This window comes from Myotis nattereri, assembly GCF_964212035.1.
Source record: "Myotis nattereri genome assembly, chromosome: 7".
In the NCBI taxonomy this organism is placed as follows: Eukaryota; Metazoa; Chordata; class Mammalia; order Chiroptera; family Vespertilionidae; genus Myotis; species Myotis nattereri.
The window spans coordinates 2,501,288-2,562,235 of record NC_138082.1 but is presented as its reverse complement, the minus strand read 5'-3'; the positions used below and the strand labels follow the sequence as shown (position 1 = coordinate 2,562,235).

The 60,948-nt window shown below is 50.2% G+C and overlaps 1 protein-coding gene across 1 annotated transcript; it reads left to right on the top strand.

Moving 5' to 3' along the window:
* Positions 1-267: 267 nt before the first annotated feature.
* On the top strand, positions 268-21,239 carry SLC40A1 (solute carrier family 40 member 1). The gene is made up of 8 exons (XM_081096081.1): positions 268-551; positions 994-1,061; positions 5,326-5,485; positions 7,820-7,935; positions 8,903-9,029; positions 15,705-15,950; positions 16,865-17,524; positions 19,669-21,239. The coding sequence occupies exons 1-8, from the start codon at positions 509-511 to the stop codon at positions 19,980-19,982; spliced, it is 1,734 nt and encodes a 577-aa protein (XP_080952207.1). The 5' UTR covers positions 268-508; the 3' UTR covers positions 19,983-21,239.
* Positions 21,240-60,948: the final 39,709 nt, after the last annotated feature.

Here is a 60,948-nt window from a genome sequence, read left to right as displayed (position 1 = left end):
CCTGCGCCTCCCGATGCCCCGGCCGCCGGAGCGCGCTCCCTGGCGGGGAGTCACCGGGAGGCCCCCGCGGCCGCAGCTGTTCGCAGCCGGAGGGGGACGCGCGGGGACGCGGGCGGCAGCCCGGGATCGGGGCGTGGAGGCGGCACCGCCGGTCGGGTCGGGGCGGCCGGGCCGCGCCGCCGGGGCGGGGAGCGAGAGGGAGGGAGGGGCGGCCGCACGGAGCCCCGCCCCGGGCGCCTATAAGGTCGGGCCGGGCCGGGCGGCGGCGGCGGCGCGCGGGGCAGCGATCGGCTCGCGCGGTCGGGCAGCAGCTCCGGCGCGTCCATAAGGCTTTGCCTTCCGACTTCAGCTACAGTGATAGCTAAGTTAGGAAGGAACCCCGGACCCCCAGACCCGCCTCTGCCCCGCAGCTGCCGTCGCTCGCTCCGGGCTGGGCTGCTGCGTTCCCGGAGGCGCTCCCGCCGTTCCTCGCACTCCCGTCCCGAGCACCTGAGCCAGGGCGCCGGCCATGACCCGGCCACGCGAGCAGGACCGCCCGGGAGGATGCTGCGGTGAGTGGCCGGCAGGTGCCGGGCTCGCGGGCTCCGGGGACTGTGGCTGAAGGGCGAGCAGAGCGCCCGTTAGCTCCTCTGACTACTGTTTTGGAGGGGGCTGGAGGGAGCCATGGGAGTCCGGGGGGGGTGGGGGGCGGGCAGAGGGACTTGCAGGCCGGACGGGACGAGTGGGCTGGACAGCCGGGCGCCCTCGGTGGAGACCTGGAGCCCAGGAAGGCTGACCCGCTCTCCCGCTGCCAGGGAAGGCGCGCAGCCCACTGGCCAAGGTCCTGCTGAATGCGAGTGCGCGCGGGCCTGATAGCATGACCGTGGCCAACCCCACCACGTCGTTCCTGATCGTCCTGCTTCACGTCCTTTAAAACGGACACACATTCCAACCTCCTCTACCTCCAGGGACAAAATATGCTTTTGATCTCCCGCCCCGTGTGTGTCTTTACAGGATCCTTAACAAACTACCTGACCTCGGCGAAGTTCCTTCTCTACGTGGGCCATTTCTTGTCCACTTGGGTAAGTGAGCCTGTGCAGCCATTCTTACCTCACACTTGCACAATTCTGGTTTCCTTTGACTGGGGCCAGCTGTTCTAAGCCACCCTCCTGTTTGTCGGGCAGCGAGAGACATAACATTATCCAAACACATGCTTTTATGAAAAAGTGTCCCCCCCCCCAGGGTATTTTCCCATAGGGTTAGTAAATACTATTTAATTATCAGGTTATTACACTCTGTGTAGGTTGAACAAGTAGCGAAGGACAGCTTTAACCACAGCAGTAGGACTTGCCTTGTTTGTCAATGGTTTGTTTTTTTCGTTACCAGGCTTAGTAAGTGGTCATATCTGCTGCTAAGAATGAATGGCTGTCTCAGATACCTCCTATTCTTTCCCTCATGTTCTAATTTTTAATTTTCTTTCGTTAAATTTTTGCTTCGGCATACTGCACTATGAGATTACAGGAGAATAGCGGAGTGACGGACTTAGGCTGAACATAGCATCCTAAGGTTAATGTAAATAAAATGTACCCCCAACACAAATGTCTGAGTGATGAAAAGCCTGGTCTTTAAAAATGTTACCTGTAGGCACGTATGGGTGGGGCCCCTCAGGCTATGTTGAAATCATCATGCACTGAAAGTCATCACCTGACCCAATTTTTCCTCTGACTTCCTCTGTGGTGTTGTAAGGGGCCCTGTGTTTCTGTGGGCCTGGGTTCTGTCCTCAAACCGCTCCCCCGCAAGAAAGACTAATCCCAAAAGGGTGTTGGATGTGTATTTAACTCATGATTAGACTCTTTAAAATTAAGCAATTGTTCTTCTGGTTTAGAAGCAATGAGTCTGAGTATATTCTCTTCACACCTTGTGTATGTTTAAGAACCGTAGGTAAGGAGAAAGTTTAGAGAGGACCTTTGGTGATGGCTGCTTTCCTTTTAAGTTGGAAACGTCTCATAAATCGTCCTGAAGACGTGCATGCCCACTATCGTAGGAGGAAATCTGCGCCCCGGGCCCTGGGGGAATGCTCAGCCAGGTTATCAGCTCCTGGAGAAACAGCAGCAGAGCCGGCCTTGCAGGAGGCAGGCGCCTCTCTCCCGAGGCCTAGACAGGGGCCCTGCAGGCACATGTGAGCACGGAGGAATCCCGCAGGTTTCGTTTCCCGTAGCTGCCGGCTCTGGGTGGAAAGCTAGTGAGAGTACTCTCCATTGATCTAACTCAGTGGTTTGGTGTTCCAGTTTAACTCAGTAAGTATGAAGTATTGAAAAAGCACACAAAACAATCACAAGTGATGGAGAGGATCTGAAATTCTCACCTGTGGTCTGGGCCTGTCCATTAGGGCAGCGATGTGCCTCATTTCCAAATCCAGGTACGTTTAGGGTTTGTGTGACCTTCTGTTCACAGGTGGCAAGGTCAGATTTGCCAAAAGAGGATTGTTTGGTCAGAATGTAAATTCCATAGCAAAGTGACAAGCTTATGGCAATTTTACAAGTAAGTTGAGCAAAGGGAGTTCTTGTGGGAAAGTTGTATTTAAAGCAAGCCCCCCCCCAAAACAAACAAACAAACAAACAAAAAACTAGCAACTACAATCATAGCTGATGCATCTACATCTATCTATTTCCCTGCCAACTCTGCCACACCATAGCTTCCTATACACTGAATATGGAGGTGTTACTGTAGAAGGTTATATGAGCTTAAATGTGTGTAGGGTTGAAAGCTTTTATTTCTGACTTCATTTCTACCTGCCAGTGGATCCATATGTTTTCCTCTAGACCAGTGGTTCTCAACCTTCTGGCCCTTTAAATACAGTTCCTCATGTTGTGATCCAACCATAAAATTATTTTCGTTGCTACTTCCTGTCATGTTGCTACTGTGATGAATCGTCATGTAAATATCTGATATGCAAGATGGTCTTAGGCGACCCCTGTGAAAGGGTCGTTCGACCGCCAAAGGGGTCGCGACCCACAGGTTGAGAACCGCTGCTCTAGACACTATATCAAATACTAAGTAGTGTAAGAAGTGGATTCTATCAGGGAGCTTTTAATATAGGTTAGTATGGGCTTTAACAACTGTATCTAATCACAGAAAGATAACTGGTAGTGAAAGGCATTGAAAGGATGCCAGTTGCTTCCATCTTATGTCACCATCCTATGACCTGTCTCCCTTTATACCCCAGATGTCTGCATGGCCCAGCCCTCCCTTCCTTCCGGTCCCTGCTCATAGAGATCTCTGTCACTGCCTCATGCAAAATGGCACCTTCCAACCCCATCCTACCTTTATTTTTGTCATGCATTTACACTGCTTGACCTATTCTAGATGTATTTTTGGTCTTTGTTCACTGGGATGCCAGCTGCATGGGACCATGGACCTTGATTTTCATGCACTTGAATCTCTGGTTCCTCCGTAGTCCCTCTCAACAAGAGAGGAACGAATTGAGGAATGACTCTGATTGTTCACACACTGATATTCAGTGGGTCTTCAGCTCTTAGTCCACTGGGTGTAGATGGACATGTAAGCAAGTATGGCCGGAGCTTATGGGAAGGCAGGGAGTGAACGTAAGGAAGGAACGGGTGGGTTTGCAGTTGTACTTGGTCAACATTTACTTAGAGTTTACCCGATTTGGGGGTTTTGTGAGCATAGAAGCTGTTACTTCTTACAACGAAAAGGCTTTGGAAATTGGGGTAACTGGAGCAATTTTATTCCCTTCTATCAAGGAAGGGCCATGCCATACGGGATAAGCAAGACAGAAAGTTGCCTCTGAATAGCACCCATTTTGATGCTCTGGAGGAATCTAAAACAAATTCCGTTGGAAAAAAGATAGGAATAGAAAAACAAAACAAAAAAAGAGGAAGAAGCAATAGTGGTGGGATAATATTTCTTACTCTTTAGGTTGAAAAAGAGGAAACTCACTTGTTGAGGCAACCTCTCATTTGGCGCATTTATGTGTTTTAGTCTTTCCTTGGGAGCTGTTCAGAGGAATGGAGGTCAGAATCAAGTACCTCCTCTCCCCCACCCCATAAGAATCTAGCCTGGAAATGTGTCCTGTAGTGATTTCCAGGGGTAGGTTATGATAGAACAGTGTTGTCCTGTTTTATGTTAACCTGTTAGGAATGGAGCCTAAAATATAACAAGGTCCATTATAGATTTCTTATACATAATTTAGCTGATTCATTGAAAAGTCTGTCATGCCACATTTTGCAGTGGCGAATTCCCAAATTCCCTGTATACTCTGGAATCCTATATAATAAGAGGCTAATATGCAAATAGACCCAACAGTGGAACAACTGGTTGCTGTGACGTGCACTGACCACCAGGGGGCAGACACTCAACGCAGGAGCTGCCCCCTGGTGGTCAGTGTACTCCCACAGGGGGAGTGCTGCTCAGCTAGAAGCCGGGCTCACAGCTAGTGAGCATAGCGGCGGTGGCGGGAGCCTCTCCTGCCTCCACAGCAGCACTAAGGATGTCCAACTGATGGGGAGTGGGCCTAAGCCGTCAGTCGGACATCCCCCAAGGGCTCCTGGACTGTGAGAGGGCGCAGGCTGGGCTGAGGGGCCCCCCACCCCACCCTCAGTGCACGGATTTTGTGCACCAGGCCTCTAGTGAAGAAATAAGTAGTTTCTTTCCCCTTTCAAAACCCATCTTTGTTAAAGTGTAAAAATGGCTGCTTGCTATGCATTTATTTCTGATGTCTTCTTTTATGCGGTGCCAGAGTTGGCCCATACTAATTTCATCCTTCTGATTGCCCCGCTGTTTTATGACTTTGAAATTTGTTTGTGAAGTGGAGCATAGATTTTAGAACATTAGAGCTACAAAAGGCTTTAGAGATAGTTCATTCTTATCATTTTACAAATTAGGATACTGGTGGGGGTTTTTTGGTTTTTTTTGGCATTCAAGGCACCCTACTGTTCGTAAGCTCTGCTCTAGGTTCATGCTGATTCAGAGGTAAACTACCTCAGGACAGGCCCTTCCAGGCTCGGAACCTGGCACACTAGGCACCGGTTTTTGTCTTAAAACACCTTCTTAGGTCCGGAAACGTGTTTTTTCTGGAATGGGAAGGATTCTGTGTGTTTCACTAATAGCATGTTCTTTCCGGTTTGCTTAGCCCTTGAGCCAGAGCAGCTTCCACGTGGCAGGATGGACAGTCTTGCCCGTGGCCAGTGCTCCATCCATAGAAGACCCGACCTCGAAAACCTCCTGAGGGGCCAGAAAGTGTCCTCAGAGAAGCAAGCCGCTTCCTGAGAATAACTGACCAGAAACGAAAACGGTTCGGCCACCATTGTCTCCCTCTGGTTCCAGGGGGACCGGATGTGGCACTTCGCGGTGTCCGTGTTCCTGGTGGAGCTCTACGGGAACAGCCTGCTGCTGACGGCCGTCTACGGGCTGGTGGTGGCCGGGTCCGTGCTGGTCCTCGGGGCCATCATCGGTGACTGGGTGGATAAAAATGCCAGGCTCAAAGGTGAGTGCTGCCCGGCCGGCGTGGCTCAGGGGCTGAGCGTGGACCCCTGAACCAGGAGGTCACGGTTCGATTCCCCGTCAGGGCACATGACCAGTAGGGGGCGTGCAGGAGGCAGCCGATCAGTGATTCTCTCTCATCACCGGTGTTTCTCCTCCTTCTCTCTCTCCCTCTCCCTTCCTCTCTCTGAAATCAATAAGAACACATTTTAAAAAAATAATAATAAAGGTGAGTGTTGTTACAGCCATGCCTTTGTATTCACGGACCAGCGCCTGAGCTGCAGGGAAACCCCTGTGGCGGCCCACTGTGCGCCCCGCTGAGTGCGGGGGGCTGGGCAGCACCTCCCCACCGAGGCTCTGGGCCCCTGCGCAAGGCTAGGGCGACAGGATACTGCGCTCATAGGTTGGGGGAGCACCTCTGGCTGTTCAGACATCCCACATGTCAATGATTAACCCCGTAGGCTTTTCTGAGAACCGTGTTAAACATTGAAAGTTTGCTAGACTCTGGGTTCTTCCTAACCAGGACTCACACTGGAGTCTCATTAGTGTGAGGCTCCTGGGCAGCGCTCGCTCCCGCGCCCTGGGCGACTATCTCACGCAGGGGATTGGAAAGTACAGATTCAAGAGAGAATGTCTGAGTCTGCCGCGTGGAGGACCGAGTTATACATGTTTTAGGGCAAAGAAGAGAGAAATACATTCACATTTACTCCGGGCATGAATGCCGACATCGTCAGGTTGCTACAGGAAAGGGAGACCGTGGGCAGTTCAGGTATTCAGACGAATAGGGCAGCGTTTCCCTCAGCTGCTCCGCTGATCCTGCGAAGGCCCAGCCGGCCGTGTTTGTCTCAGATGCTGGGGGAGGGCTGTGCTGCCATTTGTTACCGTCAGTGTAAGGAGAGCCCTGATGATCAAATCCCGGGGCCTGATGCTTTTAGTGAAATGGTCAAGATGCACTTCTTTCTGTTGTGAGGATTAATAGACCCAAACGCGGATAGAAAAATGTTTCTATCCCAGAAAAGAATTCCTGGCTTTTTACATCATCATTCACAGGAACAGAGACATGGTATCCATGGGGGTGTTTAGCCTATGATTGTGGCGCACTGACGCTGTAGGGCAGAGGGGACGCCGAGTTGGAGGAGAGCTGATGGGCCAGCAGGCGCCCGCTTGGGTCCCGTGGAATCAGCTCCTTGGCACCTCCATGAGAGTCTCCTCTGGTCTCCAGGCGGAGCTAACCCTTCTCCCTCTGTGCCCATCAGCCTCAGCTCATGCCTCTGCTGTGCTGCGTACACCCTGGTGGTTATCTGTTCACCTGTCCATCCTCCCTGGAGCCGGTGGGGTCCCGAGAGCTAAGAACCTTGTTCTGTTGCTATTCGATCCTCATGCAATCTGTGAATGCACCCATGGATGAGTTACACATCCGGGTTCTACTTCAAGCTAATTTCAAAGGGCGGTTTGTTGTTTCTTGAGGCTGTGATGTGGCCTCCAAGCCAGGCTGCGCGTGGCTGTCCTTGAAGACGAGCTGTCATGACACACACACACGGCGCTTTGCTTAAGGAGCGCTCGGTGAGCGTTTTATTGGAGCATCAGATTCTGTGCAGGAAGGCAGGCAGGTGTGCGCCGGCCTCACCGTCCAGACACAGAGCGCGGGACCTCAGCGTCCTGCCCGGGGTCCTCTGCCTGGCGTGGGAGAGGAGACGCCCAGGGGTCCTCACCAGGCGTCACCTGTCCTGACGCCCACGCTTCACTACGGGGATGGCTGCCTCCCTCCGAGAAAGCCGAGTTTTCTGTGGGGGGCGGGGTAGCGTAGAGCATCACAGCAGTGACAGACCTGGATGCCAAAGGAAACACGCGCTGCCTCCCGACAGACTTTCACACGTCTCTTCTGTGTGCCCGCACTTCCTATCGGATCGGGGTTGGCCTGTGCGGGGAGGTTACGGATCCGGGACCCCTCCTTCCCCTCCCTCACCACTTCCTACCTGTTCTGGCGTGAGCATCCATGGGTGAGAGAGCTGGGAGCCGGATCGCGCCTGTGTAATCTGTGTATCTGCCTGTGATAGTGAGCCTTCATGAGAATCAATGGAATGGAAATGTGTCATTATGAAGGGCTCCAACTAAGGAAAAGGGATGGGCACTCCATCCTTCTGTCTGCGATGCCAGTGCAGGGTGTGACCTGGTGGCTGTCCTGGGAGTGGGGAGGCGGGATCCACTGCAGTCACGCTGGTTTTATTTCCTGCTGTAGTTGGCATGGCACTGGGCAATGGTACAGTGATGGGTGGGTAGAAGCAGCCCGCTGGGACGTCCTGGTGTGGCTTGTAGTGAGCATGGTCTCTCCCTGCAGTGGCCCAGACATCGCTGGTGATACAGAACGTGTCGGTCATCCTGTGTGGCATCATCCTGATGATGGTCTTCTTGCATAAGGACGAGCTGCTGACCATGTACCACGGATGGGTCCTCGTAAGTCCTCCCCGCCATCCGCATGGCGGGAGCTGAGCGTGGGGAGTGGCGCGAGAAAGCCCTCGGAGGCCAGGGAGTGTCTGTTTTTCAAATGGGACCTTTTAACGCTGATCTCTGTGTTTACAATATCCCCCCAACTTTTTATTTTATTTAGTTGTTGGTTTGTTGTTTTGGTGTGTGTGTGTGTGTGTGTGTATGTTTTGCCCATAACAGGTACTCATTAAGAGTTGTTTGAATTTAAATTTTGTCCTATGGGTTTTTTTCCTATTTGTTTTCAAAAGCATTTCTAAGAGTTCATAATATAATTCAGTTGTTAGTTTTCAGCCCATTAGTATTAACCTGTAATTCGTTCATACTGCATAAGAAATATTATCTATATATGTTAATCAGTCATGATTGTGTTCTTCCAATAAAATTGGTATTTTTGGAGGCGGGGCTTGGGCTAGATAGCTCCTCACACTATGATTTTATGAGCGCTTCATGGAAAAGAGAGATGGGTCTGGTGGAAAGGGATGGATTTGATGTCACCATTGGATCTTCTCATGTATATTTGGGTCGAGGTTGGGGAGTGTCCAAGCCAGGAATGACCGTAGAAATCTTCAGGTCCATTCCCTTTTTGTTGATGGAAAGACTAAGGCAGCACGTTCCCCATAACACTTTCTCCAAAGGAGACATCTGTGGGGGAAACAGTAAAACGGCCCCTATGTTAACACTTCACGGTAACCGTCACGTGACTCTTCATGTGACTAGTATGATTTTTATATGTGCTACGGGGGATACAGATTAGGAAGATACTGTGCTCTTTAGCTGGACCCTGGGGATCTATGGTTTCATGTGTATAAGATAAAATGGTTGGTTAGAATGAAATTAAAATCAGTTTGATTGTTATGCCACCAACGGCCATGGTGACGGACGTTGCATGCTGAGGTGTAGGACCCTGACACTCTGCCTTTCCCTGTGACTGTAGACTTCCTGCTACATCCTGATCATCACCATCGCCAACATCGCCAACCTGGCCAGCACCGCCACTGCCATCACCATCCAGCGGGACTGGATCGTCGTGGTCGCAGGCGAAGACAGGAGCAGACTAGCAGGTGCTTCGCTTTTCTCTTTCCCCTAGTCAGCGGTTCTCAACCTGTGCATCGCGACCCCTGAAAGTACATCCTGCATATCAGATATTTACATGACGATTCATAACCGCAGCAAAATTACAGTTGTGAAGCAGCAATGAAAATAATGTTATGGTTGGGGGTCACCACAACATGAGGAGCTGTATTAAAGGGTCGCAGCATTAGGAAGGTTGAGAACCACTGCTAGATGGACCGTGTTAGGGTTCACTGTTCATCAGTGGTGAATAGGACTGCGAGCCTTTGTTTCTGGGTATTTCTTAAGGACAAATGGAAAGGATCGTCTTTTTCTTACCACATTATCGGTCTCAGTGCAAAGATTTATCTCCGTGCTATGAAGTTAATTTATAGGATAATGAAGAACTTTTTTATTCTATGCAGGCCTGGCAAAGGAAGAACATTTCCTTTGAGCAGTTACTTTTTTTAAAAGTTCTGTTAATGGTTTCTAAATGTTCACTTAATACTTAGAACGTTGAAAATGTCACATGGGGTTTTATTGGCCGTACTATGGAGATGATCACCAGTACTTATAGCCATACTGTGGATATTATTTTTCTCCAAACCAAATAGAAACAGCTTAATTCTAGGAGAGATTCTATACGTTAATTCCTCCTCCTTTAAAGTTATAACCTATAACTTCTATTACATTATATCTGATGGAATGTAATCGCAGTTACAAATACTAAGGAAATAGAGGAGCGAATACAGTTTTAGGAAGCTTATAGTCTTAGTCCTTCATTAGAAAACATACACAAGAGGCCACAGAAAGACTGAAGAATGCTTGCAAAGCTTCGTGCCCTGTTACGTCAGCATTCCTGGGGCTCAGCATAACCTACCTCACTCAGCATCCCCCCCCTGCCCCTCACACAGCACAGAGACACCTACTGGATTGATAATGACAGGTGAAGGAGGAAGGCCACACCTATCTGCTGATCAGATCAGCTGAATCAACACCGAGACAATGCGAATCACAAACACGTTGCCCAACCATCCTGCCAGACAAGAAAGGCTTTCCTCACGCCTTAACTAGCTTTTCTAGGGCACAGAAGGCAAGATTAGTGCTGAGGTTAGCAAACAACTTTGGACCATGCGGTTAAAAAAAAAAAAAAAGATAGAAAGGAAGGGGAGAGAGGAGGAGCAGAGCCTGTGGAAGACTAGAAGGGAGGGAATCTGCTGGAATCCTCACTTAGGGGTGCAGAGCGATGCTAGGTAGGATGGTGCGCACAGGAGCCCTGAGCACAGGCGAATCTGCTGCAGGAAGTGCTCCCTGGAGCCGAAGTGGCCATTCGCATCGAGTTTTCTTCCCGTGGCCATTTACCGAGAGGAAGTAATCCCATATCTCTTTTTGTCGTATTGAACTGTAAGATAAGTCTTTTTTAACATACGAGTTTAGGTATGTAAGACATGTCCATGTTTTCAAATTCAGAGGGAATAAAAGGATATATTTTGAAAATAATATATCTGATGGAATATATCTGGGGGGGAGGGGTTGGTTTTCAAATGATTTTCTTTCCCTTATCTGAATTTCTTAACTCATTTAGACTCTGAAGTCTGAATAATCTGTAAAAAAAAAAAAAAAGTATTGCTTAAAGACAAAGTTACTCAGAATCTTTAATATTTTTCTAAATATATAAACAAAACAAAGAAAAGGAAAGAAATAATACATAACTTTGTGGGATCTTTTTGGCTGGGCAGTGATGCAGAATAACAGGAAATATATTACTGGCTGTTTCTCAGCAAGCTTTCTTTTTTAAAAAAAATTTTTTTTAAATTGAAATCAGAGAGAGAAAGGGAGAGGGAGAGAGAGATAGAAACTCCTCCTGCACACCCCTCTCTGGGGATCAAGCCCACAGCCCGGGCATGTGTCTGACCTGGAGCCCAACCGCGACCTCCTGGTTCATAGGTGGCTGCTCAGACACGGGCCGCACGGGCGGGGCTCGGCTGTCTGTCTTCATGTTAGGAATGATGGCGGAGTGGGGAAGCCAGGCCAGCCAGCCTGCTTTCCAGCCTCGGGAGGGTCTCGGGTTGAAGGAAGGAAGGAAGCTGCCCGCGTTAGCTTTTGGCCAGTGGTGCTCACTCAGCCAGCAGTCCGGCTAGTGGCCCCAGTGCAGGCAGAACCTATGCCTTGTCTTCCCTCAGCGTCTCACCCCGGGCCTGTGTCATAGGAACCATGTTTCAACACAGGATGCAAAACCTTCAGTCCTGAGGGCCAGCAGGGGTCTCACCGTGGGTTTTGGGTGCTGTTTCTGCTTTAAGGCAGCGTTAAAGGACAGCAAAAAGGGGTTAAAGAGCAACAAAAAAAGGTAGAATAAAGGAAAAAGAGAAGAGAGAAGGAGAGGATTCCCGGTAGCTCTGAGCTTGTGTCTCTACACAGTGCGACCTCCTCCAGGCAGGAATCATGCATGCGGTTCAGGCAAAGATTTAGGAGCCCAGCAGGCAGGGTTGTGGGTGCTCTGTGCATGTGCTGTGCGTGTGTGAGCGGGTGGAGGGGAAGGGATGTGTATGAAGAGGACAGGTGAGCTGTGTGCGAACTGCTCCCATTCCCTTTCCCGTTGTTTGTTTCTTTTTTTAATTGCTGACTGTATTAAGATGCTCCCCGCCCCCCCCCCGACCATGCTTGCTTCCCTCCACCCAGCCCCCGCCCCACCCCAGGCCTTCACCGCACTATTGTCTGTGTCCATGGGCTGTGCCTATATGCACACAAGGCTTTGGTTCATCCTTTCTGGTCCCCACCCCGTCCCCCCCACCCCGAGATCAGTCAGTCTTGATTTCCGAGGAGTTTTGAAGTTGGGAGTTTACACTGTGGGTAAAGACAGGAGGACATGTCTGTGGGGGGTTGAAAACTTTAGAATTTCGGGGGCATCAGGCTGGAGTAACGCTGTTGCCACCTGGCTCAGACAGCTGCAGAAAAAGCAGTTTTTCACATAAATGCTGTCCACTCATCTGCTAACTGATTTGTCCAGGCGCGTGATTCAGGGTTTTTATTGAAGCATCCTCTTGTGCCCCTCAAACCTGTTTAAAACTCACGTCCTTCTCACAGGCCTTTCGCTCCATCTGTTGCTTAACATCCTTTCCTCGTCCCTTTGCTGATCTCTTCTTATGAACAGCCTCGGGGGTTTTCCTCGCCCACCATCCTGAAGAAACACCTGCTGGCTAGCTTGGTCGAGAATGGCAGATAAGTTTCCTGTTTGAACGCTGTTGACGAAAAATTGATTGCGTGTTCGATGTGTACAAACCCGCCGGCTGCTATTTGCTTAGCAAATCTGCTGTTTTAAACGATTAGTCTGTGAGATGTAATATGCCCTGCATAGCAGCCAGGGGCTGTTTAATGTCGTGCTCTGTGTCACAGCTGCTGAAAACAGTTAAATGGGTTTCGAATGAGCACACACTTGTCTGTTTGCGTAGATTTGTAAAGAGGACATGTTTGCACATTGGGGTGACTGAGTCTTCTCGTGCCTGGGGCCAGGGAGGCGATTAGGTCTTTAAAAAAGCTGTTATCTAGTTCATTCTGCTTCAGAAAAACAAAAGCTTCTGACACTAGATCACGCCCAGGCGTTCCTGCGTTCCTAATAGAATGTAAGAGACAGAGGCGGTGGCACAGAAGTTTCCTGCTGAAAAAAGCTACAAGTTATGGTAACGAACTGGTCCTGGGGCTTTCAGACCCGAGGGTCTCTCCTCACTAGAGCCTGGATTCACATGGTCGCGTGGTGTGGATGGATGCTGGGCGTTTCTGTCGGCGCAGGAGTTGGGAGTGTGTTCGTGGGGGCGGGCGGGAGCAGCGAACCTCAGCGGGCCCGGTCGTGGCTGAGATGGGCCGGGTCAAAGTTCTCCTGTTATCACAGCAGCGTCACACACACACTCCGGGACGGACTGGGAGGTAATTGAGGAGCAGGACGCACGGGGAAGGAGTGAAGGCAGTGCCCCTGACTGCGCTGTCGGTCACGTATGGCTTTTCCTCCGGGCGCCCTGCAGGCCGATAGGCCGCCTCATTAATTTCCACTCCGCGAGATAGAGGAGACAGTAGGGCATTTTCTTGACTTCTCTCCTTCGCTCCTCTTGTCCTCCACTCTGACTCAGCTGTATATTTCCATGGTCACGGCCTCGGCCTTGCCATCAGCACTGACTCCTCCCTTCCTTGATCTCGGCCGTAGGCGTCCACATCTTGGGCGGCCACCTCTATTTCCGGCTCACTCCTCGGGACCCCAGCCCCAGCAATCCTCCCGCCTGGGCGTTACCTACCAGTCATCAATTCCACCACCTCTCCCGTGTCTGACCCTCTCGGCTCCCTGTTTACCAGCTTACATTCCAGGGTCCCATGGTCATCACTCACCTGGCCTTCTCCCCTGTCACCGTCCTTTTATAAGACCCTGGGGAAGTCCACCTCTCACAGCAGAACATGGAGAAACGCACCCAACCTCGCTCACTGTTCTGAAAATTCATGACCACCGGGTGCAAGTTGGCCCTTTCATACCATTTCTCCGCTCCCTGCCTCCGCCCCCTTCCTGAGGGACGATGCCATGCCATCTCCCTTGTCCACGGCGGTCAGGGGCTCCTCTCCCGTTCTCGCTTTCACCCGCGATCTTGCTTGTATTTTCCTGGGAAAATGAAAGAAGTGAGAGGAGAACGTCCATGTGCTCCCAGCAGCTCAGCGCTCTTTCCGCCCGGACTTGAAGCCGTACGCGCGGCCCACGCCCCTGTGTGCGCTCCTGTCTAAGAACAGCCCTGCCGCCTGGGCCGCACATGTCCACCTGCGTCTTCTCGTCTACGGTGTCGTTCCCATTACAGCATAGAAACAGGCTATCGTCTTTCTCTTCTCAGTACCCCTCCCTGTCTCGCCCTAGCCGGCGTGGCTCAGTGGATGGAGTGTTGGCCCATGGACTAAAGGATCCTGGGTTAGGTTCTGGTCAAGGGCAAATACCTCGGTTGCAGGCTCCATCCTGGCCCTGTCGGGGCTCATGCAGGAGGCAACCAATCGATGTGTTTCTCTCACATCGATGTTTCTTTTTCTCTGTCTCTCCCCCTCCCTTCCACTCTCTCTAAAAAATCAATGGAAAAATATTCTCGGATGAGGATTAACAACAAAAAAATATCCCTCTCTTCACCCACCTACCACCCCATTTCTGTGTGTGTGTGTGTGTGTGTGTGTGTGTGTGTGTTTCCGGGGCAACTTAACAAAAAGAGCTGTCTGCTCACCAGCTCCTGTCCTTGGTCAGGGCCTGTTCCAGAGGCCAGGGAGCAGCACTGACATTGTGCGTGCAGGCCACACCACTCGCTCAATATAGACGGTGTCCCCTGGAGTGGGCAGCGGTCTCTGCCAAGCATTTGTCCTCCCTGCTCCCCCAGACGGCCCTGTGTGATGTCCCCAGTGCCTGCCCTGTGACCAGCCTAGAGCTTCTGCTCAGGGCGCATTTTCTTTCCGTAGCAGCAGCACCTCCTTGCTGGTTACTCCCTGATCTTTAAGCACTGTTACCTCTGAGCTGCTGGGGCACCATCTCTCCTGGTCTTTCTCCTGTTTGATTAGTTCCTCCTCACCTTCTTGACCTCCACACAGCAGCGTGCCCAGGACTCAGTTTGCAAACCTTTCCTCTTCTTTTTTTCTTTTTAAAAAATATATTTTATTGATTTTTTACAGAGAGGAAGGGAGAGGGATAGTTAGAAACATCGATCAGAGAGAAATATCCATCAGCTGCCTCCTACACACCCCCTACTGGGGATGTGCCCGCAACCCAGGTACATGCCCTTGACTGGAATCGAACCTGGGACCCTTCAGTCCGCAGGCCGACACTCTATCCACTGAGCCAAACTGGTTAGGGCCCTTTTCTCTTCTTGATCTACACTCACTGCCTAGGTGACCTCCTTTAGTCTCATTACATTTAAAACCAACCAGCTGATGGTTCTGAATCTGGTACCTACTTCTTCCCTAAACCCACATGCATGTGCTTGACTGTCTGCCTGGTGTGGCCCCTGAATGCCAGTGGTCCTATCGGAACCAAAGTCTCTAGAACCAAACGTTTCTTCTTTTGCCCCAAACTTAATTCTTCTGAAGAGGCGATTCTTCATTCTCTTTAAGGTGCCGAAGGTGCCCAGCTCATCATAGGCATTTCATTAATATGTTTATGGGGGGGAAAATGAATGGAGACTCACAATTGTATTCATTTTGAAAGCTGATATTAGATGATTTTCTACAATCCCAAGGGAATCATGATTTTTGAAGAACATTTATTATGACTTGATCCAAACAACAAATACTTTTCTTTTTTTTCTTTTTTTTAAATATATTTTATTGATTTTTTACAGAGAGGAAGGGAGAGAGATAGAGAGTTAGAAACATCGATGAGAGAGAAACATCGATCAGCTGCCTCCTGCACATCTCCTACTGGAGATATGCCCGCAACCCAGGTACATGCCCTTGACCGGAATCGAACCTGGGACCTTTCAGTCCGCAGGCCGACGCTCTATCCACTGAGCCAAACCGGTTTTGGCAACAAATACTTTTCTAAGAAAATGGTTCTCGTTTGCTGATAGAGCGCTTTTACAGATTTACACGTTAGGAGCCTGCACACATGGCCTCCGAATTGGGACATGTTGGCAGGCAGTCTCCATGGCTGCAGACTTATCTGCGTCTTTCGCCTGCCCCTGTAGATATGAATGCCACGGTTCGCAGGATTGACCAGTTAACCAACATCTTGGCGCCCATGGCTGTTGGCCAGATTATGACCTTTGGCTCCGCGGTCATCGGCTGTGGCTTCATTTCCGGGTGGAATCTGGTGTCCATGTGCGTGGAGTACTTTCTGCTCTGGAAGGTTTACCAGAAGACCCCTGCGTTAGCTGTGAAAGCCACTCTCAAAGTGGAGGAAGCAGAGCTGAAACAGCTGAATGTACACAAAGGTAAATCCAACACAAGGATCAGTCCTTTCACTCTGCTGTCCAGACCTTAGGTGCTGGGGAAGCCCAGACTGTTTTTAGTTTATATCAGAGTTCACTCCCCCGGAAGGCCTGCATGAGGCTGCACATGCCACTTTGTGGGCGAGTCACCACCCAGGCTTTGGGGGGCCTGAGGAGGGACTCCCCGGGGGTTGGAATGGGACCCCTGGCCGTCTTCTTTCCTGAGCAGTAGACACAGAGGGGCAGCCAACTGAGCGGTGGCTGAGCAAAGTGGAGCCATAGGAATGGGAAGAAAGCTGAGAAGAGCAGAATTCCTAGGAGTCACACGCCATGAGGTGCTTTGTCGGACGGTGGAAGGGAGTGAGGACCTGAAGGTGGCTATTCCCCGAGAAGAGGAAGATGGGCTTCCAGACAATGGAGCCTGAACAGGTTCCCCAAATCCGATGCTTTGTTCGCCCCGACAGCCACTGTGCTTGTCTCTGGTGTGGCCCCTGAATGCCAGGGATCCTATCGGAACCAAAGTCTCTAGCACCAAACGTTTCTTCTTTTGCCCCAAACTGAGTTCCTCTGAAGAGGCGATTCTCCGTTCTCTTTATGGTGCCGAAGGGGCCCAGCCGGCACAGGCATTTCATTAATGTTTGCATCTGCTGAGTTTTACTTCAGTGGGCATTGAGTTTCAAAGAGAGCACGTGGATCGAAATCATCAGCGTTTTGTTTATGTAACGCAGTTGCCACTGGGAGCTGGTTCCTCGGCTGTGATGCCCAGAGGAGTAGAAGAAAATGCCTCTCACACCGTAGTAGCCCAGGGCCCCCGTGGGGGAGGGAAAGAGAAGAAAGAACATTGAGTGAAATAACTGGCTTCCCCCCCCCACCACCCATGTCCTCTCCCCTCAATAGCCGATGTGTTTTATTCGCAGAAACTGAGCCCAAACCCCTGGAGTCCACTCATCTGATGGGGGACAAGGACCCCGCGGTGCACGCGCTGGAGCCGGAGCCCGAGCCCAGCTGCAGCGAGCAGCTGGCCGAGCCCTTCCGCACCTTCCGCGACGGCTGGGTCTCCTACTACCGCCAGCCCGTGTTCCTGGCCGGCCTGGGCCTCGCCTTCCTCTACATGACGGTGCTGGGCTTCGACTGCATCACCACGGGCTACGCCTACACGCAGGGCCTGAGCGGCTCGGTGCTCAGCCTCCTGATGGGCGCCTCGGCCGTCACCGGCATCGGGGGCACCGTGGCCTTCACGTGGCTGCGGCGCCGCTGCGGCCTGGTGCGCACCGGGCTCATCTCGGGGTGCGCGCAGCTCTCCTGCCTGGTGCTGTGCGTGGTGTCCGTGTTCATGCCGGGCAGCCCGCTGGACCTGTCCGTGTCCCCCTTCCAAGACATCCGCTCCAGGTTCATCCAGGCCGAGCCCCTGCCCGCGATGCCCACGGGCGCCCCCGGCCCCCTCTTCTCCACGGGCGGGCCCGCGGCCAACGGCTCCGTGACCACCCTCGCCGCCCCGGAGTGGGAGCTGGGGCTGAGCGCCGAGTCCGTCCTCTCCGTCAGCCTGCTGTTCGCGGGCGTCATTGCTGCTAGGATCGGTGAGTCCGCCTTGGGGTTGCGGGGTAGGGGGGCTCTGGTCTGCGGGGTTCACAGGTTGAGCATCGCCCCGTGAACCGGGAGGTCACAGTTCGATTCCCAGTCAGGGCGCATGTCTGGGGTGTGGGCTCCATCCCCAGTGGGGGGTGCGTGCAGGAGGCAGGCGATCCATGATTCTCTCTCATCATGGCTGTCACTCTCTCCCTCTCCCTTCTCCTCTGAAATCAGTAAAAAGACATATGAACACAGAATAAAATGCCCGCAATAGGGGTTCAGAGAATTCACCAATATTCCCTGAGTGTTAATATAAGCAGAATTCACTGTCCACCCTTATGTATAATAGTCTCTCATAATGGCATTTTTATAGTTCAAAAAAGTATATTTGTGCTTTTATAAAATGTGGTTAGAGCTTGAAAGTTTTTCCTAAATGGATATTTTAAGTATTGCTGTTGTAATGTTATTAATTAACTTCTAAAAAGAGATTAGTGATGATAATTATGTTGCCTTTGGTAATTTAGAGTCTTTATATGGCTGTGACTCTCCCCCATAGGACTATAATTTGGAGAATGTTTCTATGGTACAAGGCAAAAAGATAAGTACACAGTTGGTGGGTGTTTTTGGTTTAAATTTTTAAAAAGGACATGGCAGTTAGGAAAAAACCTTCCAAAGGTTCCTGTATTTATTATATACTCTGCCAAACAAATGGATTTTACAGCTCTGGAAGGCAGCCTAGTGTAGACTTCTTTTACAAAGCAAAATGTAAGTAATCATTAATAGAGTACTGAGGGATTATTCTGGAAATGAAACCGTATTTTTATCTTCTGGTACAAAGCAGTTTGTTAATTTATCAGAGACATTAATATTCCAAGTGAGACAGCTTTATTGCAGGGGCTTTAGAACCCAAGCAGTAAAGGTAATAATGGCTTAACGTTTCCTTACGCTCTGATCATGACAATATATAGGTCAGTTCATTTAAACTTGAAAAATACCAGCACAGTCACGTGCTGCTTAACGAGGCGGAAACGTGCTGAGAAGTGTGTCGGGAGGCGGTTTGGTTGTGTGAGCACGAAGGAGCGCCTTACGCAAACCTCATGGCATGGCCTACTGTCCAACAGGCTGATGGCACAGCCTGTGAGTCTCAGCCTCCAAGCCTGCCCAGCTCGCTCCTGTGCAGAACACCAGATTAAATCAAGCACCAGAGAAATGATGCAACCAGGAGACGCGGTAACTTGAGACGGACGAGGCTGCTGCCAGCATAACATGACACACTATCTCACAGCAAACTTTTATTTTTTATCTTTTTTATTGATTTCAGAGAGGAAGGGAGAGGGAGGAAGAGAGAGAGAGAAACATCAATGATGACAGAGAATAATTGATTGGCTGCCTCCTGGACGCCCCCTACTGGGGATCCAGGAGGGAACCCAACCGTGACTTCCTGGTTCATAGGTCTAGTGACGCTCAAGCCACTGAACCACACCATCAGGGCAAACTTTTTTTTATTAATAAGTAGAAAGAGAACATTTTAAAATAAGGAGAAAAGGTTGGTATAGTAAATACATAAACCAATAACCTAGTCAGGTATTATCATTATCAAGTATTATGTACTGGGTGTAACTGAACATGCTATATTTTCTACATCCGTCGGTGCAGTGGGTGTGTTTACACCAGCATCATCCAAACGTGTAACACATCTCGCTAGCATGTCACCGTGGCTATGATGTCACCAGGCAATAGGAATTGTTCAGCTCTAGTAGAACCTTGCGGGGCCACCATTGAATATGTGGTTTGTCCTTGACCATAACATCATTGTTTGGCACATGACTGTACTTACGATGGAATTATGTCTGTGATTTCAGAGCTTTGCGTTCATAGTATGAATAATCACAGAGAAACAGAATTAAGAAGTTTGTAGAGTCAGGTGGCTGTAAATATCATTTCTTAGAGCCACTGGTAACCCAGTACTGTTTCTTAATGAAAAATAACTCTCTAAGGCAAGGCTGTGATCAATATACATATGGTGGCTTTAAAGAAATGGGGCCAACGTGACTTTTTCACATGTCGACAGATTTTCAACCTGTAAGTCTGAAATATATGGCTATAAATTCTAGAGACTGACCATTTCTAAAAAAAATATTCTTCATCACAGGCCTTTGGTCCTTCGATTTAACTGTGACACAGTTGCTGCAAGAAAATGTAATAGAATCAGAAAGAGGCATTATAAACGGTGTCCAGAACTCCATGAACTACCTTCTCGACCTCCTGCACTTCATCATGGTGATCCTGGCCCCCAACCCGGAGGCCTTCGGCCTGCTCGTGCTCATCTCCGTCTCCTTCGTGGCCATGGGCCACATCATGTATTTCCGGTTTGCCCAGAAGACCCTGGGCAACAAGCTTTTCGCCTGTGGTCCTGTCGAAAAGGACGTCCCGAGCGAAGACCAAGCTTCCACGTCTGCTGTGTGAGCCCGTCTCGCCGGCTGATCCCTGTTGCTAGGTTACACAGAGCGCGTGCTTGTTTTGTGCTTCACATTCCCCTACCTGGCTGGGTGTCCCTCTGGTTTTACCACAACGGTGTCTTGAAGGCTAAACGCTGTTTCCAAAACCTCAGTCAGCTGAGTGAACTGGTTAGCTTCCCTTCCATTCCAGGATGGGAAAAAGTAGGAAAGGAAGAAGTCTAAAGATAGAGACTAAAATGGCACATACACTGATTTTCCCCCGTTTCTATCGAGTAGAGAAAATTTTCCATAAAAGAGTGGTGAGTCGGGTGAATTAAGTTAATTTTTGGCAGATATTTATTCTCTGTAGTAGAATTCAGATGTCAGTTTGCCCTAAGACTCACTCTCGTTCAAGTCCAGCTAATTTACTTTTCTTTGTGTTTTATTCCATTATAAAAACCAGTTCTCCTCCTAGCAGGAAGACTAAAGTTTCATAACCAGTATTATCCTCATTGATCCTGACACTCTTAAGGGATTTATATAAATGTGGAAAACAACACATTTCAGTAGAATTCTCTAACAGGGTTATGGTTGAACTCTAGAGAGCACCTTGGTATTTGTATTATCAGAGCGGGCAACATACCGTATTAACCTACACAGCACTCTGTAAAATGCTCATACGCTGCAGGTAGAAGCAACGCTGCACAGTAGATTTATAACACTGAATGCATGATGACTTCCAACGCGCCAACAGTCTGGCCACAGAAACTCGCACCGAAGGGCCGAGATCTGGAGGTAACGCCCGCCACCCTCACTGACGGCCTCTCCCAGCCGCGGAGGGAGTCTGCTTGCTGCCCACAGGCTGAATGGAAAGCAGGCCCACAGGGGAAAGGGGTTGTGTTGTCCGTCAGGTGACTTGTTAGGAGCACGCTGGGGTGGAGCATTTTCCCCTTGATTGTACCCAGGAGCTATTTTTTCCCAGTCGCAGAGCAAGACTGCCCCTAAATGAATTCCTTTCAAATGTCTCTGAGAAGCATGGGGGGGGGGGGGGCGGGAGACGTTTGTATATATTTTTAAAAACTGTTTGGCGAGTCCTTTTGCAACATGCCAGTCCCAGCAGGCACTCTGCCTTAACGTTTATGCACTTTCGTGGAGACGGCAGTACGTCACGATGAGCACTTTCCTAATCCTCGAGGTCGAGTCTTTTTCTCCTTTCTATGGTATGTCATGATTTGCTACGTTGTAAAATCTTTGTAAAATATTTCTGTATAAAACTATTTTAAAAATCTTGATGGCTTTGGCCTCGGTTGTGTTCTTTAGTTTTTTAAAACAACTTATTTTGTCACCAGTCCTCTGTTTTGATCGTGTGTTTTGGTCTCTGGGAAGGGCCACAGCCTCTTGGTGACCCGTCATGGCTGTGTCGCTCTCGTGGCGGGGGGCGGGGGGCGGGGCGGGGGGGGGATAGTGAGCGCGAGGCCCGGCCCCCTTGCTTGGCCCGGGAGGGACGCATGAAGCTCCGAGTTCTCTGTTCTCTTCGGGAACTGGGGGTGGTGGCATAAAGCCAGCTCTGCCCACCTCCCCGCCGTCCTGGTGGAGGCAAATCCCACGGAAGCACTTCGGGGACTGGAAGACGGGGGAGTCTCCTATCACTAGAAGTGGAGCCTAACCCATGACAGCTGAAACAGGTTCCGCCCGGCCGGCGTGGCTCAGGGGCTGAGCATGGGCCTAGGAACCAGGAGGTCACGGTTTGATTCCTGGCCAGGGCACATGCCTGGGTTTCGGGCTCAATCCTCAGTCGGGGGCGTGCAGGAGGCAGCCGATCCATGATTCTCTGTCATCATGGATGTTTCTCTCCCTTCCTCTCTGAAATCAATAAAAATATATTTAAAAAAATAGATTCCTGCTGATCTTCCCGAGAGTAGAGCCACAGTCTATATTCAACACATGTTTACTGATGGGTGCCCCCATGTACTGGGGGTGCATTTGTGACTCACACAGGATCAGAGGCGCCTTTTCTTCACCCTAAGTTGGGAGCTTGGGAGCCTGTGGCCTCACCCCCCAGCTACTGATCTGCGCGTGACTTCTGCACAGACTGCAGAGGCCTCCGCTGGGCTGGCTGCTGCCTGGAACCCATCCCTGACTCTCCCAGGGGGCGGAGCCGGGGCTGGAGATCTGCCCTGAGCGTTTGCAGCTGTGACTGAGGGCCGGTGACCTTGTGAAATGAATAGGAACATGCTAGCCAAGGAAAGGCTCAGCTCCTCACTCGGGCCTCTTGCCAGGCTGTGGGCCTGGGAGAGAGGGCCCGTGTGGGAGGAAGGAGCTTGACATTGCCGAGTTAAGAGGAGTGTTACAGCTGCCCCTTCTCTTCGCGCGGGGAGTGCGTTCAGGGCAGGAAGAGGAGGGGCATGGAGGAGTAGCTGCTGGGCTGGGCGGCTTTTGCTGCTGATCCTCAAGGGCACAGAGGAGGATGGGGTAGGTGATGAGGTGGGCATCTCTCTGGTGTGTTTCTAAATGGCAGAACGAACTCAAATCCATGTAAGGCCAATCAGCTACGGCAGACGAGGGGAGTAGTTAGATGTAGGAGGACAGCCTTTTCGTTAACACGTCGGTGCATTTCACAAAAGTATCACATTTAAGTGTTTCCACTTAAAAGCAAATTCCTCACTTTAAAAAAATATATTTTTACTGATCTCAGAGAGGAAGGGAGGAAGAGAGGAAACATCAATGATGAGAGAGAATCATGGATCGGCTGCCTCCTGCAGGCCCCCCATTGGGGATCCAGCTCACAACCTGGGCCTGTGCCCTGACCGGGAATCAAACCATGACCTTCTGGTTCATAGGTCCAGGCTAACCACTGAGCCATGCTGGCCGGGCCCTCACTTTTTTTCATGCTTTTTACTATTCTATGCTGACTTCTTACTGTGGTTATTCAGCTATTTCAACATGGACATCCTGTGTTTGCCCACCAAACACAGGAATGCTAGCTATATTCACTTCAATAAGGAAATATGCATTACCCCCCCTTTTTTTTTTCTTGAAACCTTTGGCTTCCTTGATATTCCTTTTGTTACTGAGCCCCCTTTATTAAAAAAGGGACTATAAGGGTGTAAGTAAGTGCCGGGAGCCGGTCCATCCTTGCTGTTTCAAAGGACCTGGCATATATGGCATACTGTTCTTAATATGTTTGCTCACCTTCTAGGCACTATGTGTTTTAACCAAGGTCACCTCTCTGAGAAAGGTTGTTTCCCCAGGTAGGGATTTTCCCCTGAAGTTAGGGAGGGAATAAAACCTCTTAACTAAGTGCCAGGCGGGTAATTAATCACTTTAACTACGAACAATCATGCTTAAGCTACATAATCTTTACTCCCTGGAATGGAGATAAGAAACGCCCTAACCTTTGTAATAGAGATTGATAGGATTGGAATCAACTGGTATAAATACAGATGTAAGAACACAGAACGGAGAGAGACAGAACCTAGGCACAGAACCTACACAGAACGTTCTCTAGAGACAGAAGAACTTCGCTGGAGAGAACATGGCAAAAGATCCTGGACAGAAACTGGCCTCAGAACCTAGAGACAGAACCTAGCGAGAGAACATAGCAAAAGATCCTGGACTGAACCTGACTACAGAAATTGGCAAGAGAACCTGACTAGAACCTGGTGACTGAACCTGGCCTGAGAACCTGGACAGAACCTGGCTGGAGAACCTAGTGAGGGAACTTGGCTACAGAACCTGGCTGGAGAACCTGGCTGGAGAACCTGGCTGGAGAACCTAGCAAGACAACATGGACACAGAACCTGGCTGGAGATCCAGAGCAGAACCTCTCTGGAGATCCAGACCAGAACTTGGCTGGAGATCCTGGCTAGAGATCCTGGCTAGGCTGCTGATCAACTGAACGCTGTCTCCGTGTCATTCCTTCTTCGCCGACTCCATCCACACCTTTGGGGACCCCTGGACACGCTGGGGTTGGACCCCGGCAAGTAAGAAATTACTTTCCGACTCACCATAAGACAAAAAGCAGTGCCCGAGGGGCTGTTGGGGAGGCAGAGTGTGGGCAGAGTTGTGGTGAGCAGGAGGGCAGGCGCCAGGCTGAGAGGCCGCCCTCAGCAATCCCAGCTGCCCGGCAGGAATGTGGGCCCTGTGTCCGCAGATCTTTTGATCTTTCAAGAGAGTGATTGAACGTAGACCCATGAACCAGGAGGTCAGGGTTCAATTCCCGGTCAGGGCACTGGCCTGGGTTACTGACTTGATCCCCAGTACTGGGCGTGCAGGAGGCAGCCGATCAATGATCCTCTCTCATCACTGATGTTTCTATCTCTCTCTCCCTCCCTCTCTAAAATCAATAAAAAATATATTTAAAAAACAACAAGAGAAGCTGAGAATCTTGAGTTTGATGTTAAATCTCAAAATTTTAAATACTGGCAACTAATTTAAAAATGCTTTTCTAGTCAAATAAAAATACATCTGTGGACTACCCGCTAGTCACCCTTGGGCTGCCATTTTTTATTTTATTTTATTTTTTTAGCTTTTCTCTAAGAGATTGGTTTGTGAACAAGAGAATGGTATTTGAATAAAGTGTAGGAAGAGAGGAGATATATATATGCAAAAATTGTGGAGTATAGCAAACAAGAAAAAATGGGGCAAACACATGTTTGTAGTGAAAAATGTCCAACTATTGGGCATTTAAAAATAAAAAAATCAATGGCATATTGATGTCAGTGAGAATTCTGCCCCATACTAGCTCCTTGTTCTGTGTGTTGTTTGCACTGATGGGTTAAAGGATAATGATTATTTATTAAAAAGGTTAATGATTCTTTAACTTAAAACACACACCAATGTTTAAAGCTGTCTGAATTATGAGTATAGTGTGCTCCTGTTTTAACAAAGAAAGCACAGAATTTTAAATTGTCTGGATCCGGGCTTCCTGCCCACTCCCTCAATTCTCAGAAGTCCTCACTGTGAGCCGTTGAATGTATCTTTATGGATAATCTCTCCAAAATGAAGTTACAAGAAATAAAGTCTCACTTGGTTTGTTTACCAAGATTATATTGCTACCTATCTATATCTGTCGACTAACCAATCAATATATATTGCGCCCCCCCCCCCCCCGAATTCTGAGGGTTAAAGTTATGTTTGCATTAAGACTCTTGTTATAGTAATTAAAATAAAAATATATATAGAACAGGGTAATTAAAAACTTCGAAAACACAGAAGTAGGCATACACATTACCTAGTCTAATGTGTTGATTCTGACAGAAATAAATTTAGTCTGAGATTCCTTTCAACCAAGACTAACAACTCCTGAGTTTTGCCTTTTTCGTCCCAAATGACACTTACTGAAAACCCGTTTCCAGTTAAATATTGCTTCTTTTCAAATAGTGCCTCTTTTTCTCTTTTGACCTGCTTTTCAGAAAAATCTCTGCTATCAGAACACTTTTTTGTTTTGATTTACAAAACAGCAATTCGAAGACGAGAGTCCAGACGTTAGAAGAACCCATGACGTTTCTCACGAACCAGCCTGGCCTGGCGACAGGAAGCCATGACTGGAAGGCTGAGTGACTTTTTGCCTTGTATGGGGATGTGTTTACATTTTCCAAGTCCAAAAGGGAGCAAATATTTTATCCAAAGAGCGAACGAAGGAGAGTTCAAAGTACAGGTAAGCGCTTCCCGCCATGGTCTTCGCCGGCCTCTGGCTGAGCGCGTGCAGGGTTCCCTATCGGACACGCTCCTTCCTGCGTGGACCGGGCGAGCGGCCCTGGGGGTCCTGGGCTGCGGTGCGCAGACTCGTCCGGAGAGCGGCTGTCCTGCCCCGTGTGAGTGTGAGCCGCGAGGACAGCCCAGGCGCTCGCGAGATGCAGGGCCCTGGAGGTGGGGGCGGGCCACTGTTCTATAGGAAGCAGAATACCCCGGGAGAGACAGATGTTTTGCAGAACTCAGTTTCAGAGATCTTACAGCAAATAACTCCTAATAAGCAGGACTTGGTCACATGGTAAATTACACCGAAAGGAACGCTTGAACTTGGTGTATGTATATTCCAAAACGAATGGTGGTTCACTGATAGACCGACGTAACTTCTATTGAGGGCAATGTATTGACCAAATAGATACAGATCTTCTTGTCTATTCTTTCTAAAGCATTTAAGTAAAAGACACGACCTGGAATGGAACTAACATTTAAACATCTTTTACTTCTCAGCACTTTCTTCACTTAATCCTCACCACAACATTATATGCGCTTACTAGGTGAGTCCTAGAACAAGTGCCCTGAGCTTACAGCTGGGAGTGGCAGATTCCAAACCCATTCCTGCCTCTCCTCAAAGGCTGTCTTCTCTCCTCCAGACCCCACAACCCCAGCAGGACCTCTTTCTAATGGGCAGGTTCAGAAAATCCGTAATGTCCTTCAGGGATCCACTTGTTCATGGCAAGCACTTCAGCTTACACCATGAAATGAGGATAACTCAATTAACCGATCCATTAAGCACGAGGATTTCTAAATGTGTTTCCAGGGAGCTGAAGTTTCCCCCCAATATTGATAGATGGCACAAGTTCTAAATATCTCGGTAGGTGCCTGTGCAGAGCCTACAATACCATGGGGCCCTTCTAGTTCCTTGTGAGGCTGAACAGGGAAATGGTTAGGGGCGGCGGAGAGACCTGGGTCTGAGTGTTGGTCTTGCCGATTACTAGCTTCTGTGTTCTTGGGAAAATTGTTTAGTTTCCCTAAACTTCTGTGTTTGTGCAATGGGAGTGGGAATACCTGTCTCATAGGAGATTGGCACTCTGAGCCCAGTACCTGGTATGCATAGTTCTCTTAAATTCATAGGAGGAAAAATTGAGGATATGATTTCTTTCAGTATAAGTTGTTACCAATTAATTTTACCTGTTGATTGTTTTTCAAATGTGACATATTCATTTGGATAGTGGAAGTCAACACAGAGTGTCTAGAATAGTGGTTCTCAACCTTGGCTGCACATTAGAATCACCTGGGAATCTTGTTAAAATCATGATTTCTGGGCCTCATCCTCCAGAAATTCTGTTTCTCTGTTACTAATGTTGTGGCCTCAGCCCATAACAAAGAAACAGAATTTCTGGAGGATGGGGCCCAGAAAGTAGGATTTTAAAAAGATTCCCAGGTGATTCTAATGTGCAGCCAAGGTTGAGAGCCGCTGGTCTAGAACGAAGGAGAGAGGAACAGAGGGGGGAGGGTGGCGGAGGAGGGAGAGATGCCGGAGGGAGCACACTGGGGGGAAGAGAGAGGAAATGCTCAGGTCCTTAGCCACAGGCAGTCAATGGGGCACAGGTATTTATCCACCCTTCCTCCTCCAGCCACTGAAACGCCAGGAAGAGAGCACCAGCCCTCAGCGTGCTCCTCTGAGAACAGGCGAACCCTTTCCAGATCAGAGATAAATGCCTGGCGGAGGAAGACAAGGGGAACATGTTTACCGACAGGCCCCGGCCCAGAAGGCTGAGCACAGGTGTGAGGTCTGAGCGGCCTTTCCCGGAAAAGCCTGGGTTGGCAGGCACCTGAGAGTCAGTGAGGGAGGTGGGCAGAGGGTGGCATGGAAAACAGCTGCTGCTTCCCACAGGCCCCGCGGGCAGAGCGCATCAGCCCGCAGAGGGCCCGGCTTCAGGAGGGCGCGGCTCCAGAAAAAGCCGGGTCTCCATATCGGGTGGACCCCTGCCTACCTCGTGCTTCCTGCCCAGGTACTTCATGCTGTTAGCGGCTACTGACTTGACTCAATATGTGGCAGGTTGCCTTCATTTGAGAGTGAAAAGTATATTCGTGTGAAGTGGAAGGAAAGACTGTGTGATCTTGGAACTCTACGTTAACTGCAGTGTTGATCATGTAAATGTACGTCCCGTTGTGTTCTAAATTATGTCATATTCTCTTCATCAGATGCCATGGTGCTGACAGTAGCTAGTCGGTTACTTGCGTCTGGTACCTGTTTTTCACTCTCCCCATTCCTAGTCCTCCTTCTCGTTCCCTCTGTCTTCCTGGCGGTGTTTTCTCTGTGGTCCCAGCGTGCTGCATTCCTGAGAGCTTGGGGCCGTGGTTCTCAGCCTCGGCTGCAGGTTAGAATCAGCTGGGAATCTTGTTAAAATCCTGCTTTCTGGGCCTCATCCTCCGGAACTTCTGTTTCTCTGTTACTCATGTTGTGGCCCCACCCCATAACAAAGACACAAGTTCCGGAGGATGAGGCCCAGACATCAGGATTTTAACAAGATTCCCAGGTGACTCTGACGTGCAGCCGAGGCTGAGAACCGCTGGCTTGGGGCCTGTCGGTGTTAAGAACATACCCACAGGTGCGAGAAGCAGCTTTCGTTACCTTCAAAACCATGACACGTGCTCAATGCAACATGTGGTAGACACTCCAAGCTTAGTTTCCAAAAGATGAAGCAAACTCTCGGAAAGACACCGCCTGACCTGTCCCGGTCAATATTTAGAGAACAGGAGTCACCGCCTTCACGCGATTGCACAAAGCGGGGGCTTCCGCTGGCGGAGGCAGGTCCCCAGGCAGAGGAGGAGCCTCAGCGTGAGTGCCACCCAGAGAGCCAGGCTCATGTGCAGGATGACGGCAGCTGGTGCACCGAAGGCTCGCACGGCGACTATGCACTGCTGCCATTTCATGTTTGAAATTCTACGGGCAGCCATAGCACCGCCAACGCCACACAACCGTCACTGTCCATGCACCATTCGGCCATGGAGTTTCGGCCTTCCAGTGTTTCCAGTAGGACTCCTTTTACTATCGGGGCATCTGATATGTTTTCCCCGTTTCTACCTTCAAGCAAGACACAGGGACTCAGTAAATTCCCTAACACCCACTCAGAACCCTCTGGTGAGGACCCTGGGTACGACTTGGCGATGGGTATTTTATATTCCATGTGAATATCTAATAATAGCTACTAATTAGGGACCACTTTCCACCTGAAATTACTATCGTTCAAAGGTACTAACCCCAGAATACAACTGGTAACCTGGCTAAATGGAAAACTCACACAGTGAACGCAGCAAATTGCTAAGAGGAGCCCGTCGTGAAACATTTTTGTGGCACGCAGTGCCAAAACTTTGTTTTTCGATGTCAGAGTAGAGACCGAGTTCCCAGGAGATGGTGGAACTGGGGCACACACTGCTAGCTAGTCCTCCTCACCGGTCACTGGCGGCAGGGGCTGGCTGCTTGGTGAATTAGTCTCATTTCCAGGCTGCAGGTGCAGAAAGTGAGAGTTCCAGGAGAGTAGACACACTTTCGGTAACAAATCATGCCAGTCGTCGCCAAGACGTACCCAGTGGTCCTCACCAGAGGGTTCCGAGTGGGTGTTAGTGAATTTATTGAGTCCCTGTGTCTTGCTTGAAGGTAGATTTATCCATTAAAAAAAGAGGCCATTCCTTTGCATTTCTCCACAATTTATCCCATTCAAACCATTGAAAATAACTATTTTTGTCCGCTAGCATGGCTCAGTGGTTGGGCACTGACCCATGAACCAGGGGGTCATGGTCAGGGCACATGCCCGAGTTGTGAGCTTGATCCCCAGTGTGGGGTGTGCAGGAGGCAGCCAATCAATGATTCTCATCATTGATGTTTCTCTCTATCCCTCTCCCTCTCTCAAATCAATAAAAATATATATTTTTAAAAAAGATATTAACTCCCCCAAATTAGAAGCATCCATAATGGGAAGGATGGTCCACTGGTAGATTCAGGACTTACACATTAAAAAAGAAGAAGAAAGAAAAAGAAATTAACTATCTTCACCTCATAAAGCTCAATACAATACATCCCTTTGCAAGACGTTTGGTTGACTTCTCAAATAGGCTGAGTCACTGAGTGCTTGTTACGTGCTGGTCTCTGAGTCTGGTGAATGGAAGAAAAAAAAAATAGATCTTGGGGATATTCAGGAGCGGGTGATCAATGTCTTCACATTGTCATGTGGATGTGCTGTGGTTGAGGTGCACACTGGGTACTATGGGAGGTCAGAGGGCAACATGTAACCAATCTGGAGGCAGGGAAGGCTTCCTGGAGAAGGCGGTGTCCCAGCTGTGACCCTCCTGTCTCCTTGATGAGCGGTATTGATGGTATTAGTGTAGACATCACTTTACTACATAAATGTGGCCATATCCCATGTGTCAGTTAGTCTCTTCATTTGTTTTTCATCCAATGATATATCCTGGCCATCTTTCCAGATCAGTGAACTTAGAATTGCATCACTGCTTCGTGGCTTCTAGTACATAGCATTCCATTCTATTTTGTGCCCCAATTTGCTTAGCTAGTCTTTTATTACAGTACAATCGAGTTATTGCCTTTTTTTTTTCCCTGTGTTGAATAACGCCGTACTTAATGTCATTGCCCATGATCTATATCTCTGCAAACTTGGGCAGTTATTTCCACAGATAATTCTCTGGGAGAATTGCTAGATCACATTGTACACGTTTGGAATTTTGATTCACAAACACCAAACTGCTCGCCAGAAAGGTTTACCAATACAAATTCCATGTTTTCCTTCGCCTTTGTCAACATCAAATTTTATCTAGTATGTCTTTGCCAATCTGATAAATGAAAAGTGGTCTTTTATTCTAATGTGCGTTTCATTAATCATTAGTAAGTTTAAACATTGTATGTTTTTTAACCTATTTTACTTGTTTGGTTTTTTTTTAAAGATAACATCTATGTTTTTATCGGCATGTTTATCAGCATCTGGTTGATTTGTGAAAGATCTCGGTAAGCCAGGGATGTTTGTGTCTGCCTGTCACACATTCCATACTTATTACTTCACCCGGCATGACTTTAATTGTGGTTTGGAAATATTTGAGTCAGGTTTACCAGTCTTTTCTATTTTGATTTTGACTTTTGTGGGGGCCGTCAAAAGGCCTGTCCGCCTTTAAAACAACAACAACACACACCCATATTTTCCTCTATCACTTTTAGGGTTTTGTTTTCATAGTTACGTGTTTATAAGCCGTCTGGAATCAGCTGTGATAGGAGATGTGAGGTAGAGTTTCTGTTCGTCACCCATGCTGCGTGACCTCTTCCCCTGAGTGTTAAGTGCTGCGTGGGAATACAGTGTGTAAGGGAACGCTGCCCCGGTCCACATTCTGGCTCCACTGTTTGCTTCCTGGTGCGCCTGGCTCCTCCTACATCAGTGATGGCGAACCTCTTGAGCGCGGCGTGTCAGCATTTTGAAAAACCCTAACTTAACTCTGGTGCCGTGTCACATCTAGACACTTTTTGATCTTTGCAACCATAGTAAAACAAAGACTTATATTTTTGATATTTATTTTATATATTTAAATGCCATTTAACAAAGAAAAATCAACCAAAAAAATGAGTTCGCGTGTCAGAGGTGTCATAGGTTCGCCATCACTGTCCTACATGAATGGGGACCGTACCCGCGCCCGTCTGTCGGGGCTGCCAGGGCTGCATGGGTTAGAGTTGGTAAAGGCCTTAGTCGAGTACATGGCACGTAGTAAGCGCCCACTGAATAGTAGCTGTTATCGGGCCTCAGAGTCACATGTCATGTGAGAGAGACTATTTCTAGACGATTCTGTTAGACTCAGTAAGTCTGGACATTTCTAAGTCGGTGCCCCTTCTGGCTGTGTGACCGACTTGGACAAGTTCCTCATTCTCTTCCAGGTTTCTCCTGATGCTTCGAGCACTTTCATTTTCCTAGATGAGCTTTAGGGTCACTTTTTCAACGTCCAACAAGCCTGTCCAGATGCTGATTGTCCTCGCAGAGAGTGGCTCCCCGTGGGGAAGTGGATGTTAGTAATTTCTAGTTTTCCTTTCCGTGTGCCCAGTGTTTCCTGGTGTCAGTGCCGGTGTAGGTGTCAGGCTTGAGGGACACAGGTCCTGCTCGTTTCTTGACACTGAATATTCCGAGCTCCGCCTGGAAGGACGCAGGCGTGAGCCAGACAGGCATGGAGACCGGGTCTCTGGTAAGTGCCTGGTCAGGTGCCAGAAGCCCCAGCTCCGTGGGGAACATTCCTAGAAATAGCGTTGCTCAGTCAACGCCCAGGAGACCCGAGCAGTGAGCTGAGCTGGGAAATGCTCTTCCCTGCAGGAAGCCTGCCGGCCGGCAGCCACAGCAAGAAACCCGAGCAGCTGCTGCCGGCCCGGTCCAGGAGCTCCTGGGGCCGGCACAGCAGCCGGTTCTGCTTCCCTGAACCGACTGGCGGCCTTCAACGCACCCAGCGCAACGTGCTTCTGACCTGCACGTGGGAAGCCAGGGTCTCGCTGTGGACCGGTGCGCGCTGTGGGTGCTTTGAACAGAGCAGAGTGGGATGTAGGCAGGTTTTGGGGGCGGTTCCGTGTTCCCTCCTTTGCCATTTGATCTCACTTTCAGCCCATCCCACCTCAGCCTCAGCACCGTGACCTTGGACCATGTCGCCTCGAGGGTGAGTTTCCTGCCCAGGGACTGCGTTCTGGGCCCTGGTCAGGCCAACACGAAACAGACCCCTCAAGTCATCGCTCTGCTGGGTTCAGTCACCTGCTCAGCCAGGGGAAGGACACAGGACACACTGCTGTTTCCTGCTGCAGAATGTGCCCAGAGCCCTCTGTCCTGAGTGTCCGTCAGATCTCAGCGCTGTACACGGATTCATCCCTCTGTCCTAGTGGGATCTCAGCATCCATCGGATCTCAGCGCTGTACACGGATTTATCCCTCTGTCCTAGTGGGATCTCAGCATCCATCGGATCTCAGCGCTGTACACGGATTCATCCCTCTGTCCTAGTGGGATCTCAGCATCCATCGGATCTCAGCGCTGTACACGGATTCATCCCTCTGTCCTAGTGGGATCTCAGCATCCATCGGATCTCAGCGCTGTACACGGATTCATGAGGGCCCTCCTGGCCTCTATACCACCTGGGAAGTCGGGCTGTGCTCTCCCCTTGACCAGCCCTTGGAAACACGGTCATGCTTGGATTCGGGCACAAGTCCAGGTCTTGAGTCCAGGTCACGAGTCCAAGGGCATGAGTCCAACCGACAACACAACTGCTGCAGAGCACTAATTAGGCCACGGCTGCTTCCTGTCTGCCAGCTTAGTCCACCTTAACCCCCGGTGAGACAGCCAGGAAGACAGATCATCCAGTGTTGTCTGCACATTAATGACAATTTCACCCTGGCCAGTTGCTCAGTGGTTAGACCGTTGGCTGCGGACTGAAGGGTCGCTGGTTTGATTCCCATTCAAGGGCATGTACCTCAGTTGTAGGTTCAGTCCCCGGCCTGGGTCAGGGCATGTGCAGGAGGCAACCAATCGATGTGTCTCATCGATGTTTCTCTCTCTCTCTCTCTCTCTCTCTCTCTCTCTCTCTCTCCCCCCTCTCTCCTTCCTCCCTCCCTTCCACTCTCTCTAGAAATCATTGAAAAAATATCCTTGGGTGAGGATTAAAAAAAAATTTTTTTTTTTTAAATTTCTACACCTTCCCAACTTAAAAAACACTGGCAGTTTTGTTAATTAGGTGGTTCCCTCTACTATCCAGCATAGCCCGCGGGGACTGTAGGAAGAATGGCAAAGAGCAAATAGAGGACAATAGCTTTAAAAAAATAGCTGATTTCCTATGGAAAAAGCCTAGACCAGAAATGTTCTCAAGTTAAGTTGTAATGATGGTTGCGCAATTCTGTAGATACACAAACAGCCATTTCATTGTACACTTTCCCACCCCCGCCCCCCGAGGACAGCTGGCCAGCGCACAGAGCCTGGCCTGCAGGGCGGGCCACAGAGGCGGGACAGACACACAGCCAGGGGCACCGTCAGCAGGAGGGCTCAGGGCAGGCGTGGCCACCCGAGGAGATGGCTCCGGCACAGGAGGTGGAGACGCAGGGCGGTGCTGTCTTTCCGATTCAGTGTTGCCGGAACCGTGAAATGCCGGCCGCCCTTTCACCAGGTCGCCTTTGGTGTAACTTTAGGCTTTGACAGCTCATCGCGGCTGCACCTGGTTTGGCTGAAGATTCGCACGGTGCAGTGGAAACCCCGTCTGGCCGAGTTGCTGAGTGGGCGGCGGGCCTGCCATTCCTGTGGGCGCCTGGTGTGCGCACTCAGCTGCATGCGTGTCTGTTTACACGACCTTTAGAAGTGGTCCCTGGGCCAATGCTCTTCTTCCCGCAGGGAAGCAAACAACCCGATTCTGGCTGACACGCACTGGCTTAAAACATGATTTCATAAAACACGATGTAAATCCATCCCTGGCCAAATATTGCTGAAATCTGAGTGAGGCTCCTCTTCTCTCAAACTAAGAAAAGCCAGGGCTTTCAAATGATGAGAGAGAGAGAGAGAGAGAGAGAGAGAGAGAGAGAGAGAGAGAGAGAATGAACTACAAATCACCCATGAAATAAACTGTTGAAATAAACCTTCTGAATCCAAGACCAAGAGGCCGTGGTGCCTTGTGGTGACACCATGAGATCCTGCCTGCCTGGGACACACTTACTTCCTTTCTTTGGTTCTTCTGGTTCTCTGTCCAGTGCTTTTCAGAGATGAAGGTAAAAGTACTAGCCTTTCACCAGCAGATTAAAAAAACACACACAAGAAAAAAACCAAGATGGCTGCATAGGTTAACGCCGGAGATTGCTGCCTCGAACAACCAATTCAAGGGTACACCTAAAAGACGGAACGAACATCATCCAGAACCACAGGAAGGCTGGCTGAGTGGAAATTCTACAACTAGGAGGAAAGAGAATATCATACCCAGACTCAGAGGAGACGCAGTGCTGAAGTGAAATGCTCAGGTGCGGAGTGTGCGCACAGAGTGGGCTGGCGGTGGAGGGAGCGGTTGTTGTTTTCAATCGGGAGGGAGTTTCAGATTCTGAGCTCCAGATCCGGGTGAGTCTCTAGGGACCCAGACTCAAGCAGAAGAAACGGGACTGTCTGGCTTCGGTCGGAACTCGAAGGCAGCTTTCTCTCCGAGGTTTGCAGCGGTTGCTGGGACTCTGTGAGGCAGAGCACCTAGGGACGGAACTGAGAGCAGCCATAACTGCTTGCTCCGCCCGCCCTGTTTGATCCAGTGCGATGCGCCCCGCCCAAGCCCTGCATAGAGCCATTTGCCAGATAGCCTGAGGCAAACGCTAGATTAGCACCTCCCCAGAGGACAGAAGTTTTCCCACTGCAGACACAGCTGACTCTCATAGCCAGTTGGCCTGGAGGTCAAATCCCCCCAGTATTAACTACAACAATCAAGGCTTAACTACAACAAGACTGCGCACAAAGACCACAAGGGGGTGCACCAAGAAAGCATAAAAAAAATGCGGAGACAAAGAAACAGGACAAAATTGTCAATGGAAGATATAGAGTTCAGAACCACACTTTTAAGGTCTCTCAAGAACTGTCTAGAAGCTGCCGATAAACTTAATGAGATCTACAAGAAATCTAATGAGACCCTCGATGTTGTGATAAAGAACCAACTAGAAATTAAGCCTGCACTGACTGAAATAAAGAATACTATACAGACTCCCAACAGCAGATCAGAGGAGCGCAAGAATCAAGGCAAAGATTTGAAATGCGAAGAAGCAAAAAACACCCAACCGGAAAAGCAAAATGAAAAAAGAATACGAAAATACGAAAATAGTGTAAGGAGCCTCTGGGACAGCTTCAAACGTACCAACATCAGAATTATAGGGGTGCCAGAAGATGAGAGAGAGCAAGATATTGAAAACCTATTTGAAGAAATAATGACAGAAAACTTCCCCCACTTGGTGAAAGAAATAGACTTACAGGTCCAGGAAGCGCAGAGAACCCCAAACAAAAGGAATCCAAAGAGGACCACACCAAGACACATCATAATTAAAATGCCAAGAGCAAAAGACAAAGAGAAAATCCTAAAAGCAGCAAGAGAAAGAAACCCAGTTACCTACAAGGGAGTACCCATACGACTGTCAGCTGATTTCTCAACAGAAACTTTGCAGGCCAGAAGGGAATGTCAAGAAATATTCAAAGTGATGAATACCAAGAACCTACAACCAAGATTACTTTATCCAGCAAAGCTATCATTCAGAACTGAAGGTCAGATAAAGAGCTTCACAGATAAGGAAAAGCTAAAGGAGTTCATCACCACCAAACCAGTATTATATGAAATGCTGAAAGGTATCCTTTAAGAAGAGGAAGAAGAAGAAAAAGGTAAAGATACAAATTATGAACAACAAACATGCATCTATCAACAAGTGAATCTAAGAATCAAGTGAACAAATAATCTGGTGATCATAATAGAATCAGGGACATAGAAAGGGAATGGACTGACTATTCTTGGGGGGGAAAGGGGTGTGGGAGATGCGGGAAGAGACTGGACAAAAATCGTGCACCTATGGATGAGGACAGTGGGTGGGGAGTGAGGGTGGAGGGTGGGGCGGGAACTGGGAGGAGGGGAGTTATGGGGGGGGGGGGAAAGAGGAACAAATGTAATAATCTGAACAATAAAGATTTAATTAAAAAAAATAAAAAAAAATAAAAACACACACAGAACTCTGCCTGGCTGGCTAACGAGGCAGTTGTTCAGGTCAGGACAAAGGAAGGGGAGAAGGGGTGGCCACTGTGGGGACTGAGCACTTGTGAGGGGGCCGGCGGGATCAGCACAGCCGCGTGATGATGATGAGCTACACCTGCTCAGCCCCTGCGTTTGGGAACGGAGGGAAGGGGGGGTGAAGGAGGGTGGGGTCCCCAGTTCTCCACCATCCGTCCCGTTCCTGGGTTCTCCGATGGCGGAGACCTGGAGACGCCACTGTCCTACAAGACGCGGCTGCCACTCAGCTGCTTGCTGCCATGGAGAGGGCCAGCCTCAGGCAGACTTCCTCCTTTACGAAGAGGACAGGTGGATTTGTTAAATGTCAGGCCTTCTGTTTTTAAATGTTGGGAACTGTATTCGTTTCCTGTCGCTGCTGTAACACATGTGGTGGCTCAACCAGTACAAACGTGTGATCTTACATTTCTGGAGGTCGGATGTTTGAGGTGGTTCCACGGGGCCCAAACCAGGGTGTGGCCGGCCATGGTCCCTCTAGCACAGTGGTGCACATTAGAATCTCCTGGGAATCTTCTTAAAATCCTGATTCCAGAGGATGAGGCCCAGAAATCAGGATTTTAAAAAGATTCCCAGGTGATTCTAATGTGCAGCCAAGGCTGAGAACCACTGCTCTAGCAGCTTTAGAGGAGAAGCGATTTCTTCACCTTTTCTGGCTTCTGGGGGCTGCCTGCATTCGTTGGTTTGTAGCCTCTTCCTCCATCTTCAAAGCCAACAGCAGCTTCTTCTGATCTCTCTCTGTTTCACCTTCTCCTTTCTTCATCCCACATCCTTTCTGACTCTAACCCCTCCCCCCCGCTGTCCTCTTTCCTTATAAGAAACATTGTGATGATGTCAGGCCCCCCTGAGTAACCCAAGATGCCCCCATCCTAAGATCCTCAATCACACCTGCAAAGTCCCATTTGCCTTGGGAGGTCACACAGTCACAGGTTCTGGGGATTAGGACACGCACATCTGGGGCGGGCATTGCTCAGTCTGCCCCGAACTGGTTCTTTTTCTTGTAAGCGAGGGCCCAGCTAAAACATTGCTGTGGCCACTGCTTTGTGATTGGTGGCTGGACTCTGGCTATGCCCTCTCTGAGAGCGAATGCAGGGCCTTCAGCGATGTGTGGGTCTGAGCCAGCAGTAAGCTCTGGATTTCTCAAGCAAGAGGATGCCTGCAGCTCACAGGGGTGGGGCGCTCTCTGAAGGGACCTGGACATGATGGTTCATACCCACCAGGACCGCTTTGCATGACGGGGAATTCCACACGCCCCCGTGGGCCGTCCAGCTGGAACCCCTGGGCACTTAGTCTACCTGGAATGACTTGGGGGAAGGAGCAGTGACGGAAGGGCAACCACGGGGGGCCAGAGTGGGTTTCCCAGTGATGGAGGGTGGCATGGCACAGATTCTGTGTAAGGGGCAGAGACGGCACAGGAAACACAGGCAGAGCAGCAGGGTGAGGGGGGAGGGTCACGTAGGGACTGCTGCAGGGGCTTACGCTTGTTGGGTGCTTCGCCCCTAGACTCTGCTCTTGAACCGAGTGACTCCTGGTCCTGTTCGGGCGTTACCGTGGCAATTTAGTAAAGGTGGGTGCATCGTGCAGCTGCACAGGGCGATGCTGGGGAAACAAATGGGTCGAGCAGAACGAGGAATGGCCTGTCTTGTCTGCCCATCTCCACGAGGGAGTGGCAGCCTCCTCAAAAGGGCCGGCGATTGCCAGGTCTAGATGCTTCTCTGATGCAAAAGGAGCCGTGCCGGACGCCAGAGTGCAGAGGAGTGGGGAGGAGCCGCCCTGACAGTGTAGCCCAGGAAAGATGTGGGGACAAGGCCGGTTCCAGAATCTACCAGAGGAGGCGTCTCAGGGGAGAAGTGGGCAGGTGAGGGAGGTGGAGGGGAGCTGGACAGAGCTTGCGTCCTTTGCTCCGTTTCACAGGCTGGGATCGCTCACTCATCGCACCACCCCCTGGCCTGTGGCCAGCAATGTGGAAGTTTGACATATTGGGGTTCTGCCGACATTTCAGTGGAATTTAGGGAACAAGAGGGTGAACACTAATTCATGTCACTGGATTCCACTTGCGAGATCCGCAGAGCGACCTTTCATGTATATCGGAGCTATGGCCACCTGCGGCCCCTTTCAGGGCATGGCTTTCTCTGAGCTAACGTGGCTTCCTCTGGGTTTTTCCGAGGGAGGAGCAGGGCAGAGACGCAGCCTGGCACGATGCATGTCGCACGAACTGCCCTCGTCCCACCGCTGCTTATTCGGTTGCTTCTCACTCAGCGTGGCGGCCCCCGTGGGGTCTGGCGGAGCGGCGTGGCGGCCCCCGTGTGGTCTGGCGGAGCGGCGTGGCGGCCCGTGTGGTCTGGCGGAGTGGCGTGGCGGCCCGTGTGGTCTGGCGGAGCGGCGTGGCGGCCCCTGTGGGGTCTGGCGGAGCGGCGTGGCAGCCCCCGTGTGGTCTGGCGGAGCGGCGTGGCGGCCTGTGTGGTCTGGCGGAGCGGCGTGGCGGCCCCCGTGGGGTCTGGCGGAGCGGCGTGGCGGCCCCCGTGGGGTCTGGCGGAGCGGCGTGGCGGCCCCCGTGTGGTCTGGCGGAGCGGCGTGGCGGCCCCCGTGTGGTCTGGCGGAGCGGCGTGGCGGCCCGTGTGGTCTGGCGGAGCGGCGTGGCGGCCCCCGTGGGGTCTGGCGGAGCGGCGTGGCGGCCCGTGTGGTCTGGCGGAGCGGCGTGGCGGCCCGTGTGGTCTGGCGGAGCGGCGTGGCGGCCCGTGTGGTCTGGCGGAGTGGCGTGGCGGCCCGTGTGGTCTGGCGGAGCGGCGTGGCGGCCCCCGTGCGGTCTGGCGGAGCGGCGTGGCGGCCCCCGTGCGGTCAGGCGGAGCGGCGTGGCGGCCCGTGTGGTCTGGCGGAGCGGCGTGGCGGCCCGTGTGGTCTGGCGGAGCGGCGTGGCGGCCCGTGTGGTCTGGCGGAGCGGCGTGGCGGCCCGTGCGGTCTGGCGGAGCGGCGTGGCGGCCTGTGTGGTCTGGCAGAGCAGCGTGGCGCGGTGGCTCAGCGGCCTGGCTGTCGCGGCTTGTGATCAGCCCAGGTCCAGCGAGGCGGGGCGGGGCTGAACGGAGCCATCCCGGCTGCAGGCGTCCTGTCTGCTGGCAGACATACTGCTCACCAGCTCATCCAGCGCGTGCCAGACACTTGACGGAGACGGTGCGCACACACAGGGCACACACGGGCGAGGAAGGACCCGCCTTGCTCAGTGTCACAACCCGAACCCCTCAGTGTGGGCACCGCGTGGCCGCAGTGAAGGAAGAACCCTGGGGGGAGCTGACTGTGGTCAGGCGGCACCGGTGTCACATCAGGCACGTCCTCGGCTTGTGAAGTAAGAGAGCGTTGTCTCTGAAAGCGTGTGACGACTGAGCGGCGTGACTAAGGCGCTCTGTCCCTCCGAAGTCACACGCACGTGTGGGTTGTTATCGGTGCACCGGGGTTAGGGTTGGCCTTCCTGTGCACTGCGTCCGTGAGGAGGAGACACGGAGAGTCCCACTGGTTATGGGGCCCAGGTCCCTTCGACATATCGCAGTCCTGCTCAAGGCCATCCCAGCTACCTAAGCTCTGAGGGTCCCGGTGCTCTTAGTCTAAGCAAATGGTTTTTGAACATTTTTCCTTGAAAAAAACAACCAAAAAAAAAAGTCAGAACGAAGTCCCGGTCTCCATCAAATAGAGCAGGGGTCCTCAAACTACGGCCCGCGAGCCACAGGCAAATATAAAATATTGTATTTGTTCCCGTTTTGGTTTTTTACTTCAAAATAAGATATGTGCAGTGTGCATAGGAATTTGTTCACAGTTTTTTTTTAAACTATAGTCCGGCCCTCCGACGGTCTGAGGGACAGTGAACTGGCCCCCCGTTTAAAAAGTTTGAGGACTCCTGGCCTAGAGTCTCCTGGGGACGAAACAGAGAAGGCGTTGCTGCGCTTGCAGGACAACGTGTAAATCCTAAGAACCGCTCAAGGTGGAGAGTGAAAGTGTGGCTGACGGCGGGAGAAGACACCAGCAGAGGGAAAGGTGAGACGGCGACACACTGCATTCATGCTGTCGCTCATCCACTCACTGCTGTCCTGGCCGCGGGTACAGAGAAGGGAAAAGAATCAGGCACAACTCTTATCCTCCTGGTCTTACATGACATTATGCCATCGGTGAGGCTGCAAGAGACACTGCGCACGCTGATGGAATAAGAAATAGAGATTTATAGATAGTGTTATTTAGTTAGTTTTAAAATATGTCTTTATTGATTTCAGAGAGGCAGGGAGAGGGAGAGAAAGAGATAGAAACATCAGTGATGAGAGAGAATTGTTAAGCAGCTGCCTCCTGCACGCCCCCTACTGGGGATCAAGCCCACAATCCGGGCCTGTGCCCTGACTGGGAATCGAACTGTGACCTCCTGGTTCATAGGTTGACACTCAACCACAGGAGCCACACTGGTTGGGCTATCGTATTATTTAAAGATATAAAAGATAACTGATAGAAAAAACTATAAATACACTGAGAAAAGTAGAAAGAATTTAGGCTCTCAAAAACGACATGCATTCAGTGTTGACTAAAGTAGAGAAATCAAAGCAGAGATACAGCCATGGCGTCAGAATCAGGGCGACCACCCAAACTGCCACCGGGAGCAACTGACGGAGTTTGCTCTGGCTGTGGCCCTGAGGGGAGGAGGAGGAGACCGTCCATGTTGCTTTCCTCACAGTCCTATTTGCTTGGCTACCACTCGCATGTATTATATTGACTAATGGACTCATTTTAAATTAAGTGACTTCTAAGAACAGTTATCAAAGAATGAGACTCATTTTTCTTCTATTAACTGTCACCAGGTTAGGCATGAAATCGTTAGACATGGCTTTTCCCTTCTGAGCTTTGTAGTAAGTGTTTAAAAAAAGTTCTGTCATTGTCTTCTCTTGGCTCTAATGAGTGAGGGAGTCCAGAGGACAGGTTTGCGAAGGGAAGTGCTGGAAGTCGGAGACGCCGAGCAGCCTGGAGAGTGTGGGGTGGAGGGGGCCTGGGAGCCTGGTGCTCCCCCTTGTCTCCTGCCAATGGCGGTGGCGGGGGGGGGGGAAGGCCTCTGTGGGGGTGTCAGTGCTTCTGGGCCCCCTGCTTTCCAGGGTCATTGTCCGCTCAGGGTCTGTCTCCCCCAGGGTACACTTTTGGTTTCCTTCTCAGCTTTAGGGTTCATGCTGACGTTCAGTTATTTCTCCACTTCAGCGGGGGCTGGAGGAAGGCGCTGCACCCAGGCGGGGCCTGTGGCTCTCTTGGCAGCCCCAGGGCCGTGAACATGCTTAGCGCCTCCCAGGAGCTCCTCGATATATGGCTCCTGAGTGAGTGAGGAAGGAAAGCATGAGGGTGTTCACTGACAGGAGGGCCACGTGTGCAGGGCGAGGAGGGCGCCTTCAAAGAGGCTGGCGTTCAAGGCCGAGGGTGCGATCTCGCTCTGCTCCTCTCTGGGCAGCATGGCCCGTAGGGTTCATTGGCTCTGGCTGCTGCACACGGGACAGTGCGGTTCACGTCTCAGCATGTGGGAGGGGTGTGCGAGGCAACGTCAGCTGCAGGGCAACAGGCAGAGCACCCCCCAGACCTCCCCCAGGACGCGGGCTCATGAGCAACATGTGTGTGGACACGGGCGATGGGAGTTGGTGGAAACACAGGAGTAGCCCTCCAGGTGGGCCGCGTGGGGGCAACGCACCTGGGAAACTGGCTTATCTGGTGGCTCCTTTGGGGTCAGAAGATTGAGGGTCGGTTCTCCATCTTCACGGTGACTCGACTTCTTTTCCGTTTCTTCCTGGACCGCTCTTGTCATGACCGAGCAGGTATGTTACTCCTCACCCTCCATGTCTTTGTCGGCTTCCACCTGGCCGAGGAGGAAGTGACCCAACAGTGTGCTGAGCATCGTGGCGAATCTTCCTCATCGTCCCCCTCGTCGCCGCCCTGATGTCTGTGCCCGCCTTGCACCTCTCAATCTCCAGTTGCCCGATGCCCGTGTTTACTCTGTGGCTTTAAGAAGATGCTGCTCAGTGGTTTCCTGCCCTCCCAGGCGTGTCTCTCCCTGTGTCAGGAGGTTGAGGTCCTCGTTCTGATTTGATAGCAACTGGCCCAGCTCTCTCTGAAGCCCCGGAAAGAGCAGGTGGACGAGGGAGCGTCCGTCCTCATGCCAGTCTCCCTGGGCCGCGAGACTTCTTTTCCTCCTCCGAGGTGTCCGCGAAGGTGGGTCTCTCGTCTCTGGAAATCTCTCTCAGCCCCCAGGTTCATCGCGCATCTTTCTCCATCGCCTTCCAGACTCCTGTTCCTGGTGAGATGCTACGGGGGAAAGGAGCTTCCTGGGCCACGGCAGTGCCGGCTGGTCTCGGCCTCCGCGGGGCAGGCAGTGTGGTGCGCACTGTGCCGGCTGCCGTCTTAGCTTTAGCTTTTCTATTGGTGTCGCTCAGCGGTCTCCGCCCTTCAGCTGAGGATCAGTGTGTGTCGAGGTACTTGATTAGACGGCACCACCTTGGTGCCCTGTGAGAAGTTCACAGTGGCTATTTCACTTGGCGCGACGTCCTCAAGGTTCACCCATGTCTGCACACATTATAGGATGTCCTCTTAAAGGCTGGACAATAGTCCATTGGGAGAGTACATGCATTTTCTTCATCCATTCATCGGACTGTGGGCATTTAGGGTGTACCCACCTCTTGGCCATTGTGAATGGAGCTGCAGGAGTGCTGAGATCTTGTCAAGATCCTGGTTTCAATTGCTGCGTAATTGTACTTAAATGAGGTCTTCAAAATAGTCAGATTCATAGACTCAGAGCATGAAACGGTGGTGGCCAGGGGCTGGGAGAGGGAGAAAAGGCCTGAAGTTTCAGGTAGGCAAGACCAATAAGCCCTCGCAATCAGCTTATTCACCTGATACCTCTAGTCAGCAAACATGTGCTTTACCCTTAAAAGTTGAGAGTGGCTCTCATGTTGTGTACTTGCCACATAAAGATAAGTAAATACAAGTTCTTGAAAAGTTGAGACTAATCTTCCCCATGAACATCTCTTCGCATTTCCACTTCAGTTAAAGCAGATCTAGGGTTCACCTTCCATCACCTCTCCCGTGCCCTCACTCTACACACGGACCCAGTTGGCTAATCTTCAATATTTTTAACATCTCCTTCCTCTCCTCTATTCCTGTTGCTCTTCTGCTCGTTCAGGGTCCGACCATCACTCACAGGAACCAACACCGTGGCTTTTGCACTGGAAATTCTGCCTCTACTCTCCACCCCCTTCCTTCCTTCCTCCACACGCTGAGGACGGCCTTTGCAACGCTTAAACCTAGCTACTTCCTGGATTAATACCTTCCCATGGGCATCTGTTGCCTTCAGGATAAAGTTAAACCCATTCTCATGCCATGGAAAGCCCTTCCTCACTCACCTTCTGGATGCATCTCCCCGTCCTGCTCCATCGTTCCATCGGTAGCAAACCACCAGCAGCTGCCTGGATTCGCCCTCATGCTCGTGGCCCTGTGGCTGCCTGGCAGAGTCCTATGAACTCAACTCAAAACAGCTGCCATTTGTGAATGTCGCCGTGATCTGTCTCTGGGCAGAATGGACCCCTTCTCGTCTGTGTTTACCTCTTTCACTTCACTGGCAGCGCAGTGACTGGTTTTCCTGACTGTCTTCCCGTTAGATCGAGAGCAGCTGAGGCAGGATCTGTGTCTTACCCTGGTGCCCCGCGTCCCAGAAGAACGCCTGCCCTTTGCAGGTCCTCACTGGAAGGTTGGAAAGCGAACGAGGCTCCTCTGTGTTTTCTAATTTTTTCATAAACAGAAAATGGGAGAACGAGTTATAGAGAGATTCGTTCTTTCCCTCCCCTTGCCTGTGACATCAGGGTTTAGAAGACTGTAGAGTGGGAAATGCAAAGAGAAGTAGTATGTGGTCTGACTTTGGCAAATAAAAATATTTGTGAGCTCGGCCGGTGTGGCTCTGTGGTTGGGCATTGACCTATGAACCAGGAGGTCGTGGTTCAATTCCCGGTCAGAGCTTATGCCTGGGTTGTGGGCTCGATCCCCAGTGGGGGCGTGCAGGAGGCAGCTGATCCATGATTCTCTCTCATCATTGATGTTTCTATCTCTCCCTCCCTTTCCCTTCCTCTCTGAAATCAATACAAATATTTAAAAAATAAAAATAAACAAATAAATAAAAATATTTGTGAGACTGAAGTTGGGAAGGACGTGGAGAGCTTAGTCCACCTGTGTTTCTGCCGGGCTGTTTCCACGGGGAGTGTGTGTGTTACCGAGCGCCCGCGATGGAGAAGGCGGCACGTTTTGGGGAAGGAAAGGAGCAGCAGTGAAACAGCTCACACTTCTCGCGCCCTGTTTACGGCTTGTCCTGCCAGGACCTCTGCTTTCTTCCCCGGCAGTTGGAGTCACGTGGGGGTTTACAGAGCCGGGCCCAGGGTGACTTCAGGCAAATCTTTATGGTTTTCTTCCTTTAAAGACCAGGCAGTTGAAGAAAAGTGCTTACTCCTCCTGTCTTGCTGTTCACATTGGAATGCACGGAAAATACTCTTCCGGCGACAGCTGTTAATAATTACAGAGAAAGCCTACGGCTTCCCGGGCAGAGCGTCTGTGTGTGTGTCTGAGACAATACCGCATTGGTTGAGGGCGGCTTCCTCTGCTTCGCCTGTTTGTATGATCTTACCTTCAATCGCCTTTATTTCTAAGACAGACGCCACAGCTGCCCCGCTAACCGACTCTATGTCCTTTCTTGCTGGCTAAGGACTCCACCAAGTCAAACCAGACTCTGATCTTTGGCCTCTGAGCTGTCGACTAGTCTGTCTTCAGCTTTCCAGGAATTAGCGAGTCAATCTAAAATCTAGAAGATAGAGAATAAGTCTATAAAATAGACTCTTGTCCCCTCCTAGATTCTCTGGGATGACTTGAGAATAAGCTGTCTGGGTACATATATCATTGCATCTACTCAGCTTGTGTCTGTGGTGATCTATCCTATATGATTGTTGAGAGGAATAGAGAAAGCAAGCATGTAGGCGCCCCTGTGTGCCAGGCAATATGTTAATCGTGCTCATGAAGGCTAACTTCCTCGAGCTTCATAAGTTGGTAAGGCATTATCGTGAGACTTTACAGACACACAGAAGGGTTTGGACTCAAGTCGCACAGCTAGTCAATGGCAGAACAGGGACATGAACCTGGCCTGGCTTCTGTCAAGATGCATGCCTTGCCCTGGCCGGGTGGCTCAGTTGGTTGGAGCTTTGTCCCGTACACCAAAAGGTTGCAAGTTCAATTTTTGGTTAGGGCACATACCTAGCTTGTGGGTTCAATCCCTGGCCCAGGTGAGTATAGGAGGTGATGGATTGATGTTTTCGATCTCTCTCTCTACCGCCCCCTCCCCGACTTCCTTTCCTCCCTTCCTCTCTCTCTCTCGAATCAATGAACATATCCTCCGGTGAGGATAAAAAAATGCACGCCTCTTGCAACATACCGAATGTGCCAAGCCATGCGCTCCTGGTGATTTGCATCAGGAGGGAAGAGAGACCTGGCGATGTAGCAACCACAACCCACCGCTTGACCCTGGCTTCATTCTCAGCTTCGGTGTGTGTCCCACCATAACAAAACGGCATCTCTAATGGCACCGTGGCGTTTGACGATGGTCTGCGGCCTGCCTTTCACTCACTGGCTTCAGCCTTTTGTTTAAGTTCCGGAAGAAGGAAACACTCAGGGGCGTCAGAGGCTGGAACTCAGGTTTGCTCTCGCCTCTGCTGCTCGGGCAGAGTGTGAACTCGGACAGCTGTTGCTCTCCCCGGGACTCCGTTCCCTGGCATGGAGAGTGCGTAGGTTGGATAAGACTGTCGAGGCCTTTTTCTGCTCTGATGGTCATTTTTAACCTTGAGAGTCTATGGGTTCTTTATAGTAGGATATCATGTTACTTAAGCTCTCCTTTAAGAACATTGAAAATAAAGCCTTCCACGGAGGAAATGGAGGCTCTGGGAGTTTAAGTAACTCGCTCAAAGTCACAGAACCAGTAGATGGTTGGTCTTCGAGTTGAACCCAGACAGTTAGATTATCAAGTGGAATCTTACTAACCTGGGACACAAACTCCTCATGCGCTGGCCTGTCTGTGTCTCCAGGCTGAACGCTCACATTCCAACTGTATGTTCTAGGAGCTAATGGATCTGAGCAAGTCCTAGAGGAGGTACTCAGAGTTCAACTGTGTTCACATCTCTGGGCCTTTGCTTATGTTCATGTTCCCTCTGGGGTGACCTTCACTCCCTCTCACCACCTGCTAAGTCCTGTTTGTTCCTTCGTAGCTCACGTGTCTTCGTTTCCAGAAAGTTCCTCCAAGTCCCCAGTTGGGATACATGCTCCTCTTCCTTGCCCCCATGGCACATCATGCATATGTTTATCTTCACACTTACTGGATTTCTTGAACTTATGTGTTTTTTTATGTCTCCCCCATTAAATCATAAGCTCTTAGTAAGAATGCATTTTGTCCTGTCCATCTCTGTGTGCCAGGCTCTCCCATGCGCCCACTAAGTATTATTTGAACTTAACTGAATGGAATGATGCCCAAAACAGGGCTTTACCCTTCCATTTCTCAAGTTATTTCCTCAGTGTGGTTACAGTTACATCCTGGTTTCATAAACGGAGAAATGCAGGCTGTATAAGCAAGGATAGAACCTTAAAATTTTGCCCTTGATCATATTTCTAGAAAGAGTTAGCTAGACACATTTCCCTCATGTCTTCACTTTCCTCTCACAGTTTTAAGCTCTCCAATTCACCATTCCACCCAAACTGGCCGAGATCTCACTGGTGGCCATGTTGCGCTCCAACGTACACCTTCAGTCCTCCCCTTAGTTGATTTTCCTGTGTAATTACTCTCGCCATTTGAAATTCTCTCTTTCCTTGGCTGCTATTACACACAACCTAGTGTCACACACCCCGTAGGGTCCTTTCTAACCCTACAGTAGAGCCTCTTCCTCTACTGAGCCATTGGAGCTCTTCAAAGATCAGTCTCTTCTTACCCTCTATTCTTTTCCTAGGAAGTCTCACCCACTCTCACAGCTTCTATAACAGTGTGTATGCTGATGACTCAGAGACTGGTCTCTCACACAGATCTCCCTTCTGAGCTGCAAGCTCATGATACAACACATACTTGGTTGCTTCTCATGCATCTCAGTTTAAACATAGCTGCCTCTAAACTCGTTTTCTTATCCCGCAAGCCTACTCTTCATCTAATATTCTCAATCACCCCCTCCCCCATCCTGCCAATTGTTCATGCTACAAATGCTGATGTCACCCTTGACTGTTGTGTCTTTTCTGAGCGGCTGTCAACGCCACCTTATAGGTAAATCTTGAACCTGTCCTCACCTCCATTCATTCACTGCCCCTCTTCTGGCTCCACTGTCACCATCTCTTGGTTGAACTACAGCAGTAGCCTCCCCACTCAACATTTACTCTCACCCTGTCTTGCCATCATCTTGGTTTGCTCATCTCCCATAATCCTTTCTACTGATAGATCTCTAGGGTGTTCTTTCAAAATGAGGGGAAAAAAAATTGTGTTATCATCCTGCTTTAAACCTGAACATGTTTCCCATCTCTCTCAGGATAAAACAGAAAATCCTAACATGGCTTCTAAGGCCCTGCATTACCTTCCCACTGCTCCAAGCTCTTCCCATTTGGGCCCTAATTACAATCATAGCTCTGTCATCATTGGTGTGCTTCTTTTTCATTTTTCTTTTTAAAATGCCTTCCCCCTAGAATGTGAATTCTATGAGATCTGTGTCCAACTGTGTTTTGTCGATCACTGAGTCACAGAAACCTAGCACAATGCCTGATATGCAAAAGAGTCAATAAATATTTGTTGAAGAGATGAATGAATCAATTCATTAATGACAAGTGTTGTTGTTGTTGTTTTGGTACATAAAAATAAGTCACCCTATAGGGCCCCTCTTTGGGCAATTCTCCCAATCCAAGCATCTTAGGAATTATTATTTTTAAGAACTAGACCCAGTCTTATTATATGCCAAATTTTTCACCTTTATTTCTATCTTTTGCTTATTTATGTATAAAATTCAACTATGTGCCAAACATGAAGGTAATAAAAGTTAAAGGAAAGCAAGATAGCCCCATCAGTATTGCTCAGTGGTTGAGCGTCAACCTATGAACTAGGAGGTCACAGTTCCACTCCTGGTCAGGGCACATGCCTGGGTTGCAGGCTCGATCCTCACTGTGGGGCATGCAGGAGGTAGCTGGTTGATGATTCTCGCTCATCATTGATGTTTCTATCATTCTGTCTCCCTCCTTCTTCTCTGAAATAAATGAAAATATATATAAATATATTTTTAAAGAACATATTGTATTGATTTTTTACAGAGAGGAAGGGAGAGGGATAGAGAGTTAGAAACATTGATGAGTGAGAAACATCGATCAGCTGCCTCCTGCACACCTCCTACTGGGGATGTGCCTGCAACCAAGGTCCATGCCCTTGACCAGAATCAAACCTGGGATCCTTCAGTCCGCAGGCCAATGCTCTATCCACTGAGCCAAACCGGTTTGGGCATGAAAATATATTTTAAAGAAAAGAGAACAGAAAGATACAGTGAGCAAAACAAACAAAGAAAGCCATAAGGATATATAAAACTGGTTTTTTTAATGCTTTTGAACAAATATTACTAATTTGAGTATCAATGTACTGGGAGAGCTCTCTGAGATTTGAAGGGTGATTTTTGTGGCTACTGCTACGAAGAAGGTGGGTCTGCCCAGCTTTTTCTGCTGCGTGTTCCAAAATATTTTGGCTACGATGCTTTTTTGGTCTCCTTAAGCCTTAAGTGGCATTGATGACTATGCTGAATGTGGTCCCTTTTTATAATGATGACTCTGAGAAACTAGTCCAACCCTTTCAGGAAAGTGTTGCCATGGTGGCTATTGCCTTCAAACGTTTTGTAAAGCTGTAAGGCCTGGTCTAATATTGTAGGAAATCTATATTTTTGTGAGGCCAATTGTTTCCTTATGTAGTCTTCATATATATATATTTCAAAGAGGAAGGGAGAGAGAAGAAAACATCAATGATGAGAGAGAATCATTGAGCAGTTGCCTCCTGCAGGCCACCTACTGGGGATTGAGTCTGAAACCCAGGCATGTGCCCTGACCAGGAATTCAACCATGACCTCCCAGTTCAATGCTCAACCACTGGGCAACACTGGCCAGGTTCCTCATGTATTCGTATAGAACTCAGCTCAAGTGAAAGGTAGCCATTTGGTTGTGGACTAACTTCCACATCAGTCATTATTTAGCTGGCCACCACTGAGCTTTCTTCATTAGGTAATTCTAAGCGGGCGCTGGCTTAATACCTCGTATCATCGTGACTCAGCAGTTTCAGCCAGTGTGCACCAGGGCACTAGAAAGGGAGGACTGGCCAGGGTGATGATCATGAGGAGAAAATGAAGACACACATCATTACCTGAACATGTTTACATAAGTGTTACAACTACCAGACATTCACAGGATTTGGTTATTATTTGTTTGCAGTTGTTTGTTTTTTTCTCTCCAGAGAAGAACCCTAATACCCTGGCACTCAAATTGGAACAGGGAAGCCAGCAAGTGATGGTGTGAAAACATACCTAGGGCCACACGCTCCCCATAACTTCCCGTGTTTGAGTGAGTGAATTCTTTGCACAGGAAATTAGCACTGTTTTCCCTGAGGGTCTGCAAGCACGCCCTGTTAGCAGAGCACTCCTGTTTTGCTGCACTGAGAATGTTTAGTGAGAAGAAGTGGACTCCCTCGGGCTTCCATAAACACTGTGGGTTTCCAGAGTTGGGAACAAACATGTGGCATTAAAGTCCCACAAATTCCTGGACTGAAATCTAGAGCAAAGTTCAAGTCCTTCCCTCTTTTTCTCTTGGCAGACTCTGTGTGTTTCTACTTAACCGAATTTTTATTTAGATCAGATTTAAACTGTGAGAGAGTTCTGGGGGGAGGAACATGAAGAGACTGTAGCATTATAACATAATTAAGATTCCATCCCAGAATCACCATTGAGTATGAATGAATTCAGAAAAAAAACATGAAAACAAAAATATTTTTGGGTGAGATACTCTACTTAATTACATCTTCTGGATACACTTCTAGGTGCTGCAGCTCCTTGAGCTCCAGCCCGCATTTACTGGGAGCTTTGTGAAACGAAACCTTCCCCTTGCCTGTGTTGGGTGGGTAGAGTGGACGCAATCGGATCGTTATTTCACGGCTGAACTCCTCGCATCAGCCTCGATGGCCACTCTGGCCCGGGTTCTTCTATGGCTGTTTGCATGTGGATAAATGGAGACCTCAGATGACAGGCACCCCTGACTCCCTCCTGCCTGGCTCAGCCTGCCTGCAGGCGCCCAGGCGCACGGGACCGCGGTTTGAGGAAGGAAACTGGTGCTTGTGTTTTTGCTGCTTCCCAGTGTCTATTCGGACAACATCTCCTGCAGGGGGTGGACAGGACTGCTCCCAGGTTTGGCCCAGGCACAACGGCCACAAATCCTCCTCCCTCCCTTCTCTCTGGGTCACATATGCCAAACGGCCCAGGATCAAAGGCATTCCCAGCACTTGGTGTTTTTCCTTGTGGTGAAGGGAACTTGGAAGAAAGTGACCACAAATGAGATCATAACTGCTGAAAAGTGCTGAGTCACTCAGAGGCAGCCTGAGGCCCTGGGAGCCAGGGAGGGCTGCGGAGATGCGGGGGCAGAGCTGGGGGGGGGGGGCGCTGGGAGCGTTCCAACGTGGAAGTGAGTTCTCCAAGGCTGACACTGCTCCAAGGCTGAGCGCTGACCATGAATAGAGGTCACAGGTTCTATTCCTGGTTAGGGGCACATGCCCAGGTTGTGGGCTTGGTCCCCAGTAGAGGTGTGCAGGAGGCAGCCAGTCAATGATTCTCTCTCATCATGGATGTTTCTCTCTCTCCCTCTCCCTTCCTCTCTCTGAAATCAATAAAAACATTTTTTTTTTTTTTAAAAAAAGGAGAAACGGTGCAAGGAAAATCATTTAGAAGGAAAGGGGATAACTGGGACCTTACTGACACCCTTCGGAAGACATTCTCTGTGAGAAGACGGTCCTCAGGAATGAAAGAGGTGCCGAGAGAGGAGAGAGAGAGAGAGAGAGAGAGAGAGAGCCAGGAAAGCTGACGCTCAAAGGTGCGTGTTGGTGGAGAAGGACTGTGAGAGACAAAGAGAAGGGAGAGTGATGGCCTTGCAGTGGTTTGCAGACACCAGGACTTAGTGATGATGGGACGTAAGCGGGAGGCATTGGTATTCTGTATTTCAGAAAGAGTGTCAATGACCAGGACAGAGCATGTACAGAAGTAAACACTTGGAGTAAAAAAGGAATCACAACGAATTACAACTTGCATTTGCTGTTTGACCAAGACATACGACCCTGGGGCCCGTGGCCAGGGCGCCTCGTGAGGCTCGGAGTGAACTTCTGCAGGGACGTGGTCAGCGCTCCACGCTCCCTCCCTGCGGGGCCACCCACCTCTGGCCCTGAGGGTGCGGAGCCCCGGTGAGCCGCGCGTGTTCCGTGCAGGCAGTCTCCGAGGGCTGCTGCGGGAGGTGGACGCCTTCGCGCGCTGGCCTCACAACGTCCAGCTTGTACTCAGAACAGCCCGGACTTCTGATCCTTCACAAAACTTCCATAACATGCACATGAAGGTGCTTTTAAAACTCGTTTCTTCTGAACTTGTTTCAAATCTAAAAAAATGTTAGATTTTTTTCTTACTTTCTGAAAAACCCATTATATCTCCATCACTTTTCAAATTTATTTTACTTCAACGAATTTATCTATTTTTACCCTATATAAGCTCCTTAAGGTTTTGTTGTATAATTGCCATGTAGAATTCCCTTTTATTTTTCCTAGGACATTGTGTTGTTCAGCAATGTTTTCCACATTTGGGAAAACAATATTATTTTAGTCATCATTTAAACAATTAACCTTAGCTCCCCTTTTTCTACACCAAAATTGTAATCTTTGCTTTCGTTTTCTGTCTATAGATCTCTAACTCCCTCAATAATACACCGTTCTCATCTTCGTGCTTTTTTCTAGATTGATCCTTGTCTTTCTTAAGGTGCCTGACCAGAGCTACAGCCAATGTTGAGTGAAAGAAAAGTGTCATAGTTTTATAAACCATTCATTTGTGTGTGTGTGATTTGCAATCCCCTTGTTTTATATGCCCGGTATTTGGTTAGTTATTGGCAACAATGGGCAGTTCTTTTTCCAGAGTGGTATCTCGTTTAGATTCCCTTTGATAGAAGTTAGGTGACTAGTAAGTACTAGTCACACACAGCTAGTGAATGTGGACAAGTCCTGATTTACCAGTTTAATAAATAATAGAAGTTAGGTGGGATCCTAGGAAATTTTGATCAGGATAAACCAGGATGCAGAGGCAGCTAGGAATAGAGGGCAAGGGCATTCCATGTCCCAGGGAGGACTGATGAGCAAAGCAGACAGACGGCGATAAAAAGAAGTGGGGTTACAAGCTGGAACCACGGGGTGGGAAGGGAGGTCCCAGAACGCGGCGCCTCGGTTAGTGGAGAAGATAAGAAGTTACGGCTGTAGAGAAACACGCAGGAAGTGGGGCCCCAGGTTGCAGACATAATGGGGTGGAGCTGCGCCCTGGAATGAGGCCCAAGGTCGTGTTTGATGAGTGGCCAGTGTGGACGGAATAATCAGGTCGAGACGATCAACTAGAAAGACGTTGTGAGGCAGAGAAGAGAGGAGGCGCTCCCAGCCCTGCCTGTGCCTTAGAGACACGGGGTGTGTGCGTGTGTGTGTGTGTGTGGGTGTGTGTGTTAAACATGCCAATGCCTGGTCTCACAGGCCAAGGAGCCCGAATCTGGAGGGGATTTAGGCGTTGGCAGGTTTTGTAAATGACCAGGTGGTTCTGGCACGCATTCGGAATTGAGAACCAGGAGTCAGGGCCATGGCTCTAACCTGGAGAAGTCTGTATGATCCCGCTGGTCCTGAGGCCTCATTCCTCACCAACTAAATCTACTTGGGGGCACGTCCTCGGCGCCATCGGTTCCTAAAATCCCCGAGGTGTTGCCAATGTGCGACCAAGTTCAGGAGGCATCGGGCTCCAGGGGGTGTGGCCTGGGAGCCACTGTGCTCACTCCTGCAGGGGAATCGCGTTGTGTGCGAGCCGTGGATTGAAGTCACACTTTCAGCCGAGAAGGTTCGGGCACCGGGAGGAACCCGGATGCCACAGTTCATCTTTGCTCCGAGGCTGCAGGGCCTGCTTCTACTCAACAACATCAGAAAGACGGAAGCGTGAAAACGGGAGGAGACTTCAGACCCGGCGCCTTTGGGCACCTGAGGAATGAGAGGTCCGAGAGGGCAGGGGAATTACTCGTGACCACCGGGGAGCTCAGGACAGAGTGGGGTTCCCTTACTCAAATCCGTTTCAGTCGTTTGCCACAATGCTGGCCACCTTAACACGCTTCGTTCCGAAATGACAAACACCAGCAGGGATATGACTTCACTGATGACATCTACCCCTTCCAGGGGCAGGATTAAGGTGAACCTGTCCACAGAGTTCTAGAATGCTAGAAGTAAGCGTCACCCTTGACGCTTAAAAAATTTTATTTTAGCCCTGACTGGTTTGGCTCAGTGGATAGAGCATCGGCCTGCAGACTTAAGGGGCCCAGGTTCGATTCCGGTCAAGGGCATGTACTTTGGTTGTGGGCACATCCCCAGTAGGAGGTGTGCAGGAGGCAGCTGATCAATGTTTCTCTCTCATCGATGTTTCTAACTCTCTATTCCTCTCTCTCTCTCTCTGTAAAAAATCAATAAAAACAACAAAAATATATTTTTAAAAAAATTTATTTTAGCCCGGCTGGCATGGCTCAGTGGTTGAGCGTGGACCTATGAACCAGGAGGTCAGGGTTCGATTCCCAGTCAGAGCACATGCCCAGTTTCGGGCTCCATCCTCAGTATGGGGCGTGCAAGAGGCAGCCAATCAATGATTCTCTCTCACCATTGATGTTTCTATCTCTCTTTCCCTCTCCCTTCCTCTCTGAAATGAATAAAAATATATGTAAAATTTTTTATTTAAAAACAAATAATTAAACCATTAAAAACAAAGTAATAGCCAGCATGCATCTGTAAAGATATGGCCGTGAGAACATTTTAAACCAAAGAGATGGCTGCTGGGTAACCATTCTGCTTTATTTAGAAGTGGGGGCACGGGGTCAGACCTGAGAAGAGATGGGGTTTTCTAAGGTCACGTACACTATACAAGGAAGTTTTGCACCCAGCACCTAGGCCCCCAGGCATGTGGCTCTCATGTGTTTTCACATCCTCTTACTTGGCGGGTCCAGTTTCTGACCTGACCCAGCGCTGAAGATGAGATCACAGAGTTGGACCCAGAAAGGTCTCCCTGGGCTGAAAGGAACGACCAGAATCCAAGCAGATGCAGAGCAGTGGGGAGAGGAGAACCAATGGCTGCCCCTGGGCGCGGGCCAGGACCAGGGCAGGCATCCTCCCTCTGGCATTCGGATGGTGGCTGCTGAGCAGGGTTCCACGGTGAAGGCCATCGACCACTCATAGGTCCGGGGCCCTGTAATGCCCCGAGGCGGCTTGTACATCTTTCATGCGTGTCTACATCTACTTTTCTTGATCCTGGTGATGGGCCTGTGATGTTTATTAAATTCTCAAAATATGAACAGCCAGCTTCAAGCAAAAGGTTGTAACTGGGGAAAGTAGAAGGGAGCTACAGACAGATGTTACCCCAACATGAGCCAGGAGCTGCTCAGGCACAGCGTCCAAGGCTGGGGCGAACCCTCCCGGGACGCTTCAAGCTCCCAGACCATTTGGCAGAGCATCACAGAGAGGATTCAGCAGCAGATGGCGGTTGGAATGTTGCTATGTTTCTGCAGAACAAACACCTGTGTACGTGGAGAGGCTGAACACGGCGGATGTGAGTCCTGCCCGGTGAGGAGGGCTCGGGCGTGAGGACTCGGGCGGCCCGGCTGTGGCAGGACTGTAGGTGCCGGCTGCCTCCGCCAGCAGCTCCTGGTCGTGGTGGTTAGGCCGAAAGGCACCCCGTGGGTTGTTTTGGCTTTGAGCGAAGAGGAAGAACTTATTCTTCCCCAAGCAGACGTGTGCCACTGGATAGAAAAATTGCTGCACAGTGTTTCCATAGGAAGAAAGTGGAGAAATAAAGGGTGAATGTACAATGGTTAGAGCATGGACCGCGAGACAGAACTGAGTTTCACTCCTGATTTACCAGCTGTGTGCGACTCGTCCACATTCACTAGCTGTGTGTGACTAGTCCGTCCTTACTAGTTCTATGTCACTGGTCCACATTCACTAGCGGTGTGTGACTAGTCCGTCCTTACTAGTTCTATGTGACTGGTCCACATTCACCAGCTGCATGTGACTAGTCCGTCCTTACTAGTTCTATGTCACTGGTCCGCATTCACTAGCTGTGTGTGACTAGTCCGTCCTTACTAGTTCTATGTCACTGGTCCACATTCACTAGCTGTGTGTGACTAGTCCGTCCTTACTAGTTCTATGTCACTGGTCCACATTCAACAGCTGTATGTGACTAGTCCGTCCTTACTAGTTCTATGTCACTGGTCCGCATTCACTAGCTGTGTGTGACTAGTCCGTTCTTACTAGTTCTATGTCACTGGTCCACATTCACTAGCTGCGTGTGACTAGTCCGTCCTTACTAGTTCTATGTCACTGGTCCGCATTCACTAGCTGTGTGTGACTAGTCCGTCCTTACTAGTTCTATGTCACTGGTCCACATTCACTAGCTGTGTGTGACTAGTCCGTCCTTACTAGTTCTATGTCACTGGTCCACATTCACTAGCTGTGTGTGACTAGTCCGTCCTTACTAGTTCTATGTCACTGGTCCACATTCAACAGCTGTATGTGACTAGTCCGTCCTTACTAGTTCTATGTCACTGGTCCGCATTCACTAGCTGTGTGTGACTAGTCCGTTCTTACTAGTTCTATGTGACTGGTCCACATTCACTAGCTGTGTGTGACTAGTCCGTCCTTACTAGTTCTATGTCACTGGTCCGCATTCACTAGTGGTGTGTGACTAGTCCGTCCTTACTAGTTCTATGTCACTGGTCCGCATTCACTAGCTGTGTGTGACTAGTCCGTCCTTACTAGTTCTATGTCACTGGTCCGCATTCACTAGCTGTGTGTGACTAGTCCGTCCTTACTAGTTCTATGTCACTAGTCCGCATTCACTAGCTGTGTGTGACTAGTCCGTCCTTACTAGTTCTATGTCACTGGTACACATTCACTAGCTGTGTGTGACTAGTCCGTCCTTACTAGTTCTATGTGACTGATCCACTTTCACCAGCTGTGTGTGACTAGTCCGTCCTTACTAGTTCTATGTCACTGGTCCACATTCACTAGCGGTGTGTGACTAGTCCATCCTTACTACTTCTATGTCACTGGTCCACATTCACCAGCTGCGTGTGACTAGTCCGTCCTTACTAGTTCTATGTGACTGGTCCACATTCACTAGCTGTGTGTGACTAGTCCGTCCTTACTAGTTCTATGTCACTCGTCCACATTCACCAGCTGCGTGTGACTAGTCCGTCCTTACTAGTTCTATGTCACTGGTCCACATTCACCAGCTGTGTGTGACTAGTCCGTCCTTACTAGTTCTATGTCACTGGTCTACATTCACTAGCTGTGTGTGACTAGTCCGTCCTTACTAGTTCTATGTAACTGGTCCACATTCACCAGCTGTGTGTGACTAGTCCGTACCTACTAGTTCTATGTGACTGGTCCACATTCACCAGCTGTGTGTGACTAGTCCGTCCTTACTAGTTCTATGTCACTGGTCCACATTCACTAGCTGTGTGTGACTAGTCCGTCCTTACTAGTTCTATGTGACTGATCCACATTCACCAGCTGTGTGTGACTAGTCCGTCCTTACTAGTTCTATGTCACTGGTCCACATTCACTAGCGGTGTGTGACTAGTCCATCCTTACTAGTTCTATGTCACTGGTCCACATTCACCAGCTGCGTGTGACTAGTCCGTCCTTACTAGTTCTATGGGACTCATCCACATTCACTAGCTGTGTGTGACTAGTCCGTCCTTACTAGTTCTATGTGACTGGTCCACATTCACCAGCTGTGTGTGACTAGTCCGTCCTTACTAGTTCTATGTCACTGGTCTACATTCACTAGCTGTGTGTGACTAGTCCGTCCTTACTAGTTCTATGTAACTGGTCCACATTCACCAGCTGTGTGTGACTAGTCCGTACGTACTAGTTCTATGTGACTGGTCCACATTCACTAGCTGCGTGTGACTAGTCCGTCCTTACTAGTTCTATGTGACTGGTCCACATTCACTAGCTGTGTGTGACTAGTCCGTCCTTACTAGTTCTATGTGACTGGTCCACATTCACTAGCTGTGTGTGACTAGTCCGTCCTTACTAGTTCTATGTGACTGGTCCACATTCACCAGCTGTGTGTGACTAGTCCGTCCTTACTAGTTCTATGTCACTGGTCCACATTCACTAGCTTTGTGTGACTAGTCCGTACTTACTAGTTCTATGTGACTCATCCACATTCACTAGCTGTGTGTAACTAGTCCATCCTTACTACTTCTATGCGACTCATCCACATTCACCAGCTGTGTCTGACCTTGGAGAAGTGAAACAGCCACACTGAGCTTTGTCTCCTCAGAGATGAAATGAAAGTGACCGTCGTACCTACATTATAGGTTAGAGAATCAAATAGACATGAAAAGTCATGTGAAGAATGAAACCCTGTGGTTTTTAAAAGTTAGCTAGTTGGTGGTTATTTCTAGCTACTGGTTGCAACTCTTGGAATTCTATTAAAACTCGTTTGTTTGCTGTGTGATGTAGGGAACAGCCCTTAACCGCTCTGGCCTCATGCCTATAGAATGGCGACCACATTGATCGAAGCGTCAGAGTGCCCTGAACGGCCTTCCTGAGGAGGCAGAGCTCGATGGTAATTTACACGGTGAGTTTGCTTTCGCACCTGAGTTCCTCCCCTGGGAGCAGCTCTTCGCTGGGAGCAGCTCTTCCCCTGGGAGCAGCTCCTCCCCTGGGAGCAGCGCTCTGCGTCGGGTTCTGGAATCAGCAGCTGTGCTAAGCGGCTCCGCCATCAGCTTCGCGAGGGCCTCACCCTCGTTGGGAGCCTGCTGTCCCCGGAACTCTCCCCCACGGTTCATTCAGAGCATCCGAGAGGCAGCGTCTTGTACCTGCAGGTGCGAAGGGCTTCATAACAGCTCCCGACTCAGGCCTGGGCGGGGCCGGGCTTCCCAGCCTGGACGGGAGGCTGCTCTCAGGGGATGCGGGGATGCCAGTGGCTGGGGAGATGCCTCCCGAGTTATAGTCTGTTTATGAAATTTTCCTTCTGTCTTGAAAGGAGGCCTTGTGACTGGTGTTTGGTGTGTAAGCATGTGTCCTCTTTAATTAACAACCCGAGACGGCGTCTGAAGCTCATCGGTTCTCCTCTGACACTGAGCTTCCCAGGCCGAGTGAGGTGTGGCCGACGCGCGGGCGGCCGCGGGGCCTCGTTGGTGGGACTCTGCTGCCCTGGGGCATTGGCTGCCACGTGTCCGGTGCAGACGGACTCGCCTTCACAGCACAAGGTCATGCCCCCCCCACCCTCCGGGGCTCGCCTGCTGTAGGTGTTTATAAACAACCCTGAAGGGCTGGTTGTAACTAGTTCTCTGATCCCCTTACATCTTTCCTGAGGGGAACCGAGACTTGGGAAGCGGACGGGGGCAGCCGGCACACCGAGCCCTTGGCCCTCGGAAAGGGACTTGTCAGGCGCTTCCCGCAGCCCAGGCGTGGGGGGCGGGGGGGGTAGTTGGGGTGCTTGTTGGTTTTGCTTCCTGCCACCTGCCTTGCCTGCGTGGGCGCTGCTTTCACGTATTCTTCATGCGCAGCATGGCGGCCTGGCCTGTGCGGATTTGCGTGCGGCTTTCCGTGGGCAGTGCAACTTCTGGGTGTCTGGGAAGGCTGCGTTCTGCTTGTGTGTTGGGTTGAAAGTGAAATAATTAGGTGTCCGGCCGGCATGGCTCAGTGGCTGAGTGTCCACCCATGAGCCAGGAGGTTACGGTTCGGTTCCCTGCAGGTCAGGGCATATGCCTGGGTTGCGGGCTCCATCTCCAGGGCGGGGTGTGCAGGAGGCAGCTAATCAATGATTCTCTCTCATCACTGATGTTTCTCTCTCCCTCTCTCTTCCTCTTTGAAATCAATAAAAAATATATATTTGAAAAGAAAAGAAGAAAGTGGGACAATTCGGAAGAAGTTAGGCCCTCATGCCCTTCCTTCATTATAGGGGTCGCCTCTGGGGAGCCCCCCATCCCCCATCAACTTCACCCTCAGAGCTGCTCCTCAAAGACTCCGAGTGCGGCCCATCCCCTCTCCGCCCCGAGCCCTGAGCCTGGCTTCCTCCCTGGACAGAGCCCCTCCCAGGGGAGCTCCACGCCTGCATGGCTGCTCCTTGGACGTGTCCTTCCCAAAGTGAAGGGAGATGGAAAGACCGTCTTCAGTTCAGGAGCAGAGGAGCTGTGACTCCAGTGAACTCAGAGATGCCAGCTTCTCTCAGGTGGAAGCCATTGGATTCGCGACCGAAGTCCAGTCTTCAGACAACGGCCAATAGAGACTAGAGCCCCCTTCTCCCTGCACCTGGGCACCCAGCAATTCCGCCCGTGGTGTCCCCATCACTGCCCCTCTGTGCCCCCTGCCAGGCGCCCTCACGGACCCCAGCTCCACACGGAGGGCCTTCGGGGCCGTTTCATTCAGGACTCTGTGGAGCTGCCCCCACATGGGAAGCAGTCCTGGGTGCTGCCCCCACGCGGGTGGACCCCTCATCCCCGGCCGTCCTCCCATAGACCCTCTGCACAGCCGCATCTACTCCCTGATTGGATCCTTGGATCCCCTCACCGTCTGTCACTCATGCTCCTCTTATAGACACTCTCCGCAGCCGCATCTATTCCCCGATTGCACCTCCCCCTGAACCCCCTCACTGCCTGCCGCTCATTCCCTCTTACAGAGTCATATCTACATGCTGCCTCTATTCCCCGATTGCACCTCCCCCTGAACCCCCTCACTGCCTGCCGCTCATTCCCTCTTACAGAGTCATATCTACATGCTGCCTCTATTCCCCGATTGCACCTCCCCCTGGACCCCCTCACTGCCTGCCGCTCATTCCCTCTTACAGAGTCATATCTACATGCTGCCTCTATTCCCCGATTGCACCTCCCCCAGTGTGTACTCCTTTAAGGCAAAGTGCGTTTCTGGATCATCACACCCAGCACGAGCCTGGCTAGAAAGGACATGCCGCAGTCTACGTTGTAGCATGAATACGTTTGTTGCATGAATACGGCTGTAGCATGAGTATGGCTGTAGCATGAATATGGCTGTAGCATGTATATGGTTGCAGCATGAATATGGCTGTAGCATGAATATGGCTGTAGCATGAATATGGCTGTAGCATGAATATGGCTGTAGCATGTATATGGTTGCAGCATGAATA

Coding starts and splice junctions, on each gene's coding strand:
- SLC40A1 (XM_081096081.1), top strand. CDS start 509: ATGACCCGGCCACGCGAGCAGGACCGCCCGGGAGGATGCTGCG. Junction 7,936..8,902: donor TGTACCACGGATGGGTCCTC/GTAAGTCCTCCC, acceptor CTGTGACTGTAG/ACTTCCTGCTACATCCTGAT. Junction 9,030..15,704: donor AGACAGGAGCAGACTAGCAG/GTGCTTCGCTTT, acceptor CTGCCCCTGTAG/ATATGAATGCCACGGTTCGC.